Consider the following 53,981-nt stretch of genomic DNA (forward strand, 5'->3'; position numbering starts at 1 on the left):
TCGTGTGGTAGTGGTTGATCGTGCGATAGTGGTGGGCCACGGCCAGGCCACGTCCCGTCCGATCAGGAGCCATTCCATCGAGCAAGGCGCGTCTCATTGGTTCAGGGCACGTCTTATCTGCATTAAATGAAAGAAAGAGAAAACCTCGCCCTATCGTTCTGGCTTCCTCGATTGGCACGTCCCTCCATAACCGTTGCTCCCTTTCCCTTAAGTACGAGAGGGGAGAGGGTTTTCGTTCTGCTCTTTTGCCTGTTCTTCATCTGCCGCCGCCTTCTCTCTTCCTCTTTGCCATGAGCGTTCCTGAGAGCCACGGAGGTTTCTAGGAAAGAAGGGGAGAGGGCGAGGGAGAAGAGAGGAACTCACTGACATGTCGGACTGGAGGTCGTCCACCGTGAGGGTGTCAATGTTGGAGGCATTCGTCATGAAGGGGTTCCTGCCGCCGCAGGAGGTGGCGCACTGGAGGGTCCCTGGGAACGAGGAGGAGTTCCCGCAACCTCGTCCTAATGAGGTGGTTTCTTTCCTTACCTTCCACGAGCGTGGGTTAGGATACCCCGTGCACTGGTTCCTACGTGGGCTCCTTAATGAGTGGGGTCTAGAACTACAGCACCTCAATCCGATGGGGGTGCTACACATTGCCGGTTTTGTGATCGTCTGCGAGGCTTTCCTCGAGATGGAGCCACACGTGGATCTCTTCTGGCTCTTCTTCTCTGGGAGAGCTATGGCGGACTGGAGTTCGGCCGAGATCGCACCAGTCAGAGGCTTCGCCCTGTAGAGGAAGCCACGTGCGAGAGGCTCATATCTCGCGTATTCCCCATGTGACTCCAACCGGGGATGGCATGGGGAGTGGTTCTACATCAAGAATCTAGCGGGGGCGCCATTTCCAGCGTTTACCGGCGGGAGGCCAGTGAAGCAGAAGAGTTGGTCATGGGGCTACGCCCACATGGAGAAGCACAAGGTGGAGGCCATCGAGGAGGAGCTCCAGAAGCTCATAAGGGGCGGCCTCAATGGGGTGCGGGTGTTCCACACCCTTTACCGCTGCCGGGTCGCGCCGTTGGCGGAGAGGACGCACCCGATGTGGATGTATGGTGGCCAGTCAGACCCAGACTACGCGTCATCGGAGGAGCTGCCAAATGACGAGATCTGGAGTCGCATCGGCCGAGTGCTACAGCTGAGGCCCAGAGAGACTGTGGTGGGAAAATCCATACCGTTTAATGCCTCGATCGTGCCCACGCTGGTATGCTCCCTTATTTTGTTCGTGCTTTTTTCTCTTCCCCCCTTCTTTTTTGATTTTAGTTCATTCGTTCCGTAGGGGCTTGGGAGGTACAAGTCTTGGCCACACCTTCCCAAGGGACCGGCAGGCTAGGCCCGGCAGGCCACCTAGAAGGAGGCAGCAGACACCCAGAAGAAGAAGAAAACCAAGGAGGTTTATCAGAAAGAAGAGAAGAAGGAGGAGGTCGCCCAGCGTGTGAGGGTCGGGGAACATATGAGCGACGTCGAGTCGGAACTCATGTCGGATGATCCTATGGATTTGGATGACATGGTCTTCTCCGATGAGGAGGAGAGTCGGGAGGTCGTTGCGACCTCGGTGGTACATCGTGACCCTGCGACGACGTCTGCTGGTGAGGAGCAGGAGGCCGCATGACGTGCGGAGGTTCCTACGTCGAGGAAGCGTGCTGTGAGTGCGGATGTCGTCGGTGAAGTGGACGTGGTCACCGCGCCCCTCGGCGGCGTTGCTAGCTCCATCGTCGCCTGTGGCGGACGTGGCTAGACGAGCCGGGCGGTCCGAGGAGCGGACCGATGCCTATGCGGCGACGAGGCTGGTGCTAATGCCAGACTTGCAGCCAGAGGAGGCCCCGCCTGCCATGGGTGCGGTCGAGCAGTCTGGGCGGTCTGAGGGGCAGACTAGCGCCCTGTTGATGCGTGACTCGTAGTCAGGGGACGCCCCGCCCGCTGCTCCGGTCGGGGAGCCTCGAGCCGGAGATCGTAGCAACCCGCAGGCCTGGCAGGAGCCGGTTGGGATGACTCCGACCCCATCTGAAGTGAGGGGGTGCAGGTTGCAGTCCGGGAGCGGTCCTCGTCCTGTAGGCCCATCATCGTCGGGGCCTGCCTTCAGAGTAGTGCCGCTCGCCACCCGGTATGTTTCCTTTGGTTGCTTGTTCGACTTTTGGTGGTTGAGTCTTTTTTGGAGTGTGGCTTACCCACGATTTTTGTCAGCTGCCGGGGGATGCCGGGGTTGAGCATCGCCCCGACCTCCATGCGGGAGGTTTGGAGGCCCACTCTGTAGCATGTTGCAGCGAGCAAAGGGGGCAGCTGGGCAATGGCAAAGCCTTCCCTCCCGGGGGTGGTGCCCCCGGGGCAGCTGCTGATAATGTGACCGTGGCAGCGATGTTGTTGGCGGCGATCCTAATGCCGATGGTGGAGGTGGCGTCGGCGGTAACTCTTGTGGCCCCTCCTTCGCCGGTCGCGGTGGAGGAGACGAGGGGGGCGAGCTTCCCACCTTGCCGGGAGGAGGGCTGCATGACCCATTCTTGCCGTCGGAGCCAAAGGCGCTGGAGGGAAGCATGGCCGGGACAGAGTGTGGCATCCCATGCAAACGTGGTGGTGGAGATCTCGTCTGACGACGAGGCGGATACCGTGGCAGAACCGCTGATGTCGCCGCGGGTGCTGGTGGTGTCGCCGCGGGAGCTAGCGGTGGTCCGTTCGGAGGCTGGGCCCTCCGGCAGTTCATCGGAGGGTGACCTAGAGTGGCCCTTCCCCGAGGACCCATCGAAGGCGAGGTTCATCCTACGGGATTCTCGGGAGCAATAGCTCTAGGACATTTTTGGGGGGCAAGGGCATGCCACGGTGTCCGAGCTCACCAAGCTATCTGCGAAGCTTGAGAACGCTCGAAAGAAGGCTCAGTTTGCTCAGCAGCTGGTCAAAGTCGACATGCAGCTTGCCACAGAGGTGAGTTTCTGGTACTTACCCTTGCCCTTTGAATCTTTCGTCGGTTGTTTTTAGCATGCCTGTTTCTCATAGGAAATAAGGAAGGTGTCGTCCCGCAAGTCTTACTTCCTCCGGGCGGAACACGCCCAGATGGCCAAGCTTGAGCACCAGGTGGAGTCCGCTTACCGTGAGTCCCAGGTCCAGGCGGTCGAGGCAGCCGTGGTGCGGGCAGAGGGGCAGCGTGGGGCGGAGCGGGTGACTGTTGCCGAGCAAGGGCTCGAGGCGGCAAAGGTGCATCAAGAGGAGACTAAGGCGGGGCTATGGACGTCCCTAGCGAACATCAAGGCGGCGCTTCAAGAGGCCTTGGTAGCCCTTGAGCCGGAGCGGGCCGCCCTGGAGTCAACATAGAAGGCCCTGGAGGCGAAGCAGAGGGCTCGGTCGAAAGCGGATCGGGAGGTGCTCGCGCTCCGGGACCAGGTGATGGGGATGGAGGACGCGAGTGCCTGGCTGCGCGAGCAGGTGGCTCGGCAGGCAGAGGATCTCTCCACCCTTGAGGCCTCTCGTATCGGTGCGTACCTTTTTGTTTTCTCGTGGTGTTGATTTTTCCCCCAAGCCTGTTTCTGAGCTTGTCGCCCTTCTTGCAGAGCTGGGTGAAAAGGTGAAGGCACCGGAGCGAGACCTAGAGACGACCAAGGCGAACTTCAGCCGGAATGTCAAGGAGCTGGCCAAGTCCCATGAAGAGCGACATGCTCTCGAAGGGGAGCTCGGCCAGATCTGCAACGTTGCCCAGCTCGTCGTCTCGGAAGTCTTTGGGTCGGTGCCAAGTACCACCGCGCCCGCAGTTCAGCTAGCAGAGGTCCCAGACACGGTCAAGGACCTTGTCAGGAGCGGGCTATTTTATGGAGCGTCGGGGGTGCTGACCTCGGTGGTGACGTACCACCTGAATCTGGACTTCGCCACTATCTGTGGCGGGTATGATGAAGGCCAGAGCATGGAGGACATCCAGTCAATTGGGGTGAGCCTGCTGCTGCACGCGCGGTCTGTGTCAGAGCAAGTCTCTGCCGAGTGGGTGATGGATGTTCGCCGTCAAGACATGGCACAAAGCATGCGTGGAGAGGATGCCTCTGAGCCTGCAGATAGCACGGAGCCTGGTTCAGGGGGGAACATCGCCTCAGCCCTGATCGAGCCAAATGTCGTGCTGCCAGGGAGCGAGCAGCCTGCGCCTTCATCGGCCGCGCCGTCAGGTCGGTTTAATACCTTTTTAAATATAAGTAGTTAGTAAATGTAAGAAGTTTAAGTTTGTGGGGGGAACCCCTGTGTAAAACATTCATGTGTGTTTTAATGACTGTAATCGATTTTTGTTTTTGTGATGGAGTTGCTCCGTTCGGGGAAGCTTGTTCCCTTTCGTTCCTTAGTTCTCCCTTAGCATAATTTTGTTTTAAATTTCTTTCTCTCTCATACCTGCCCGTTTGTTCCGTAGGCTGCAACTTTGTGAGCCCGGGGCGTGGCCCACGAGGCTCGGCCGGTCGTAGCCATAGGAAAAGGCGGGGTGTGATCAGTCGGAATGTTCTAAAGCAAAGTTATGTAAGGTAAATCAAAGGAACGAACTGCCCTTTTGTTCGGGTAGGAAGGAGTTTCTCCATGCAAAAGTAAAAGAGTACTTAAGGTAAAAACAAAAATAGAGGGTAGTAGAGCCCCCTAGTGGAGCCCCCAGCGCTCCAAGCCGAAAAGTGTTCGGGTCGGGGTGCTCTTATAGGAGCGTTTGCTAAGTAAAGGTAAGACTGAAACTTAGGAAAAGAAGAAAAGACATAGCTATTCCAAGGTCCTCAGAGAGAGCATCGTCATCGTCGTCCTTCAGTCGGTAGGCTTTCGGTCGGATCACTTCAGTCGTCTGGATCCTTGCCCGTTGCGTCCCCTTCTTCGATTGTAGCCTCTTCGCCTTTTTCTTTCCATGGCATGCCAGCCTACCTCAGCAGGCGCTTGAGGAGCTAGCAGTCGTTGTAGAGATGGTTGACGGGATAGTTGTGGTTGGTGCACAGGCTCTCCATGAGCTCGTGAAAGTGGCCCGGAGGGTCGATGCCGAAGTCGATGCACAAGGGACGGTGATGTAGATGCAACGGTGAAGCGGACACACGGGCGGCGGTGCTGCAGCCCGACGAGGCGACACGGCAGCAAGCCAGCAGCCCTGTTGCTTGGAGAAGATGTGCATAGTACTCGGCGATGGACGTCACGGGAGCCAGGTGGATCACGCATAATCGGTTGTACGGACCGAGTATGCGCGAGGCGGAGCGACGATGGAAGAAGCCGGCGGAGGCGTCCCGATCTATGGTGGTGGTGATGAACCGACGATGTAGACATGCGGACTGAATGACCGAGAAGCGATGTGGGAAGGCGTCCCCTCGTCATCGCCTGCCCTGGCCAGGCCACATAGTCGAAGATGTAGATGTCATTGTAGTCGATGCCGATGCCGGAAGAGGTATGCGCGAGGTCGACTGGCGATGGGCGACTCAATCCCGATCAGTGATCAGGCAAACCAAAAAGATACAGCAGCAACGGATCAGGTGTACCCCAGCAACAGTGCACCTCAGCGCGGCACGTCCCGGCTCACGGCACGAGCTGCCGGAGTCAGACGGGGCGGGGCGCACGGCGGGTCGCGGTCACGCGAGGTCACACGAGGATGACACAGATTGGCCGGCCGCCACCATGGCGGCGCGATGTTGGGGTCGATCTGCCCAGGCCACCACCACGGCGGCGTGGGATGGGGCGACGCCCAGCATCCTCCACGGTGAGCGTGGAGAGGGCGGCGCGCGCCACGAGAAGACCCGATCTGCTGCTTGACGACGACGAAGAGGGCGCGGGATCAATAGGATCCGGCGCCTAAAGAGGTGGCATTGCCCCCGACGGAGATCGATTTCTCCCCGAGGCGCGCGGTGCGGAAGCGGTGGCGGCTGGGGTTAGGATCTAAACCTAGGCGAATGATACCATGAAGGAGAATATAATTGGTGGAGATTGTGTTATATTGCATTGGACCTCATGGGCTGATTATATAGAGTATATAGGACTAACATCTCACGTGGTTAGACAATATGATACTATTCCTAGTTACTCTAACACATGGCACTATGGCCTCTGCGTGCACGAGAGTGCGAGAAGAGAGGGAGGGAGAGCTCGGCGTCCACTTATGCGCGTGGGCAAGGGCGGGGAGCAGCGCGCGCGGCAGGGCGGCATGGGTGGCCTGGGCACCCCTGGGCGCGATGTGGGCAAGGACGGACGACGCTGTGGCACGCCAGCAGGTAATGGGCAACGCCCAGGGCATGGCGGTGGCCAGTGGCCAGGTGCCCTTCTTGGGCCCCACAAAATGGTATATTCCAAAAAGATTCGGGCTCCACTGCACTGACAAAAAGTCTTCAGCACTATTCACTCTCAGTAAAGGTCGTTAGAGCAACGGATTAGTGGGTAACGAGGGCCAAAGTTTATAGTGTCAGCGAAAACACTAAGCACTTATAAATTTTTTAAGTCATTCACGAAACAATATTTTATTCAAACTTTAAAGCACATTTTAATCTATCAAACAATCAAACTAGTCACGAACTCCACCGCAAGGTACAAATCTTAAACTAAGTTTTTCACACCAACATATTTTACAGTTTCAATATAAAATAATTATTTATTTATCCTTTAGAAAGCTATTGAGCAATTAAAATAAGGTAAGATTTTTGACATTTTAATCATTTTCTCCACATTTTTCCCGACAAGAACCCTAAATAACTTTTGTTCACAAGTCTATTTAGAGATGTTTAAGCACAAAAACAAAGTTGGTTGACATCACATACGTAGACTATATTCACAAAGGTGATTTTAAAAAAACATGTATCATATCATTTCACGCAAGAATTTATTACTAAGCATAGAAAACTTATTTATTATGTTTTATTAAGCCTTAAACTTTTGTTAAACAGGTACGTAATACCAGGGGTGTTACAACCCTCCCCTTAAAAGAATCTCGTGCCGAGATTTAGGACCAAAGACTTCCTAAGGGTGAAGAGCACGCTGCCCTCCTGGCATTGTTGAAAACCATATCAAAAGTTTGCACCTGTCCTCTGAGTACTTACTTTGCAAAACTTAGCACCAACGAGGTTACTAAAAACAGGACAACTTTCTGATCTTTCCCGTCATCTTTGAAGTCAAACCTTCTCTCTTACCTGTTCTTTAATGGTTATCCTCTTTGCAACTTCAGAAGGAAGCCCTACTACATCAAGCTTGACACAGCCGTCGGAACAATGTAAGATTTCCAAGGAAGGTTTTATGGCAAGAGAGCATATCCGTGTAATCTTGTAATAGATTATGGTCAAAAACCTCGATACCAGCGCATAGCTAGCAGCACAACCATGTGGCAGCCTTTCCACATGAGGCTCTTGGTTTCGTCGCCGCACAGCCATATTATTGATATTTTTCGTCGGAGCCACCAAAATAGTAGTTTGAGTAAAGTTTAGCAAAAACACTTAGTTTCCCATAGATTTTCAGGATGTGAGCTCAAATAGACATGTCTTCTTACATATATTATTTTTTAATGTTTGGAGATTGTTAGATAGGACGTGTAATTCAAGTTATAGTGATTTTCCAAAAGCGTGCAAAAATTCATTTAAACTATAGAAAATAGTAAATCAGTCCTAAAATTTGTGAAACTACTACAAAGGGACATATATGTAGACTATTTTATTTGAAAAGTATTTTGGGTACATGAATACAATAAGAATATAGTGTTTACTTCATAAAACGGTAATAATCAAATAGTGCTTAAATAACACCTCAATAACACAGGAAATAAAACACGTTAAATGTTTAAGGCCCAGCAGCCTGGGCCTGGGCCGCGCATCCGCAACAGGCCTCATAAATCCGCCAGTCTACTAAGGCACCGCTAGATCTGAGGCGTCTGAAAGATCGAGATGGCGGACTAGAGGGGGGTGAATAGTCCTTTCTAAAATTAATTGCGTTGGCTAACCGAAACAAGTGCGGAATTAAGATTATCGGTCTAGCCAAGACTACACCCCTCTATCTATGTTCTCTAGCACCTACCAAAGATACTAATTAAGCAACAAAGGTGTCGGGCTAGCTAGAGCTCACCTAACCAATTCTAGAAGCAAGGTCACACAAACCTATGCCACTAGTACTTTAAGTAACAGGGGAGCTCCTACACATGCTAGTAAGCAAAAGCACAAAGCCACCTAATACTCACTAACAATGCTCAATAACAAGGCAACCAATGCCAAATTAGAGAGCGTAATTACTTAGCTTCACAAACTAAGCAATGTGACTAACAAGGTCACACAAACCAAATTAGCCATGCAAGGGAGCTACTTCTATGCTACACAAGCAAGAAGCTAACTAGTAAGCTATACGAGCTAACTAATTACAAAAGCAACTACACAAGCACAATGTATGCAAAAGTAATTACAAGCTTGTGTAACAAGGATGCAAACCAATGGGATGAACAAGGTTGATACGGTGATTTTTCTCCCGAGGTTCACGTGTTTGCCAACACGCTAGTCCCCATTGTGTCGACCGCTCACTTGGTGGTTCGGCGGCTAATTGGCATCACCCGCCAAGCCCGCGCGTCGGGCACCGCAAGAACCTACCCCGAAAGTGAGGGTAGCTCAATGACACGCTCAACTAGAGTTGCTCATCGCGGCTCCCGCGGGGCGAGCACAATGCCCCTTACAAAGCTCTTCTCCGGGCACCGCACAAGCTTCTTGCGGGCCTCGATGGAGACCACCACCAAGTTGTCTAGGAGGTGGCAACCACCAAGAGTAACAAGCACCACCGGCTTGCAACTCGATCAACTAGTGCCACTCGATGCAACCTCACGATGGAATCACACTAGAATCGCTCTCTCACACAATCGGATGATCACTATCAAGCATATGTGAGATGGAGGGCTCCCAAGAACTCATAAGCATGGACACAAAGTCTCCCGAGGTGCTCAACTCTAGCCATGGCTGAGGCCACCTTCTATTTATAGCCCTACAGGCTAAACTAGCCGTTACCCCTTCATTGGGCAAAACTCGGGATGACCGGACGCTCCGGTCGTATTGACCGGACGCAGGACCTCAGTGTCCGGTCAACGGATTCTCACCACATGTCGCCTCCATTCAACTTCAGTCACTTGATCTCAATGGTCAAGTGATGACCGAACGTAACTGCACAAACTGACCGGACACAGCAACCCTAGCGTCCGGTCGTTTCTAGTAAGGTACCAGTCACGACCGGACACGTCCAGTCGGTCACGATCAGACGCAGCATCAGTCTCCAGTCCTTCTCCAACTTTTCTATGTCGCCTACATCACCGTACGTCAGCCTAACCAGACGCATCCTGCCAGTGTCCGGTCACTTCCAGTGCCAGCATCCGGTCGAAGACCGATGCCTGCACGCTCTCTGCCGCCACTGATAGGACGCAGGACCCCAGCGTCCGGACACCACGTGACCAGCATCCAGTCCACTCTGTGAAACCCTATCTTTTCTGTATAGGGCACCGGTTGCACCGTCGGACTGTCCGCACTCTACGGGCGGACACTTTGCCGGTGGAGTTTCAAACCCTTCTCGCCTCCGTTTCATCGCCGAGTTGATCCACATCAACTCCAGCTTCATCTCCTTTGTGAATGTGCCAACACCACCAAGTGTACACCATCATGTATATGTGTGTTAGCATTTTCACAATCATTTTCCAAAGGATTAGCCACTCAACTTGCCACACCACTCTATCCTAGCAACGATGCAAAGTTAGATCACTTGAGTGGCACTAGATGACTGATATGCAAACAAGTTTGCCCCTCTTGATAGTACGGCCATCTATCCTAAACCCGGTCACAAACTTCTCTACACACCTATGACCGGTGAAATGAAATGCCCTAGGTTATACCTTTGCCTTGCGCATTCCATTCCATCTCCTCCAATGTCGATGCAACACATGCACCAACATGATCAACAATGATATGATCCACTTCATATCATCACGTGATCATATTGGTTCATCGATCTTAACTTCACTTGCTTTTCACCGTTGCCTTTGTCCATCGGCGCCAAGTCTTGCTCAAGCTTCACCGCCACGTGGTCCATCGCTCCAAAGCCTCCGACTTGCCCTTCACGCTTGCAACTAGTCCATCAAGCCAAGTCTTGTCTTGATCTTCTCCACCTTGATCACATGACTCAATGTCATGTCTCATTTGCAATGAGCTCCTTCATCATCACATGTGTGAGCTTTGCAACATCTCCAAGCCATTTTTACCTTCATGGCATATGTTGCTCACACACATGTACCTATGGACTAATCACCTGTGTATCTCACATAAATACCATTAGTCCACCTAGGTTGTCACTAAATTACCAAAACCACACAAGGACCTTTCAATCTCCCCCTTTTTGATAATTGATGACAACTCTACAAAGATATGGAAATTAAGCTCTTTTGGATTCATGTTGCTTGTCCAAGCAATTTTACCATGTGAAAATGATTTTTGGACAAGTACCACAAACCCAAGATGGTAGTATTAGCTCTCCCTACATATGTGCTAGAGTGTTTGATTTGAAGCTCGCACATATGCATAGATTAAAATTGTGGGAGAGTAATTACTACTAAATGATGCTAAGGTGTATAGAATAAACCTTTGAAGCGTGTACCAATCGGGGTTGCACCTTTAAGTTCATCCTTAGCACCATGGTTAGCTAGATATCACTTGGAAATAAAAGCACTAGATACCTTGTGAGATCAACATTAAAAGCAAGGTACTAGCATTACTTAAAAAGCGTACCAAGTGTCTAGCTATCATCCTATGCATGCTAGTTATCAAATCATCATTCAAGTTCTACAACTAGCATACACCACACAAGCATGCATATTGAATTTGAAAGCTTATGCAATGCAAGCAAGCACATGAATATGCACATATCAAATGCAATCAATCAAAGTTCATGAGCTTGCTCCCCCTACTTGTGTGCTTCTCTTGTCCAAGAATTTTGATCCATCTCTTTTCTTCAATGTTGCTCCCTCTTTGTCCATGTCCATGTCCAACCTCTACTTCTTTGAGCTTTTATATCTTATCTCTCCCCCTTATACAATCTCAATCTCAAAGCTTTCATATCTTTGTACAATCTCTCCCCCTTTGTCATCAATTTCCATAAAAGGTGTGCTTTTCATTGATGCAAAGGTATGCATTTGGGGTAGATGGTTGAGGCTTGAATCTTGCATTTTTTATGGACATCACTTGATTGTAGGAATGACACCATTTGTAAATACCACTTGTAACTTGTACCACTTGTATCTTGTGTACGGCTTCTTGAGATACCACACATAAGATTTTTTATCTTGAGATCAATTTGTGGGATGCCTCCCCCTATGTGATAGCATGGGTCATCCATTTGATACACTTGAGCTCTTGTAGGTGAATGATGCATTCTTCATTTGATGATCACTTAAAGTTGAGGATCACTTGTGGAACCATCGTCTTGCATGATTGATACCATGTGTAGATATGATATCACTTGAAAGAATTTTCTAGTATGGAACCACTTGTTGGATTTATTAATAAAATCCATTTCTTGAACATTTGCTATCTATATAAGTACCACTTATAGGATGTCACTTGTGAGTTGATCTAGACATCATTTGTAGATTCTTGATGAATTGCTTGAGTCTAGATACCACTTGAAACAAACGAACTAGATATCCATTTGCATTGTTGTCTTGTTCTTGTACTCTTATGACTATCATGAGCTTCTATGGTTAACTTGAACTAAATTGATTTGCCTAAGCTTTCAAGTCCGGTTTGAACCAATGACAAGCTTCTTCACACCTCTTGCAAGGATTATCTTGCCAATGTTGTACTTGTCACTTGTTAGCAATCCAAATTAGATCAAGTACTTGGGGTCACTAACTCCCAATATTGCTCACTGCACTCTGAGAAATTATTTCTAGTAGGCAATTTCAAACCTTCATTCCAACAATGTCTGAAGAAAGGACAATTCCAATGCGATTCAGCTTGTTTTCTTTCATACCTCTCTTTCTCCTATTGGCGCTGGTATTCTTTCTCTTCTAGCCAGCGCTGATAATCCTTCTCCTTCTGCCGTTGCAATTTGTTCAACAAAATCTGAGATGTGACACGCGGCCTTATTGCCCCGTCCCTTGATGTCTCTCCCTATTTGTATCGGCTCTTTTGTTGGTCACGATGCCTTATAATCTCTCTATATTCATCAGCCGATATTTGCATCTCGGGATCGACTATTCTAGTTTCTCTTGCTCTGGTTGATGTTAGGACCTTAGTCTTTCCCTTGAGCAACTTAGCATCAACCATGTTCTGACCTCTTGGGAAAGGATTATCATCGACTTTCATCTTCCGAGGTGTATCGAATTTGAGCCTTCCTTGCTGAATAGCCCTTTGTATATGTTGCTGGAAAATTCTACACTTATTAGTGAAATGAGAAGTAGTGTTATGAAACTTGCAAAACTTCTTATTCTTCAACTAATCAGGAGGCAACATAACATGATTGGTGGACAACTTGATCTGTCCCTTCTCAAGCAAGAAATCGAAGAGCTTATCCAATTTTGTGACGTCAAAATCTTAGCTCTCTTCGACTCCTCTTCCCCAAGGATTTGACACCATTACTGTCTTCTTACCCCAATTCCATTCAGCCACGGCAACCTCTTCTTCTTCATCATCCTCATAGACATCCTCAACTGAATATGGATTATAGGTTTCGGCAATTACGGCACTCTTCTGGAATCGGTTATCTCTGCTCATATTCTGGAATTGGCTATTGAGCGATGCCACTCGTTGAGCCAACTGACCTAGATTGTCAAACTCTTGCCCCATCAGCTTCTCTCTCCACGTTGGCAACATTCCTTGAATGGCCAAAGCAACTAGCTGATCATCAGTCAAGTTCAATGAGAAGCACAAATTTCTGGTCTCTCGGAACCTCTGAAGAAACTCACTTCCTGATTCATTAGTTCTCTGCCTTATAGTCATCAAATTGGTAATTTTCTTTTCCCCTATCCCAGTATAAAAATATGTATGAAACTTCTTCTCTAGGTCAGCCCAATTGGCAATGGAATTGACTGGTAATGATAAAAACCAAGTAAAGGTTGGTCCTGATAGGGACAAGGAGAAGAAACGAACTCGATGGGCCTCTTCAATGGATGCTTCGCCCAACTGTGTAAGATACCGACTAACATGTTCTATTATGTTTGTGCTATCCTGGCCAGTGAACTTAGCAAACTCTAGGAGCCTGTAATTTATAGGAAGAGTGACCAAATCATACCACTCTAGATACGGGCGTTTGTATGAGAAGGTCTGCCATTTTGGCTTTAAACCGAACTGATTCTTCATCATCTCAGTCACTCTGAGCAACAACTCATCAGCACTTGAATCTGGGTTTCTCTGCAATTGTTGACCCATCTGCGGATTAAAATTTTGGGTACCTTGATACCCTAGATTTGAAATCATATCAAGGGTATTATAATCTATACCATAATGATACCCTTGTGGAATCTTTATCTGTTGGGTCCTTTGCTGGTTTGCTGCTTGTAGTCTCTGGTTGTAAATGCTGGGATCTGTATCTCTATGAATCCTTTGAACTGGTGGCGCTACTTTTTGAGCCGACGGTGGTATCTGGCTTGCTGTGCCAAAATTAACCATTTGATTCTGAACTTGCCCCGTCGGCTGTTGCACATGGTGCACTGACGATCCAGGATTATACTATATATGATTAGTAGTAGCACCTTGAACATGCTCAAATGAGCTCTGAACTACCTAGACATCATCATTACCAGCTGGTGCTACTTCTTGATGGCTAGTATTGGCTTGATTAGTCCCCTGAGTCGACGGATATGGAATATTGTAGTAAACCGGTCCAACCTAATCTATTGGATATCCATGAAACACCTCCTTCATGGTGTTGTGGAATATGTTCAAGAAAACTGTATTATGGTTCAAAATGGCATCATGAACAGATTTGTTTACAGCCTCTACGAAGAAACGCCTATCTTTAGCTTCGTCTGTATCTGACTGCCCATGCAACATAACTCTTGGTAGTGGATATTTCTGAACAACTTTATTGTCATGTGTCTTGGTGTAGGACAACAAACACTTGTTCTAAAATTCTTCTATAGCTTTACTGATGACATCTTTATCCTCATCAGGTAAGTCTTCATAAGGCACCATAAGGATGTCACTGTTGTTGTGAGTTGCCATGACGATTGTGGTGTCCCACCAAGCGTGCCAGAACATGTGTTGGCACAAAAATGTGTCAATGTGCCTGGCACACAGCAAGCCAAAAGGATCTGCTTGATGGAGCAAGGCTAAAGATCCGCTTGGCTTCAATGTAGGGCTAGCCAATCCTATGAATTCTTTCCGAAGGCGTGCCAGTCAATTTGACCTACAATTGACAAGGAGACAAAGTTTATCAGTAATTTAAGGTGGAATATGTCGGTTTTGCCCAGACAGTTCCAAGTGTGCCGCTACAAGAGCAGCCATATAGGAAAATCGACTAAATAGCCAATACGCAAAGAAATCGACTGTTTATGGACTTTATTGCTCATGTGTTGCGATTGATTTTATGATGACAAGTACAATGCACGCAAACATAAGTAAAATCATCAACTAGGTGGATATTACCGATGTAAAGCATTGAGCCGATGAATCTAACGAGAAAGGATATAACATACAAACAAATTGACTATCTAGTACAAACGGGTCTACAAACGCTCTGAATCTAATCTGTTACCACCAACAGTGAGGTTCGACTGGATCATTAGCAACTATGATGATAGTAACAAACTAAATCAAAGAATCCATAAAATCGTCTATACATTGATAGGTTTTCTGAAAGACATGCTATATCTCTGAAAGCACAGGCGACAAGTAGAAAAAGGGTCATAGCATATGAACAATCAACTATTCAATATGGGCAGACCTATAAACTCCTCAAATCTAACCTATTATCTTCAACAGTGAGGTTCGACCGGATCGATGGCAGCCATAATAAAGATAACAGATTAACCCTTTAAAGAAAACGGATCTATTCACATTTAACAAGGTCATGAAAACATGCTATGAACGTTAAAGTGCGGGTGATCGGCTATTTAGCCGATGCAGGCATAGCAAACAGTCAAGGTCACGCCTGATCGAAAACAAATCTACCAACTAGCTTCCTCCGATCTAAAGTGCTATCAGTGGGGATCGACCGGATCGTTATAGCCATAATAACGAACTATAGACCAGATTTAACTAGCCAACAAACCTCTTGGAGATCAGACATGCCTTAACCACGTACTATGTACGATCAAGATCAAAGTAGAACAGCCGATGAAACGTAATCCATCGTTTAAAGTAAGAACCGTTGCAATATGATGAGATAAATGATAGATTAAAAGGATGTGAGGCCGATCTAGAACGATCTCGATCGGGCAGGTTGATATTGCTGAAAACTAATGACAGTAAGAACATCAGCAAGATCGGTAACTTAATGAATCTACCCAAAGGATGCCACCCTTAGGCAGAGCCGATAACTTGACCTTAATCTAATTCGAGCAGTTGAGGTCGAACTTAGCCGTACTTGAACTAGATAAGGATCATAACTAGCTTATACTAGAGCTCGCAGTGGAGGTCAAACTTAACCGATGCAGCCTTACAAACAAAAGTATAAGCCATGACAGTACTACAGACAAGTCGAAGGTCAGCCGGACCGATGCAGCCCTTCTTGTTGAAGAACTCGCCGAGATCTACACTACTCCTACTCCTAATGGTTGGCGTAAAGCCAAAAAAAGTAATTTGTATTGATTGATTGGATGTCCTTTATAATAGCCGGCGTCCAATATTTATACCCGGGACCTAAGCATGAATCCTACTCAAATATGACTCATTACAATCTTTGGCATAAAAGAAAACATTCCTAATTTAAGATAACTTGGACCCTAATCTTTCCCTTTTTTTAGAGTCTAGCATATCTTTCCCGACGCCAATCGTAGCTAATTGGCGTTACCTACTGATGTCATCCGAAGAGAGCCGATTGCAGTGCCGCATCTGAATCAGCTGATATTGACCCTTATGCAATTGATTCCTTGATGACACAATCTTGGAAGCTTCGAGTTCTCGCGTTCTTCTTTCCAAATTTTGGTGTAAACAAGGTGTCATACATCTTCAGTTATTTCTGGTAAGTGACAACCTTCACTTATATCCGGAAGGGATGAATAAGCTTGGTGGATTAATTTTATTAACGTTGATCTGATGCTCAAACTGTAAATTTTAGATAATTGATAGTATGTTCAGTAAAAACTAGGTGCTGAACTGGTTGGGATGCAATGTGCTCTAACATTTCTTTTAGGATCTTATTTGATCTTCTTGTTGTTTTCGTTGGATTAATTGCCATGTAGGATCTTATTTTGTACTGGAAATTCATGATCTCACTGCACATATAGATGATGCATGATGGTATTTTACATATATATGCAGGCATTTTTACCATTAGTTAACAGCAGGAATTTTTTATTCAATTATATGTGCAGCATTCTACCTTGGGACCTAAACTGTTTCTAGCAAAATTCTCCTTGTTTTTGTGGTTCTCTAGAACGTATGTTTCTTACTCTTTACCAACTTCCGCATGATGCTTCTTTATGAAGGAAAAAAAACTCCCCAATCTTTCGTACTTAAGTATTTCTGTAGATAATATTGTAGTTGCAGTTGAACACAAGTATCCAAGTCTAAGAACCAAGAATCCTGTCCAATTAGCAGAGTATCCAATAATTATCTAGAATTGCAATTGCAATATTTTTTTAATCAATCCGTTTCAAGTTATCTGTGTTTGTATTTGAATTTTCCTAATACATACTTTTTCATTTGGTGTTTTATTGTTTATGTCATGCTTTTTTCTGACAAGTATTTATCATACTACATTTTCCTTCTGCTGTTTCTTTGGTGTGAACAGATTGCCAAACCTGGCTATGAGCGTCATCTATTTAGTTGGCTTGGTTTTCTTCCTCAAATAATACTAACATTTGATTCTACATGGAAGCAGCGACCATGGTAATTGTGCCACTAGCGCTGGCAAGGCTCACCTGTTCCGGGTAGGTGCTTCTTTCGTGCTCCCAGGAATTCTTCATTTTTAATTCTCTATATACTGCTCCTGATACAGATTGGACTCTAAGCTTTTTTTTAGATAGATTGGACTATAAGCTGTGAAGTACCTGATTACTGGACAGTGGAATTACTTGTCTCCATTTATTGGTGCAATAATTGATATTTTTCCTAGAACAAATGTTATTGTTCACCAAGCATATTTAGTTGGTTCTGAACTTTTGATCCAGTTCTCTTGTCCATCTTATCATGTGTCATTGCAGGGGGACTGCTATACAAGGTGAAGGTGAGGCTTGCAAGCTGTTGTGTGCAGTGTACACCGCTGTGAGTCTGTGCCGCTGATCCATCTTTGCAAATTTGGGAGGCTAAAGAAGGGAGCTCGACCATTTGCTGAACATATGGTGTTTCATAACACTCGAGTTAGTAATACCCCTACCACTTTGGAAACTATTAGTGACTTGTGTTTTATAATGTATGGATTTCATGTAAGAATGAATGATAAATGCATTTGTAATATTCTTATGGATATGTTAGTGTCAATATAATGGTTGGGCTCAATAACAAAATGTCAATATGCATGTCACCATGTGTCAATTGAGTATAGTGACTGGAATACTAGAATATATTGATTACTACAACTATTTTTTTATTGCCAGTATAGATTTCCTTGGGGGCCGGCACTCAAAGATATCATATATAATTAACTTGGCGGTTAAAGACAATCAAGGAAAACTATAATTTCCTTGGAGGCGAAGAGAAGCCAAGGAAACAACAATTACCTTGGTAGTGTAGAATGTTTTCTTGGAGGTTGTCAACCCTCAAGAAAATTAATTTACTTGGCGGCTGTTGACCCTCAAGAAAGCTACTTTTCTTGGCGGTTGCAACATTTCCTTGGCCCTTCGGCAAATTAAGTCTGGCCGTAGTTTCCTTGGTGGCCAATCTCCAAGGAAATCATCCTTGAGTGCCAAAACCGTCAAGGAAACTAATTTTCCTTGTCTTCTATTCTTGAGTGCGTTTGCTTGACGGTTTGTGGCCAAGGATCATTTCCTTGGCGGTTTTACCTCTTTCCTTGGCGGTTTTTGGCACTCAAGGCAATTCAGGATTGTGGTAGTGATACATTATTCACAAATGGATAGATCTCTCATATAGTTACATAACTGTGTGAGAGATGTATCCATTCTTTAACAATGTATAGTTCCACTTTGTTTAAATCATTTCATTTTTTTATACAAAGAGAACCATACTATAGAATATCTGTATGCATGTAGTGACAACCAAATAGACATTATAGAATATCTGTATGCATGTTGTGTTATTATAAAATAAGGAAAGAGAATGCACAAACATATACATATTTATCACGATTACAACATTGTGACACTTTGAATGTTACAAGGACACAGAACATTAAAGTTCTGCTTGCCAATAATGTAACTCGGAGAATTCCACGAGTTACCTGATGGCAAGAGGTGGTTATAAATTGGGAACTCAGTCTAAACTGGTCCGGTGAAGGCTGATATTGAAATGGTTCGCTATAAATCTATCGCCAAGTCTGAGAGGTGAGCTGAAGCTTGAGCGATAAGATTGAACAGTAGTGAAAACGTTTGGTCCTTAGTTCAGGAACCAAGCTAACATTTTCGTAAGAAGTAGGTTATGGTTACAGAAATAGAAATAGGAGGCATAGGAAACTGAAACAGAACATCTATTGCAGAGTGACTACATGTCCATACAGTTCGAGCTTGCAGGTTGCAATATACCTGTGTCCTTTGATGGATTTGTAGAGAGACTGGCACAACGGCATTAGGACATTTCAGTCAATAATGTACAACCAGTCATGGTGCAAGAGCTGGCTGCCGACCACGGTTGTTCATGAACAGGATTTCGCCAGAAGCTTCACATCTGCGTTCAGCATCATGTTCTTGATTTCGGCTTGTCTCGTGGCATAACAGAAATTGGAGTCTTCGAATCTGTTCTTAAGATTCCAGTAACATACAGAAGCAGAGATGATATGGTCGCATGGAGGATATGTGCTGTTTGCCGAAAATTTTCCTGAGTCCGTAATGATGTTCCAGGAGATTTGTGTACTTCGCACTATATTTGATTTGTGTCTCCAATGATTCCATTGTACAACAGTGGATATAAGTGTACTTTAGACATCAATATAATTAATTAGAGCTTCAAACCCCTCCACGAAACAAAAAGTTATACAAAAAGTTATCGCATTCGCAAACTTATTTATTTACACAGGCATACTTTCATTGGTGTTGATATGGTTTTTTTCCTGAGCGTTTGACCTGTAAACTATGTAGCTCCTGATTTAGCTGCGTTACTTTTAGTATAAAATATAGACCAGGAAAATAATGTCTATACAGGAGGCCATCGGAAGAGAGAAAGGCCTGTGGATTTGGGTTTGCTACTTCCAGGAAGCACAACGACGATAGTATATAATAAAGTATAAACATGTCGGCTGATGACATTTGGCAGACTAAATTTCCATATTTCCATTATTATTTAGATATAGGATAGTATAGAAATTGGTGGCACCAGGGAATCATACCAATGCAAATGCAAGGGTTGATTTTCCATATTTTAGATTTCAGCTGGGTTGCTCCTTCAGTGTGAATCGATGGTGGCACCAATGGCCACGCGGGCGACACGGGTGGCCGCGTCCTCCCAAACCCTAGCAGCCACCCCTTCCCTCCCCTCCCCCTGCCACGCCGCTGCCGGAGCTGGCCGCCGGCATGGCCACGCGGCTCGCCGAGATGGCGGTGGCGGGGCTCCCCCCCTCCTCGCGATTTGGTGGTGCTGGTCACAGCGGGGCGGCGGCTCTCCTCCCACACAGGCTGCGTGGAGCCCGGCGGGGGCGTCCGCCGCGGCTGTTGGCGGCGCCGGCTGGTGTCCGGCAGGCGCGTGGGGACGGCGGCGGATCCCATTCTCCCTCGCCCGTCCCTTCCTCCTGTCTTGGCGGCGGCGGCGGCGTTGGCCCGGTTCGCTGGATCCAGTCCTAGGCGGCTGGATCCGGTGCCCATGCGGCCGGATTTGGAGCTCCGGCACCTGGATCCGGCTCCCTCTCGAAGGGCTGGAGAGGGCGGTGCCTGGCCAAGGCGGAGGCGGCGGCGACAGCAAAGGGTGTCGGCACCGGTGCTCTATTGCCGGTTCTGACGCCGCTGGGCAGGGGGCGGCGCCCACGGGGGTGGGGCACGTGTCTGGTGGTGGCCGACGTCGGGTCGCAGCGTCGGCAGCACGTGCCAAGAGCCAGTGACTACGGCCGCCTGAAGGCGTTGGTCATGCGGCGGTGTTTCGCGAGCGGCAGTGTTTCGCGAGCAGCGGAGTCAGGTCCGGCTCCAAGTTGCCCGGCCGGAGGGGGTGACAGCCGACGCAGCTGTGCGGCTGCTGCGTGCAGCCGGCGCGTCGAGGCCCCTCTGAAGGGGTTATTGTGGAGCGGCAGGACAACGGTGATGGCAGTGAGGGATGGCTAGGGGCCTTGCTTCTTGGCCCGACGTTCGTGCTTGAGGACTCCTTAGGCGAAAGCCTAGCGACGGCGACACCTGTGGGTGCCGCTTTCCCTGTTGGGGGCATCGTGTACCCCCTCTAGCACTATCATCCAAGGGTGAAAGCTCGGTTCACTTTGGACATGCGACGGTGGCGCCATCGGCGTTGCTACCTTCCTGAAGGCGTCGCGTTTGGATTTCATCGTGGCCTCGATGTCTCCTCGGTGATTGTTCTTTGCTTCTTGGCGCCTCGACGACGCGTGGAGGCGGGTCTTGCTGCGAGAAGTCGAAGCTGCTGCGTCAGGGACGTGGCTCGGCAACGATGACACGCGTCGAGCCCCCACCTTCATCGTAGGCTGGGGTCTGCTAGGGGTCGGCAAGCGCTGGAGGCGATGCGTGTGGCCGTGATTGGAAGTCGGAGCTGCTCTTTGCGGGGTGTTTGAGCTTGGCAACGATGACCGGTTGCGGCCTCTTGCTTCGGGCTCGTTGGTGGGTGGCTTATGTGTGGACTGCCATGAGAAGTCGGAGCTGCTGGCGTTTCAGCCATGCTCGGCAACGATGACCCATGGTAGTGTGCCGTGTTAGTGCTCAGCTGCGTCGTGTGGGTTGGTTAGCCTATCGGGTGCGCTTTTTGTCATCCCGTTGGCTAGCCCTCTTGTACATAAATTCTTTCTGTCTTAATTGAGCGGCAGAGCTCCTGCCTTTGTTTCAAAAAAAAATGGTGGCACCAATTGTATACACTACCTACAACAATCAAAGAGGTGGTGGCAACTGTCAATCTTCCTTTGTGGTCCCGCAAAGGCACAAGTAGCGAAATGCCAAAAGGACCATATGGAGGCGGATATGCGCTGGATGTCAATTATTTTCCAGTGTCATCTATGTAGTTCCACAAGATCTGTGTGGTCTATGTTGTACTTCGCTTCCTGAATATATGCTTCGAGCCCAAGAACCAGCAGCTGAACGACGATGACAAAGACAGCTCGCTCTGATTAATTATTCTTGGCAATTGAGGCAATGGCAACGAAATTGGACCAAGTAGGAACCCTTCATGAGCATACATCTTGCAGTATGGTTGGTCCAGATTCCAAGGAGGTGTTCAAGGCGAGGCCAAACCACGAATTGCCATATTCATGTCCAAAATTGCTAAAAAAAGCACTTGATAAATGTCCCCTCCAAGTACAAGATATGCTCATGTGTTCCCACTTGTGTATGGTGCCTCCCATGCTGTTTTATCACGGCTCTCTCTCTCTCTCTCTCTCTCTCTCTCTCTCTCTCTCTCTCTCTCTCTCTCTCTCTCTCTCTCTCTCTCTCTCTTCTATGGAGATGGTGGTCAGCGAGGAGTAAGGCGAATGCAGGTGAAAAAGGGCCACAGCTTGAGAGGCGTGTTCTTTAGTCGCATAATATGTTGCAGAGTTTGGGAGAAAAGAGTGGATGAAGATCTCTGGACATCAGCGCAAGATAGAAAAATGGGAACCTCCCCCAGAAGATATGTATAAGATCAATACTGATGGTTCTTTTAAAGATGTTTCAAGCAACGGCGGATGGGGATTCATAGTGCGGGACAATAGTGGTCAATTCCTGGAAGGAGGGTGCGGCAATCTAATGAGAGTGCCTAGTCCACTTCAAGCTGAACACTGGCTGCATTGTACAGTTTGGAGAGAGCATATCAGCTTGCACTACGGGATACAGTAGCTTTGCCGAGTGCCAGGGGCCTTCAGCAAAGGCCCGAAAACACTCGGCAAAGGCTTTGCCGAGTGTAACACTCGGCATAGAGAACACGACATCTACAGTGTCGACGAACAACTATTTGCCGAGTGTTTTTTTATTGCGCACTCGGTAAATGGTTTGCTGAGTGTCCATAAACACTCGGCAAAAATAAACTCTCGACAAAAAAAAGTTAACGGAATGGCACGGTGACGGCGCTTTTGCTGAGCGCACGACAGAAAAACACTTGGCAAAGTTTCTCAACTTTGCCGAGTGTCAAGACCAAAACACTCGGCAAAGTTTCTAAACTTTGCCGAGTGTCAAGGCCACAACACTCAGCAAAGTTTAGACACTTTACCGAGTGTCACGCCCAAAACACTCGGCAAACAAGCACGCAACGGCCAGATTTTATGGTCACTTTGCCGAGTGTCCATTAGAATACACTCGGCAAAACCAAAACACTTGGCAAAGAAGGTTCCCAGAATAACAGAAAATGGCCTCTTCGCCAAGTGTTTTGACTTGACACTCGGCAACTCCTCTCTTTGCCGAGTGTTACACTCGGCAAAGGGACCAATAGCCCCCCTTTTTACTAATCTGTCACGTATAACGGACCCCTCTCGATTCACAATAAACCATCACAATTCACAGTAAACCATCATCACAGGCATAATTATATGTCACAGGCATAATAAACCATCATCACAATTCACAATAAACTATCATCACAGGCATAATAAACCATCATCACAAGTCACAATAAGCCACAAATGCAAATGCAATCACTGCGGAGGCCCTTGGAACCACTGCGACAAATCCGGGTCTTGAGGCTGATTATTTGATGCCGCCGATTGATTCTGCACAAAAGAGAAAAGATTGCATGTGTGAGGCAGGATTGATATTTATATGTGATGTACTTAATATCTAAGGTTCCTTGACACATGGAGATTGCACTTAATTCATTATTCACGTGATACATGTTGATCATTTTTGTTACATTGCAAAAATAATAAAAGATTCTATAAAATCTAAACTACTATGGAAGTTCACAAGTTTCCAAATTGACAGTACTGTTGGAAGTCAACTAATATGGAAGTCAACTACTAGCTTACTGCTCACAGTTTTGCTATCATCTTTTTCAGATTATCAGAGATGCTGCTGGAGCACCTGATGTCTTAACTAGACTTGAGGGGCCACAACCGAATCCAGGTGATGCCACAGCAGATGCAGTGATATCAGAATATGAAAGCTAGTGTCTCAGTACTAACTGTAACTCCACACCTAGCTCCTGTTTATGGCTCCTTTCTTCTTCTCTTTTGTCATTTTCTCAGGCAGTGTACTAGTGTTGTCAACGATAACGACCACTTGAGTGTTTTTATTTATTACATCTCTTTCGGCTGTTCTGAATGTGGGCAATAATAATATCAAATGACCTTCACCAGTTCATATTAAACAAGGTTAAAAAAACTACTGCTTGTTCAAAAGTCAACTGATAAGTTCCAAGTTACAGCCTGGTAATCGCTCAATGCTGTGCAGAGCAAATGACAATGTGCTCCATGTCCAATGATGGTGTGCTAATGTAAAGGCCGTTCTGCCCTCATCAGCAGGGCAGCTGTGCACCACCAGTGGCGACAGCAGCAACTGTATGTGTATAATCTAAACTACTATGGAAGTCAACTAATAGCTTACTGCTAGTACAGTGGACAATTGGACATAGATGTAAAACTAGATCTGTAGAAAAACAATCGAGCACAATTGATTAAAAGGTTAAACAGAGTTTCATCAGGACAGCACGCTATCCATTCATATATTAATCAGTCATGAGCTTGGGGATTGACCTCATAGGTGCAAAGCACAGCTGGAAGACACTAAGATGCATGAGTTACTAAACTAGCCAGTTAACTCACCTGAGCTATGACAGTACCTATCAGTTAACTCACCTGGAAGACACTAAGATGCATGTCCTATCATTTTGTTATCAAATATGGCTATGACAGTACTGTATGTGTCTTATCAAATATAGAGTAGCAGTAATAGATAAACCAGGGGAGCACTCGGTCAGTTGTTTCAAGATGCAGTATAAGGTGACTCTACATCTCTACCTAGTCACAAAAACATACAAAGTATTCAATCTAAAGTTCTCTAAGTCATTTTGTGCTAACATCTAAAGTTCTCTAAGTCATTTGAGCTAACATCTAAAGTTCTCTAAGTCAAAGTATTCAATCTGCAGTATAAGGTGTCAAGTGACTCACAGGAGTAGTTGTGGGTGGCTGAGGTGGAGGGAATAGCATCGGTGGCGGTGGCAAAGCTTGACCCATACTCGAAGCAAAATTCTGCATGTATTGGAACATTTGGTCCATCCTCAACCGATTTTCTTCCTCTATCCTCTGCCGCTCGGCCTCTATCCTCTGCTGAATCATATGCTCCATCGTCAGCCGTTGTTCTTCCTCCATGTTCTGCCGCTCGGCCGCCACCCTCTGCTGAATCATCTCCTCCCGTTGCTTCACTTCTGCTTCCACCCGGGCCTATAATATTTCATCCCAATGTTACAATGCAAAGCTAAAGTACGTAACAATCAACGAACGATGAATAAAACAGAAATTACCTGGAGAGCCTCCATCTGGAACTGTGTAGCGGTTGGCCGTGGGCGTATCACTGGGCTCGAGCTCGTGCTCCTTGCTCAGATCTGGGAGAGAGTGGGAGTAGAGGCCGTGTCGATTGTACTGTCGTCAATCCAGTACCGGCCATGCTTCTTGTCTCCTCCCACCCTCATCACGATTTCTCCATCAAGATCATGGGTACTCGGATCGAACTCTGACCCATGAACCTCCCTTGCCATCGCTGTGTACTCAGTGACGCGGCTGTGGATGCTGGGATCGCCGTACGCCTCGGGCGGGTCCTCCGGGTTGAAGTCGATGTTTGTCGTCGCCTTGCCCTTTTTGGACAGAACCCATGCCTTGAACTGGGAGCAAGGCTGGCCATCATGTGACGACGACTGCGGCAAAAATGCAAAATGATTAGAAATTATGTAGAATTGAGCGTTAGAATAAAGAAATGAATTCGTGTACCCATTTTTCCCTATATTCGTCGTGGCTCAGGCTGCCTTGATGGTGTGATGCACGTGGCATCAGCAAACACCGGTCTCGGCAAGCGTTGTGCATCTCCACCCACCCGGGCTCCAACCACTTGTCCTCCATGTATTCCCAGCACCGGGTATGCTGGGCGCACCAGTACAGAGGCACCTATGTCATCAAGTGTATGACATATGAAAACAAATGAAATTAAGCGTAATTAATCTCATAAAAGTAAGTATTAATTTTCTATATTTACCTTCAAAAATTGTTCTCGGGTCAGGTTCATTGTTCTTGCCTCTTCTTTCTTAACCTTCATCCCTCTGTATTGAGCATAGTAGTCGATTATGGCCTGGACGCGCGCCTCATAGTGCATGTCCTTCACGAGCTTCTTGGCGGCTTCTTCAGAGATGGAGGCCGCCTTGGCCTCGTACCCCTCCTAGCATCTATAGAAGTTCTGCATATAGACGCGATGTATACAGTCATTACTTCAAGAATGTCCAGTGAATGTGATGTATTGAGCAATGAGGTGCGAGGAATACTTACGCACAGCTCGCCCTTCACCCGCTCCGCCTTGTTGGGGAATACCCTGCCATCACGATCAGCGGCATCGCGGGTGGCGACGTAGTGGTCCCACGTGTAGGCTGACACCTACTCTTCATCGAATTGCACTAAGCTAGGGAAGTGTAGCCTGCACAAAAGGCCAAGGATGCCGTTGACCTTGCGATTGTGATCACCCCCACTGACCTTAATCCAACCCCTGCCCAAGTGATTAAGATAAATTATTAGTTTTCATTGTAATTTTCAACATATCAAACAAAAAATTATTGAGAACATCTAAAGTTATTTACTTTTTCCCAAAGGGTCAAATCATCGGGCGTCTCTCAAGAGGTATCGGTCGCCTCAGGAGGGTCGAGGGACCTCGCAACCAGACCTGGGAACCAACTGCCTCCTCCACCTGCTCCTGCTCCTCCTATATCTCCTCATCACTAGAGGCATGCACGGAAGGTACCTCCTCCTTGTCACCAGAGGCGTGCGCGGAAGGTACCTCCTCCTCCTCAGACAATGACAAGGAAGCTACAGGCAACATGGGCCTTGCCCTTTTAACCTTCCCTTTACCCTTCCCTCGACCCCTGCCTCAACCCCTCCCTTGACCTTTCCCTAAAGCTGGCCCTGAAGCTAACCCTAAAGCTGTAGCTTTGAATCTTCCGTAAAGCGCCGCGATCTTCCTCATACCGCCCACCATTGTTCAATCACCTGCAATTAAAAAGAGTAAACCAATCCACACAGATAAACAAAACATACTTAGAAAGATATGCGAAATAAACTAAACATACTTCAAAAATAACATGGTAGGACAAATAATAAATAAATTAGTACGACTCATACATGTATTAGAAATAATCATCATGATCGGGATTAGCTGAATCATAAGTCTCATCATCACTATCACGTGTGTCGATATAATCATGCCCATGCTCCAAAGGAGGAATTTCATCATCACTGTCATTGCCTAAATGTAATCGCTGAAGTAATTCTAAGTCCTTCACATTCTGAACCTCATCTCCAGCGTCCTCGTCAGCAACCCTTTCATTGTCTACTTCCATTCCGATCGCTTCGGTTAAGTCTATCTCAAAACTCCCTTTGAGCCCATCTTCTTGGAAGAACTCTCCGTCATGTGTGTTGGGGTCTATGTTGTAATCTTCATTGTTTGGTACAGGTAGTTTACCGTGTGGCGATACCATGTACACAACATCTCAACCCTTAAGACGGTCATCGGTTTGGCACGGGTATAAGAGATATTAAACTTGCGTGGCCTATTGAGCCACAATATAGACATTGTCTCCTAGTGAGACGGATGATTGTCGAATTTCGACTAGCCCAAGATTAGGGGTCCGTCTCACTACTGATGGAACAAACCAATGGCATTTGAATATGACTGGATTAAGAGGTTTGTAACCATGAAACATGAGTTTGTATATTTCTTCAATTCTTCCATAGTACTCAACCCCATCAAAGCCCGGCGTAAAAACTTTGGTATTTGTGGTTCTTCGATTGGGCCGACTCTGCTCGTGGCTTGTTGTGTGAAAGCGATATCCATTCATGTCATAATCGGTAAACGACCTGACCCTATAGGCACAACCATCGGCAACCTGTCTCAACTCAGCACTCATAGATGCATTAGTTTGGCCCTACAAGTTCAAGCAGGGTGGTTCGTTATATTATTCGCATGTACGAGCAACTTGTAATGTCAAACTAAGTACGAGCTAAATTGGACTGTACCTTCTATTTGAACCAAGAAATGAAATCAGGCATTCCATTTCCCGCACCCTCTCTGAGAAGGGTCTCAGCTTCCTACGAGGTAGGTTCCCTTGATTCACGCCAGAATTGATGATGAAATTCCCTGTACCAACGAGAAACATGGGAGTTGAACACAGAATAGTTACTACTTGAGAACAAGTTTGTTGAGAACTTACAGCATGTACGGCTCCACTTCAGATAGGTTGGTCAACACATACAACATGATAGTGTGCCACTCTTCATGTTTCAAGGTCTTGTGGGTCGCACCACTTGCACTTCTGAGTTGCCCTCGGAAAATGCTAAGGTTCGATTCATCTTCGTTGGCATTGTAATGAGGAGGTGGATTATGCATGCTAGGAAGGTTGTCAGCATAGTATTTTGTTGTGAAGTTTGACACCTCCTCCAGAATGTATGCCTCTACAATGGATGCTTCAATTTTGCATTTATTTTTACATTTAGTTCGAAGAACCTTTGGACATCTCTCAATTGAATAGCACCAATGGCCCTGCATAGCCCCCCCATTCGTGCTTCATACGGGAGGTGCAGAATCATATGCTGCATCGGATTGAAGAAGCCGGGTGGAAAAATCTTCTCCAACTTATAGAGCAACACAAGCGTCATTCTTTCCATTTCTACAACCATGGTATGAGATAACTCCTTGGCACAAAGTTGGCAAAAGAAATTGCGCAACTCCGCTAGCACCTGCCAAACATGCTCAGGGACATAGCCTCGAACCATCACCGAAAGTAGGCGCTCAAGCCATATGTGGTAATTGTAACACCCTCGGTGTTACACTGTACAATTTTTGCTTAAACACTGCATGAGCATTATATTTGTGTGTACATGTATGTAATATAGGGTATAAAGCAATATATGGAACTTGAAACGTTCATTTGAAACACGAAACACATGTTACATTTCATGTCGTGTTGTATTACTTAGGGTTCTAAATAAATTTTTATTGAACGGAAATGCTATAGAACGCATATGGAAAGCTTTAGTAAAGTTTGTCGCATGAACTTCGTAGGTGACGATGAAATACATGCTGTCGAGAATGGGATTCGCTAGCTAGTGTATCGAGTAGCTTGGAAATCACATTCGATGCGGAACCATTTAGGACTTAGCCGAAATTTCCTAAGTTGGACAACACGTCGATGAAGCAAAGTCTGGCAATTTTTGCAGAACGATCGAATTAGGTAGTGGCATGGTTTTAGGGTTTCCTCTAGTAGACTGATATACCAGCTAAAGCATAAAATAGGTGGTGTAGTTACTGGATCATCGAGTTGGTTTTTGTAGGAACTTTAAAATGCGTGTAAGGCATGTTCCCGGTTGGTTTCGGTGTCTGGGCGCGGTCAACGTGACCCGGCTGGTGTCGTCACTCACCCATGCGTGCCCACGTGCACCGCCGCGTTGGCTGCACTACCGCTGCCACGCCTGGCGCTACCCGCTCGCACACACACGTGTTGGACCCGGCCAGCCTTGCCACTCTGCCCCGCCGTCGCGTCGCACTGCACCACGGTCGCGCTGCGCGCCGTTCATTGCTGCCACACTGGCCGGCCCTACCACTAGCCCCACACCATAGGCCGTGCCATCGTTGCTACCCTGGCATGCCACGCACGCACGCGCTCGCGTAGAGCCACGCAGGCCCGCACCGCCGTTGCCGCGCCTGGCACGTTCCTCGTTCGCACGCGCGCATGCTGGGCTCGGCAAGCCTGACTGCCCTGCCTCCTCCATCGCGTCTGCCTGAGCCGCTGCTCGCCATCACGTCGAGCTTTACTCCGGTCGCGCGGTGTTCTATCCGTTGCTGTCGCATGGTTACTCCTCCCATTGATGTTTCAGCTGCGCGTGCGTGGGCTTGCCCTCACTTTCACATTTGTGCGTGAGGCCACGCCAAGTTTTCCCGTCACGTCATCTGGAAGGTCGTCGATCAGTCGAGCCACACCAAGGCCAAACCACTGAGCTAGCCCCATCCTTGTTACCGTGCATGTTTGGAGGTCGGGTGGGAGTATAGCTTCGTGCCTAACCTGCCACTGTTGCGGTAGTATGATGTCGGGGCATCGATTTAAGTTTTCGCCATCACCAGCCACCATAGGTCTGAAAGGCATCGCCCAAGCAATTGGCCTTACATACTCCACATCTTTCCAATTAACCATGCACACAACGAGCTTGGGTAGTTAGCTTCCGATTGGAGTCATCTCGACGTTCGTTCGTCCTACAGTGAGGTAATGCGGGGTGTTCCCCTCGTAGCGGTCCGCCATGGCCGTTGAGGTGGGCGCACGGCCGGGGCATCACGTGGTGCTCCACTGTTTCAATTGAGCTATGCTTTGCATCATGATTGACTTGCTTGCCTCACCCATGTAGCGGTTTCGCCGGTGGAGCAGCAGGTCACCGGGAACATCGTCGTTGCGCTTGCTGTGAACCAGAGCGACCCTACATACGTGGGCAGTCACCTTGTCGTGCCCCGCGATGTCGTCTAGGCCATCCTACGTGTCGCTGGTGAGGCCCTCCCGCTCCTTGGGTAGCTGGTTGAGTCGATGGGGGCCGAGGCTCGTCGGAGCGCATGGCCACCACCGGTAGATGCAGGGTTGCCACTGTGTCCATGGCCGGTTTGATTGGGAGTAGAATGGGTGTATCTAGAACCCCTAGGGTGTTATCGGTACTCTAGGAATGGAGGCTAGGTAGTAGTGGTAGCGCTAGGCTTGATGTTTAGTCGGCATCGGCGTCACTGCGGCCAAATTCTGCCATGGTGAACAGCCATACCTCTGTACGCCACTAGTCATGATGGTTGGTACCTCTTTCAACTGCGCTGGTCTTGAGGAATGTCTCAGTGGCAGTATTGCTGCCGAGAAGGTCTATGCTCATCGGCGTTGGTCGGAGACGCCCCGACCTCTGTTAAATCTGGCCAGGGATGTCGTAACGTAAATTCGAAATGAGCTAGGGAGTTAAGTGCGAGCGTTAGTGAGAGAGTGGAATAGTAGAAGGGATAGCGGGTTCAGTTAGCTGAAAGCCGAGGTCTCTTTTGCTTATTACCGGCGCGCGCGTGGGTCTCCCCGCGTTGGGCCGCTATCGCGGGAGCGGGCCGCCACATGGGCCACGCTGGTACGTGCGCACGGGTCACGGTAGTGGGCTATGCTTCTCGCTTGTGGGCCAAGCCATGAAGTTTTGGGCCGCGCGGTAGAATACATTTTCCAATTTCCAGTAAAGTTATAAATGTTTTTTCAAATTAGTTTTCGAGCTAAACTTTGATAAATTGTAGTAAATTCTATAGATGTCCAAAAATAGTGAAACTAAGTTTGTTAGGTTCACAAAAATGCCATCTATCTGTTAGTGTAGTTAGTTTACAGATAGCTATGAAAGTGCTAGGTTCATAAATCCAAATTAGAGAGCTTAGTATTATGTAGATTAATATTTGTAGGAATTTTTGTGGTAAATTGGAGATAGCTATAGCTATGAAAATTTTACAGTAGGCTCACTAGATTATTATGTATTTGCTGTAAATTTTGTAGCCCTAGAGTAAGTTGATAAATAGAGTAGCTATTATCCTTGTTTTATTATATATAGAGTAAATCGGTATTAGGGGTAAGAATACCTTTAGTTGTTGTGATAATGTATGTAATGCTTCATACTTGTTAGTGGTAATGGTAGATAACTTAGTACCTTAACCGGTAGGACTAGCTTAGTAACTTGATAAGATATAGTTTATTTTAAGAGGTGCTATTGTCGTGTTATTAAGTGTTGCATCATCATTTCATGCATATAGATCACAAGTTGGTGGAGTTCGTGCCCGTGGACAAACCGGATTACGAAGAGGTCATTGAGGAGTACGAGGAGGAGATCCTCATGTAGGAAGGAGCCCTGGAGCCTTTTGGTGCTGACTTGGCTGACCCATCGCCTGCCCAAGGCAAGCCCCGGTGCATAACCCATATTTTATGATCACTGAATATATATATGATTTACATTTATGTTATAGGCATTTTATGGAAACTACATGCATAAATATATGTACCTATGAGTCCTACTAGTATAGGTCGAGTAACTGCTATGCTCAGGATTTCGGTAGCATGAGTAACCTATCGTTACTCGCAATATGTGATAATTATGATCACTCATGATAAAATGATGGAAAGGAAAAGTGGTTATCGGGCAGGGACATGGTTTGGGTACTGGTGGGTGTAAGAGACAGTGTCCTACAGCCAATAGGGCATAGCTTGGTTACACTTTTTCCCTGTCTGTGTCAATTAAGGACCGGTCATTGCATATGGCTCTAGGAAAGTCATAAACTTATTATCCCAAGCACATACTTGGGTATGGGCGCAAGGAAGACTCGTTGCTCTCTTGTCGTGGATCTGGCTCTTTCTAGACCGACTGATTGGAGGCGAGGATGGTGGAGGTCCTTGCACCGCACTAAATCCGGGACTCAAGAGTTGGGGCTTGGAGTCCAAGTTTGGATGGGGACCTAGACACCTAGGACAGGAGGGTGATGGGTTAGTCCTGCTTGTGCCTAGGGTACAAGTGGGGCGTGTGTTTTCGGGGTACCCAGCTGGGGGCATTGATTCGCGAATCGTCAGGCGATCCGGTACAACTTGTCAACAATTTAGCATCATAGTAAGAACTGAAAGATGGAAGGTGATGAAATGGAACTGATTGCTCAACCCTTGCTTGAAAGTAGAACAGGTGCTTACATAGAATGGATAGATAATAAATTAATACGGCTATTAATAATTACATAAGTAAGGACCCACTAATAGTATTGCTTTCTGCCAAATTGGAAACTAGCAAACCATAAAGCTTATCATTTTTCTTGGAGTCGGGAAATTAATCTCACTAGTCGGATAAGTCTTGCGAGTACATTGTGTACTCAGGGTTTATTTACCCCTGTTGCAGGTAATGCATGAGAAGTACCATTGTGTGGAGGATTCTTCTGGTAGGCATAGACGGATCCTCGTTCCTTATCGCTAGATGTTTATTTTTAAATTCCATTGTTTATTATTCTGCACTCTGACATTTGGTAATGTAATAATGTAATTTTTAAGAACTTCTGATGTATGAAATGGACAAGTATTGTAACTTGTTCTCATTATTGGATCCTTAGGAAAAATGTGGATCTTTCGGGTTCTCCCTCGGGGTGTGCCCAACGGATACCACCCGCTGTAGCTTGCTTTCGGTGTGTTTAGTGTCCTGTGGAAGGCGAGCACCTCCGTAAGTGTGTTATTTTGGATGGTTCTACCACAGTTGGTACCAGAGCCAATACTGGGTTATGAATTCATCACTTTTTTCTAAAAATTAAAAAAATGACCAACAAAAGTATTGCGAAAAGTAGGATGTGATTAAATTATGTAAATAAGTATAAGCCCTAGCAATATGGTCTATCTAGGATAGCGGCACTGTTTATCTAATCAGTTTTCTGTAGGTACACTGACTTACGTTGCATAAGAAATCGTCTAGCATATGGAAAGTGAGTGTGCGATGTGCCGAAAGTTTTGCAAATGCCGCTATATTCCAGCTTGAGTGAACGTATAGGACGATACATGCATCATGATAATAGCATCTTGCTTAAACTAAAACCCCCCTACATGTATAATTGGATTAGTAAATTGATAGGATTAACTAAAAGGATGCTTTAATAAATGTGCTGTCATTCCTCTAATCCCTTGCTTCTGATCGGGAGGGTTGTTCTAAATGGATGGTTCCTATCTCTTACAGATGAATCTAAGGTCAGGACACAGGAGCACTAGTGCAGAGGCAGCTCACAGTCTTGGCGAAGGCCAAGGGGAAAGTGGCCGGCCCAATGATCACAGCAACGGGGAGAGCCAGGAGGCTCCACTTCTGGCTCCTTATCCTTTTCTGCCGCCACCACCGCCACCACCAATGACTCATGCTGAGATGAAGGTGGAACTAATGGCTGCTCGCCACGAGTTAGCCCGTGCCATGGAGCTAATGGCACAAGCTGTCGCTGGCTTCGCCCGTGGAGTCCACGGGGGAAACGGTGGGATTGGGTGTGGTGCCCGCCATCCTAAGGGACCCTCCTCTTACTAGGATTTCCTCAAGACCCACCCGCCCACTTTCACACCAACAGATGAGCTCCTGGATGCAGAGCACTGGCTTCGCATTCTGGAGCAGAAGTTTTTGTTGCTCAACGTGGCCGACAAGCAGAGAGTGCGCTTTGAAGCGCAGCAGCTATTGGGGTCCATGAGTGCATGGTGGGATACCGTCCATGCCATGCAGTAGCTAGATCATCCGGTGACTTGGTAGGAGTTCAATGTGGCATTTAGAGAGTTCTATATTCCTGCTGGTGTCCTCAACCGGAAGCTAACTGAGTTCCTAGAACTGTGACAAGGGAGTATGACAGTGATGGACTACGTCAATAAGTTCAATCACTTGTCCTAGTATGCTAGCATTCATGTGGACACTGACGAGAAGAAGGACCACTTCTATCGCGGTCTCTCTTACATCCTTCAGGAGAAGTTGTACACTGGGAACTATTCGACCTTCGGAGCAATGATGAATGCTGCCATAGCCATGGAGGGCTTGCAGCGGGATTCCCAGGCAGAGTGGAAGAGAAAGCAGGTGGTTGTGGGGTCTTCTAGCCACCCTCATAGTTAGAAGGTACACGTTGTTCGACGGGTGCCCTATCAATCATCAGGCGGGCATTCGTATCGGTAGCCCCAGCAAACTTCTCAGGCTTCTTCCACACAGTACCGAGCACCCACTCAGTAGGTGCAGCCCCAACAGCCTCAGGGACAGTAGGTCCCACCTCGCCAAGGATTTGGAAACAAGCCTAGTGCTTGCTTCAAATGTGGCAAGGATGGCCATTATGCCTGTGAGTGTCCCCTGAACCAGCCAGTCTAGTCTGCTCAACCATTGGTGAACTCTAGGCTGGTCAAGCAGACGGTGATCAAGAGGAAAGTGCCAGCCAGCCGATCCGGATAGGTGAATTTCATGGATGCTGAGTAGATATTGCAACAGGAACCGGTGATGGCTAGTATGTTTACCATCGATTCCCATCCAGCTTATGTGTTGTTCAATTCTGGTGCATCACATTCATTTATGAGCATGGGATTTGTAGACCAGCACAATATACCACTTATGGCTACACCGTACGCCTATAGAATCCATTTTGCGGGTTCGCAGATGTGCATCAATACCCAAACAGATATAGTAAGCTTGGTATTAGCCACCCACACTTACCGCCTACAGCTCATGGTACTGCCTGGGCAAGGCATTGATGCAATCCTTGGAATGAACTGGTTGTGGGTGTATGGGGTAGTCTTGGATTTGAAGCAGAGAAGTGTGGAATTACGGCTTCCTTCTTATGAGGATAGGATGTCTCTTCTTGTACCCTCAGATCCAGTCTTACCTGTTGTTGTCCATGCTGAAGCCTCTCCTGATCTTACCTCCATTCCTGTGGTATGTGAGTTCTTGGATGTATTCCCTAAAGATCTACCTGGGTTGTCGTCGGACAGAGAGGTGGAATTCTCCATTGAGCTAGAGCCTGGTACTGCTCCTATCTCCAGACGCCCATACCATATGGCTCCAAGGGAATTGGCTGAGATGAAGAAGCAGCTAGAAGAGTTGATGGAAAAAGGTTTCATCTGTCCTAGTTCTTCACCATGGGGCTGCCCAGCCATTTTTGTGAAGAAGGATGGCACCCTTCGGATGTGTGTGGATTACCGCCCTATTAATGCGGTAACAATTAAGAACAAATATCCTTTGCCCCGCATAGATACTTTATTTGACCAGCTAGCTGGTGCCAAGGTGTTCTCGAAGCTTGACCTCCGATCAGGCTATCATCAGATCAAGATTAGACCACATGATATACCAAAGACAACTTTTTCTACTAGGTATGGGTTGTATGAGTACCTAGTGATGTCTTTTGGTCTCACCAACGCTCCTGCATTCTTCATGTACCTGATGAATTCAGTCTTTATGCTGGAGCTGGACAAGTTTGTGGTAGTATTCATTGCACTACTACGGGAATCAATTTGCGCAGCGTGGCCAAAATAGGCTCTGTGGCGGGCACCTCTTTTGTCTGCCACGGTTAACCGATGGCCGGCCAGCAAGGCTGGCCACCGAGGCGCCCGCTGCAGGAAAAGGGTTTACCGTGGCAGGCCACCTTACTTGCCCGCTGTAGGAAATCATTATTTGCCACGGTGGGCGGTATGAATCGCCCGCCGCGGTTAATATGATTTACCGTGGCGGGCTCTTTAAACTGCCCGTCGCGGTAAAGAGTTGATTTACCGAGGCGGGCGCTTTATCTTGCCCGCCGCGGTAAAGCCTGTACAAATACACTGCACCACCCCTTCATCTTCTCCATGGGTATTCCTCTCTCAAACTCATGGGGGGAGGCTTTGCCCTAAAATTTGAGGAAACTTTTGATTTGAGTTGAAGGGCTTGGATTTGAGGGAGGAGGACATCATAAGAGGTTCATAAAGGCTCTCCCTCTCTCCTTCCATCCTCTCTCTCTATTTCCATCACCTAGAGTTTCTCTCTAGATCTAGATCAATTTTAATGGAAAAAATGATGTCATGTATTTCTTTAACTTTAGATTCATCATAGATGCATGCTTCATCTTTCACATCGTCATTTCCTCTCTTTTTCATGATTTTGGACGTAAAAATCATCAATTTCTCCTAATTCTTCTTTATTTAATGTTGATTGTGATAGATAATGTTCGTAGGTATGATGGATAGGTCGGAATGGATGTACTGGATCGATAGAGTGAATGATCCGCGGTACCTCTTTGAATTAAAGAAGTTTATTGCTGCTGGTAAAGCTCACCGTGAGAGACTGAAGCGGATGACAACCATATGTCCATGTTCTCATTGCAAGAACCTAAAAGCCCACCGAGATAGCGAGGTGCAAACTCATTTGATCATGTATGGTTTTGTCGAGGGCTACACAGTCTAGACATTTCACGGCGAAAGAGTTGGTGCGAGTGGCGGTGCATCTAGAGTGAGCTCTTCGACGCTGACGACGACAGCACCACCGGTGAATAAAGATCCTTTAGGCGCACCCGGCTCCTCATCATCTTCAGCAGCAGCTGTGCTAGCCGACAGTGACAATAGTTGTTGTGATTACATCACGGTGGATGATCTAATGCAAGACATGGCCAACGAAGCCAGCGACAGTGGGGATGGTCAGGATACTGTGAGCCAACCCGAGGATGTGCAGCTTGTTGAAGATCTAGTCAAACACTTTGATGAAGATGACGTTGTGTTGGGTTGCCCAAAGTGGTTGGAGAATTTCAGAGAGTTGAAGCAGGCGGCAGTTGATCCTCTCTATAAGGATGGCGGCGATTGTCCGAAGGAGTGCACGGCGCTCTGTTTTAACCTCCATATGTTGATGCTGAAGGCTCATCATGGTTGGTCTAACACTAGCTTCAATGAGTTGTTAAGCTACCTTGCCACCACGTACCCAACAGCTAACAAGGTGCCTGCCAATACTTATCGGGCCAAGAAGCTGATCCGGCCAGTGGCGATGAAGCTTAGAAAGTTTGATGCATGCCCTAACCACTGCATCCTGTATCGGGGCAATGAGTATGAGAATTTGACGAGTTGTCCACACTATGGCTTTAGTCGGTACAAGAAAAATGCTGGTTGTCGCGTGGATGCAGAAGACGAGGGAGGCTTGCGGGGTGGTCAGAAGAAGAACAAGAAGGGGGCAAAGAAGAGCAGTGCGGCCAAACAGATCTCGACTTAGCAGGACGATGAAGAAGAGGGTTACACGCACAGGAAAAGTCCAGCACTGTCGGTGTGGTACCTGCCCGTGATCGATCGCCTGCGTGCAATATTTGGGAACCCGAACGATGCCAAGCTCATGTCCTGGCATGCATCAGCTGACCACCTGAAAGACGATGGCAAGCTACGGCACCCATCCGATGGCAAGCAGTGGAAGGATTTCGACGAGGCCTACCCAGAGTTTGGCAAGGAGCCCAGGTATGTTAGGTTCGTGCTGAGTACCGATGGGATGAACCCGTTTGGTGAGCTTAGCAGCTCGCATAGCACTTGGCCCATTGTGCTCACCATGTACAACCTACCTCCCCTTCTATGTCAGAAGCGTAGGTACCTAATGCTGACCATGCTTATCTCCGGACCGAAGCAGCCCGGCAATGATATAGATGTGTTCCTGGAGCCGTTCATGGAGGAAATGAAGATACTATTTGATGTTGGGGTCCAGATGGTGGATGCATCCCGCAAGGAGAAGTTCACACTAAAAGCAATCATCTTTGTCACCATCACCGATTACCCCGGTCTCTTCTCACTGTCGGGGCAGATCAAAGGGAAGACCGGCTACGTAATTTGCATCGACGAGACCTGCTACACTTACCTTAAGGGATCCAATAAGATGGTGTACATGAGGCACAGACGGTTCCTCGCCAAAAATCACAGGTATAGAAGAAGTATTATGAACAAATACTTTGACAATCAGGACGAGCCGCAGCGTGATCAACTGACGCAGACTAGTTGGGGGACAAAGGTGTATGAGATGGTCAAGGACATGGATCAGGTGGAGTTTGGAAAGAAGAAGAAGCTGCCTGAAGAGGGGACCAAGCAAACAAGGAAGTGAAAGCGGGACCAGATGGAGGAAGTCCCCGCCGCCGTTCCTTTCAAGAAGAAGTCAATTTTCTTCAAGTACCTGTCGTATTGGAAAACACTAAATACACCCCATGCCATCGACTGCATGCACCTGGAGAAAAATGTCTTCGAAAGAACGATCGGTGTCCTGCTGGACATCAAGGGCAAGACAAAGGATGGTATCAAGTCACGGACGGATCTTGTCAATCTGGGCATCAGGCCGAACCTTCACCTGGGACCGCCTCAGAACGGTAAAGTCGATATCCCAGGTGCGGCCTGCAACCTAACGCAAGACGAGAGGATAGCTTTTCTTAAGTTGCTTAGGGGTATCAAGGTGCCGACTGGTTTCTCTTCCAACATCAAGAGCCTAGTCTCCATGAAAGACCTCATAATGACCGGCTACAACTCACACGATTACCACATCATGCTGACGATGTTCCTACCAATTGCGATTAGGGCTATCCATCCAGAGTATGTGAAGATGGTCATCACACGGATGTCATACTTCTTTAACTGCATCACCCAGAAGGTCATTGATAAGGCTGAGCTGCCTGCCCTGAAGGAGTTCATCGTGGAGACCCTTTGCCAGCTCGAGATGTGCTTTCCACCATCTTACTTTGATATTATACCACACCTAATGATGCATATGGTCGATCAGATCCATCAACTAGGCCCCATGTACCTACACCAGATGTGGACGTACGAGCGGTTCATGTCCACCCTAAATAGATACATCCATAACCACGCTTACTCGGAGGGCTCTATGATCGAGGCATACACAACGGAGGAGGCCGTGAACTGGTGTATGAGGTACATAAGAGATGGGAGGGTGATTGGGCTGCCTGTCCATCACCATGAAGGCAAAACCTCAGGGATGGGGTGCACAGGCCAAAAAGTATGCACCGATGTGGCAAACCAAACGGTGCAAGAAGCTCATTACAGCATCCTTCATCAGTTAGTGAGCATGGAGAAATACATTGAAAAGCACCTGGAAGAGATCCGCGCCGCTAATGACGGGCAACGCACGGTGGCATGGGTCTAGAACCATCACAAGAGCAATTTCATAGAGTGGCTCAAAGAGCAACACATACCCCTTGAAGGATGCCCTGATGAAGATACGGAGACCGTTAAGAGGCTTGTGTTAGGCCCATCCAGCCAAATCACCATGTGGCAAGGGTATGACGTCCAGGGCTACAGGTTCCACACGAAAGACAAGGACAAGAAGAGCTCGGCATAGAACTGTGGTGTTCGATACGAGGGCGAAGAAGAGTCCACGGGCCAGAGGAGGCAATACTATGGGCAAGTCGAAGAAATATGGGAACTTGACTACGGCCAAAACCTACGCATAACCGTCTTCCGTTGCCAGTGGGTCAAACCGAATGCGGTTGCAGTGGACAGTTATGGGCTAACCACCGTGGACCTCAAAAGTATCGGCTATAAAGATGACCCGTGGGTACTAGCAACCAATGTCGCGCAAGTGGCCTACTATATATATGCAGAGGACCCAAAAAGGCATGTGGTTGTGTCTGGAAAGCAGCGGATTGTGGGAGCTGATGGGGTGTAGAGTCCTGAACAATACAACAACTATGCAGAGCTCGAGCTTTTTACCGATCATCCAAAGCAGATCAAGGCCGTTGAGGACTGATTCAACAAGTCCAGGATGATGCCGTGGGCCCACCCCAATGGTGAGAAGAGGACGGTGAAAGCACCTGCACCAAAATGATATATGTATCCCAGAGACATATATGTAATAATATAGAGCTCAATCTATTGAAGACAAGTTTTGTAACTTATTATTAATATCATGGAACCATACTACTCTACTAGTACTACTGAATCTACTACTACTACTATACAATACTACTCTACTAGTACTACTCAACCTACTACTACTATAGAATACTACTACTATCTATTGTACTAATACTACTCTCTACTACTCACATGTACTCTACTACTACACAGCACTACTCTACTACTACTACTACACAGCACTACTCTACTACTACAAAACACTACTCTCTACTTACACACTACTACTCTCTACTAATAATAAATATCAGTGGCTGCTGCAGTACAAAAGTTTTAGATTAATAATAAATTTTAGATTAATAAGTTTTAGATTGATAATATCAGTTTTAGATTAATAACAAATAAGATTAGAAATATTAACCATGGCGAGCACGTAATAGTGCCCGCCGCGGTTAAACAATTAATCGTGGCGGGTAGTCTAAGGTGCCCGCTGCAGTAAACATTTATAGCAGCAGGCGGCTTATATTGCCCGCCGTGGTTAATCCGTGGCTATATATGTGCCGCTGCTCGCCCAAATTTTCTAAGTCTTTCGCGCCTCATTTTCGACCCCGAAGGGCTGCCGAAACTTAGCGCCGCCACCGCCATCCTCGACACCGAGCTCCTCTGCGGTGACCCCCGCCCTCATGCCCCGCCCCCGTCCTCCTCTCCCTTTCCCGTGCCCCGCCCCCGTGCTCCTCCGGTGCCCCGTCCCAAGAACCCTAGCGCCGGCCACTGAGAAGTCTCGCGCCGCCGCCAAGCTTCTCCGTGCTGGGTCCCATCCCTAGAACCCTTGCTCCGGCCGTCGAGCTCCTCCGCTCTAGGCCCTGTTCCCGGAACCCTAGCACCGGCCGCCGACACCGAGGGCCGCCGTCACCCCCGCTATTATTATCAGGCATACTTGTATTACCTACTACCTATTTCTCTCTACCACTGTTGTCTTACTACTGCTGCTGCTACTCTGAATTCAACTGAACTGCTATACTACACTTGGTGAATTTTGAACTGCTATACTACTGATCTATGATGCTTTTGGTGAACCGTAGCATTTGAATTCAATTCTTTTTGCTGCCTATGATGCCAAAGAAATTTGTGACAAAATTCTGAGCATATGCCACTGCCTATGATGCACCTTGCCTTTAAACTGATCACATGCTAAATTTGTGAGAATTTTGAGATGAACTGGTCACTCTGCTGCAATTTTGCTAAATTTGATATAATTTTGGTGGTGGTGCTACCTATTTCTCTACTTAATATATTCCTATACTGTCTGCTACTACTGTCCTCCTATACTACTCCTATACTACTGCTATACTACTGTTGTATACTACTACTAGTATACTACTTTCTAGTAGTATACTACTACTACTGCCTACTACTTTCTAGTAGTATACTACTACTAGTATACTACTACTACTGCCTACTACTACTCCCTCCTCCTCTACTCCCTCCTCCTCTACTGCCTACTCCTCTACTCCCTCCTCCTCTACTGCCTACTCCACTACTATGCTCTTGCTGACTAAATTGACCAGTTCCTCTACTACTGTCCTCCTATACTACTCCTATACTACTGCTATACTACTGTTGTATACTACTACTAGTATACTACTACTAGTATACTACTTTCTAGTAGTATACTACTACTACTGCCTACTACTTTCTAGTAGTATACTACTAGTAGTATACTACTACTACTGCCTACTACTACTCCCTCCTCCTCTACTGCCTACTCCTCTACTCCCTCCTCCTCTACTGCCTACTCCTCTACTATGCTCTTGCTGACTAAAATGAGCAGTTCCTCTACTACTCTTACTCTTACTGACTAAATTTGATTGAGCTGTGATGGGGGTTTATTGCCGCCTATGTTGCCAAACAAACTTTTGAGCTGTACAGCTCTTACTCCACTCCTCTTACTCTACTCTACTCTACTCTACTCTCACCTCCTCTAGTCTTCTACTCTATCTTGATGGCCGAAGGACTTAGCCCTTTGGGGCCGAATTTTGAAACTATCTTGATGGCTTTTGTTTGGTATTTGCAATGATGATTCTTTTCACACTTCTAAGCTGAGGCAGTGGCATATGCAATGATGTGAACCCTTTTATGCTGAGGCAATGGCGATGATGATCGAGTGCCCCCGCTAAACTAGGATGGCTTGTATACCAGATACAAGCAACCAGTTTAAAAGCGATGTGACGACAATGGGGCAAATCTGAGCCAACTACTACTACTTTACTACTCTAGTACTACTCTACTTTACTACTCTAGCACTACTCTACTTTTCTACTCTATAACTATGTCTATACAACTGAAATATGTATTCATTGTAGCTTTCCAATGGCGGAGGAACAGATAAGCGAATGGCGCGACCGTACCCCTAGTGCATCATCATCAACTAGCCTCGAGAGCCAAGTGTCTGTGACCCCGAGGCCAACAAAGAAACATCGTACAGAGGACAAAGATGATCTGACCTACCAACCGAGGGACGACAAAGTTGAAAGTGCGCGGTCTCCAAACCCTGAACAGATGCCGGTGGTGCCTCGAGAATTGAATTTCGAGGAGGAACAAGTTAGGGACAAAGAACCCCCCGCTCCATCTCCAACCACTTCAGGCAAGTCTAGGGGTCAGAGGACAAAGCTGAGAAGGGGGGAACACGGGAGGCACCGGAGGGAAACCCACGGCGAAGTCCATGTGATCCATGAGGTGGGACTAGAGGGAAACCCATTGTCGCCACCCACGGTCCTTGCCAAGTTTAGCAACCAGGTAGCATGTATAGTCAAGGACAAGGTGGAGATCACTTGGGAGGAGTGGAACAATGTCCTGGTCGACTACAAGACACATATCTAGGGTGAGGTGACGAGGAGCTTCCATTATCCCGAGGACACCGATCTGAACAAGTGCAGGAAGTGGGTCATGCACGTGGTAGGAAGAGCCTTTAGAAACTTCAAGTCCATGCTGACCAGGTACTACCTAAAGCTAGGCAAGTCACCCTGTGTCAAATACACTATGGTGAAGGAACATCACGGGGAAGAGTTCTACAAACAAAGAACAACAGAAGAAGCAAAGGCAAAGAGCGCCAAGTTCAGCGCACTCACGAAGAACCTACACCCCCACCACTTGGGCATGACTAGGTTTGCTGGTAAGAGGCCCTAGTGGCGGGAGGAAGAAAGGGCTAGAGCTGCCGCCGGGCTTCCTGATCCGTACAACGATGTAGACTTGAGGGCTAAGGACTTCATCTATGCCCGCAAGCTGAAGAAGCTCAAGAAGGGCGCGAGCAAGTTCAATGAGCCCAAGTTCGAGGAGGTGGAGAGGGCTCTCATCGAGGCCACTAAATCTAAGGATAGCTTTGAGGTTCGCAGGGGCCAGGACTTGCTGACCCTAGCATTGGGAACCCCCGAGCACCATGGCCGCGTTCGTGGCATGTCGTCGAAGATGAGCTGGAACTCAGTGGAGTCATGGAAATCCGACGCTGCCACATATCGGTCAAGGCAGAGGTACAAGGAGGGCATCTTTTAGAAGGGCGATGATCAAGGCATGGCCAAAATGATCAGCCGGTCCATAAAAGAAGCCTTCACGAGCAATGACCTAGATATGGTGTCGATGAGGTCACAGATGCTTCGCCAGGCTGGCGTGGCCGTGCCTCAAGTTCCACAAGGGCAGACACAAGGGCACCCACTACCAATGATCGAGGATCACCCAAGGCACCCCATCGACAACATCCGGGAACCCATGTGCGTCCACCTCATGATCCCGTTCGGTAGGGCGAAAAAGTTGACCATGGGTGAGGGTTACATGCACCCCAAAGAAGATATCCAAGATTTCAACCAAGACCAGATCCCTGCCAACTATGCTGCCATGATACTTACATGGTATGCGACCAAATACGAAGAATTTGAAATGGAATATCCAACTACAGAAGGGGTAACGATCCTTGGAGCTACCATGGGTTCTGAAGTCCTGTGGAACAAGGACGACATAGAGATCATTCTCTCGACGCTGACTTCTACGTTGATGGCGACACCAGCATCACAACCATCCGTTGCCGGATCTTGTCCCCCCGATGATCCAGATCACGGCGACGGCGATGACGAAGGCAATGGCGGGGATGACAAGGGAAGGAACTCACCCTGAGGCACAAGCCCTCACCCTCGTTCTCCTCCTCCAACAACAAGTCCACCTCCACCTCCCGGCAGTCCGTCTAAGGGCACAAGCAAAGGACCAGGAGGCACAAGCCCTTACCCTCGTTCTCCTCCTCCAACAACAAGTCCACCACCACCTCCCAGTAGTCCGTCTAAGGGCACGAGCAAAGGACCGAGAGGCACAAGCCCTCACCATCGTTCTCCTCCTCCAACAACGCCATGGTTAAACAAAATCACGTCTTAAAACTCAAAACACACGCACCCACAGACACAACACAAAGAACCCCCTAGCCGGTTCTGCCCGAACCACCCAGGGGCTCGGGGGCTACACCCGCGGGTGCGCTCGCACGCACCCGCCAGCAAGACAAAAATCCCCTAGATGATTCGGCTCAAATTGCCCGGGAGCTCGGGGGCTCCTATCGGGTTCATAAACCTAGGGTCCCTTGAGGACCGGCTTCCACACCTAGGCTCGGCCCAGGAAAACAAACATATATTTCATGGGACGGCCCAAAAAACTAAAACATAGCAGGCCAGAAGGGCAGTCCAGTCGTCGACCGGAAGGTCTACCCATAAGAACAGGCGCCCGCTCATCAGCTTCTTCGGCCCACCTCTCCGATCGGAGCACTCGCTTCAGGCACCAGCCATCTCCAAGCAGTCTCTCCAAATGGAAGGCTTGGCCCAAAACGCTGCTTCCTACTCCGACCCCGCAACTCCAACCCCGCGACCGGGGCTCGCGGGAAGCCTGCTCACCGCTCTTCTCCGACCGGCGCACTAAGGGCCGACTGGAGCCATCCGGCCGGGGGCTCCCCATTCGGAAGGAACCAGAAGACGTGTGGAGAAAGGCAAGGCATGGCTCACAGGTCAAAACCACTATACCAGGGACCATACCCTATGCGAAACAGTGCTCTACAGCCACCCTAACACAAAGTATTGTAGGGGGCGCTAGAAACTCCCATACTGTAAGCCCCCCATGTGTCTCTGGACATCGATCGCAGTATGGGCTCCAGGATCTGCCATACTGAGTGAACATTAGCGCGGCTCCTCACATGCCACCAGGCATCCAGAAGTATTTGCAGGTACCTACGTCCATCCTTCCTGAAGAAGATATCTCGACCCCCACCCCCGTGCAATCTGACATCCTACAGCGACATCGATAGTGTTGGGAGGCTTCAACCATTATCCAGTTTTCATCACCATAGGCAGCAAGGCTTAGAAATATATGTACTCTCTCCCTCTCACCTGTAAAGAGCCATCCCCTTCATATATAAAAGGGGATGCGCTCCCTCCAACCAGGGGAGATCGACTTCTTCAAGCTCAGACTCACTAGACCAACACCAACCCCTTACAACCACAGCACCTCTGAGTTCCGACCGCAACCCTTCCGGTCGAAGCCTTCCGAACCTCCTGTATACCCCCTCCTTTCTCCTTCTCATTTGTAACCCCACTACAGACTTCGAGCACCTGGGCTCAGGAATAAAGTCACCGACCGACCCCGACTGGACATAGGGCATGTTGCCTAAACCAGTATAAATCCTGTGTCATTAAGTGCTAGGCCACCTCCGATCACAACGTATAGCAAAACTACAAATATTTACTAGTTGGTCACTTTCTGCACCGACAGAAAGCTTATGCAGACAAGCAAAGAAGGCCCTTAGAGTTTGTAGCTAGAGATTATGTGTATCTCAAGGTGTCTCCTATGAGAGGGGTGCATCGGTTTGGTATCCCTGGCAAGCTAGCCCCTCGAATTGTGGGTCCTTATCAGGTGTTGGAGTAGTGTGGTCCAGTTGCTTATCGTCTCCAGCTTCCTGATATTTTATCTATGGTACATAATGTGTTTCATGTATCACAATTGAAGAGATGTTTGGGGGTTCCTGATGAAGTTGTGGAAATTGAAGGGCTTCCTCTCCAGCCTGATTTGACTTATGTTGAGCACCCTATCAAAATTCTGGATGAAAAAGAAAGAGTGACCAGAAACAGTGTGGTAAGGTTCTACAAGGTGCAGTGGCAAAACCATTCAGAGGATGAAGCCACATGGGAACAAGAGAACTACATATTGAAGCATTACCCCCACCTTCTCTTGGGTTTGAATAGTTAGTTGTTGCGTTAAAATGTATTTCCTATCTCCTTCTCACACTAGGCACATGAAATCTCGGGTCGAGATTTTGTTTTAGGGGGGTAGATTTGTAACACCCTCGGTGTTACACTATATAGTTTTTGCTTAAACACTGCATGAGCATTATATTTGTGTGTACATGTATGTAATATAGGGTATAAAGCAATATATGGAACTTGAAACGTTCATTTGAAACACGAAACACATGTTACATTTCATGTCGTGTTGTATTACTTAGGGTTCTAAATGAATTTTTATTGAATGGAAATGCTATAGAACGCATATGCAAAGCTTTAGTAAAGTTTGTCGCATGAATTTCGTAGGTGAGAATGAAATACGTGCAGTCGAGAATGGGATTCGCTAGCTAGCGTATCGAGTAGCTTGGAAATCGCATTCGACGCAGAACCGTTTAGGACTTAGCCAAAATTCCCTAAGTCGAACAACGTGTCGACAAAGCAAAGTTCGACAATTTTTGTAGAACGATCGAATTAGGTAGTGGCATGGTTTTAGGGTTTCCTCTAGTAGACTGATATACCAGCTAGAGCGTAAAATAGGTGGTGTAGTTACTGGATCGTCGAGTTGGTTTTTGTAGCAATTTTAAAATGTGTGCAAGGCACGTTCCCGGTCGGTTTCGGTGTCTGGGCGCAGTCACCATGACCCGGCCGGTGTCGTAGCTCGCCTAGGCATGCCCACGTGCACCATCGCGTCGGCCGCACTGCTGCTGCCGTGCCTAGTGCTACCCGCTTGCACACGCGCGTGTTGGACCTGGCCAGCCTGGCCGCTCTGCCCCGCCGTCGCGTCGCACTGCACCACGGTTGTGCTGACGCCGTTCATCATTGCCGTGCTGGCCGCCCCTGCCACTAGCCCCACGCCGCAAGCCATAGCATTGTTGCTATGGCGGCATGCCACGCACGAACGTGCTCACGCACAGCCGCGTAGGCCCGCACCGCCGTTGCCACGCCTGGCACGTTCCTCGTTCGCATGTGCGCATGTTGGGCCCAGCAAGCCTAGTTGCCCTGCCTCCTCTATCACGTCTACCTAAGCCACTGCTTGCTGTCGCGTTGAGCTATACTCCGATCGCGCGGTGTTCTATCTGTCACTATCGCACGGTTACTCCTCCCATTGATGTTTCGGCTATGCGCTCGTGGGCTTGCCCTGGCTTTCTTGTTTGTGCACGAGGCCATGCCAAGTTTTCCCGTCATGTCGTCTGGAAGGTCGCCGACTAGCCGAGCCGCGCCAAGGCCAAACCACTGAGCTGGCCCGATCCTTGTTACCACGCACGTTTGGAGGTCGGGTGGGAGTATAGCTTCTTGCCTAACTCGCCATTGTTGTGGTAGTACGATGTAAGGGCGTCAATTTAAGTTTTTACCATCTCCAGCCGCCATAAGTCCGAAAGGCGTCGCCCATGCAATTGGCCATACATACTCCACGTCTTTCCAATTAACCATGCACACAACGAGCTTGGGTAGTTAGCTTCTGATTGGAGTTGTCCCGACGTTCGTTCGTCCTACAGTGAGGTAATGCGGTGCATTCCCCTCACGGCGGTCTGCCATGGCCATCGAGGCGGGCATGCGGCCAGGGCGTCACGCGGTGCTCCACTATTTCAATTGAGCTGTGCTTTGCGTCATGATTGACTTGGTTGCCTCGCCCGTGTAGCGATTTCACCGGTGGAGCAGCAGGTCACCGAGAACATCGTCGCCGCGCTTGCCGTGAACTAGAGCGACCCCGCATGCATGGTCAGTCACCTTGCCATTCCCTACGACGTCGTCCATGTCGTCCTACGCATCGCTAGTGAGGCCCTCCTGCTCCTTGGGTAGCTGGTTGAGTCGATCGGGGCCGAAGCTCGCCGGAGTACGTGGCCTCCGCCGATGGACACAGGGTTGCCGCTGTGTCTATGGCTGGTTTGATTGGGAGTAGAATGGGTGTATCTAGAACCCCTAGGGTGTTATCGGTACTTTAGGAATGGAGGCTAGGTAGTAGTGGTACCGCTAGGCTTGATGTTTAGTCGGCGTTGGCGTCACCGCGGCCAAATTCCACCGTGGTGCTTGGCCATACCTCTGTACGCCACCAGTCGTGATGGTTGGTATCTCTTTCAACTACGCTGGTCTTGAGGAGAGTCTAGGTGGCGAGTATTGCTGCTGAGAAGGTCTATGCTCACCGACGTTGGCCGAACACGCCGCGGCCTCTGTTAAATCTGGCTAGGGATGTCGTAACGTAAATTCGAAATGAGCCAAGGGGTTAAGTGTGAGCATCAGTGAAAGAGTGGAATCATAGAAGGGACTGCGGGTTCATTTAGCTGAAAGCCGAGGTCTCTTTTGCTTGTTGCCGGCGCGCGCGTGGGTCTCCCCGCATTGGGCCGCTGTCGCGGGAGCGGGCCGCCATGCGGGCCATGCTGGTGTGTGCGCGGGTCGTGGTAGTGGGCTGTGCTGCTCGCTTGTGGGCCAAGCCGCAATGTTTTGGGCCACGCGATAGAATACATTTTCCAATTTCCAGTAAAGTTATAAATGTTTATTCAAATTAGTTTTTGAGCTAAACTTTGATAAATTGTAGTAAATTCTGTAGATGTCCAAAAATAGTGAAACCAAGTTTGTTAGGTTCACAAAAATACCATCTATCTGTTAGTGTAGTTAATAGTGAAACCAAGTTTGTTAGGTTCATAAAAATACCATCTATCTATTAGTGTAGTTAGTTTACAAATAGCTATGAAAGTGCTAGGTTCATAAATCCAAATTAGAGAGCTTAGTATTCTGTAGATTAATATTTGTAGGAATTTTTGCGATAAATTAGAGATAGCTATAGCTATGAAAATTTTATAGTAGGCTCACTAGATTATTATGTACTTGCAGTAAATTTTGTAGCCCTAGAGTCAGTTGATAAATAGAGTACCTATTGTCCTTGTTTTATTATATATAGAGTAAATCGGTATTAGGGGTAAGAATACCTTTAGTTGCTGTGATAATGTATGTCATGCTTCATACTTGTTAGTGGTAATGGTAGATAACTCAGTAACTAAACCGGTAGGACTAGCTTAGTAACTTGATAAGATATAGTTTATTTTAAGAGCTGCTGTTGTTGTGTTATTAAATGTTGCATCATCATTTCATGCATATAGATCACGAGTTGATGGAGTTCATGCCCATGGATGAACCAGATTACGAAGAGGTCACTGAGGAGTACGAGGAGGAGATCCTCGTGCAGGAAGGAGCCCTAGAGCCTTTTGGTGCTGACTTTGCTGACCCATCGCCTGCCCAAGGCTAGCCCTAGTGCATAACCCATATTTTATGATCACTGAATATATATATATGATGTACATTTATGTTACAAGCATTTTATGGAAACTACATGCATAAATATATCTACCTATGAGTCCTACTAGTATAGGTCGAGTAACTGCTATGCTCAGGATTTCGATAGCATGAGTAACATGCCGTTACTTGCAATAGGTGATAATTATGATCACTCATGATAAAATGATGGAAAGAAAAAGTGGTGACCGGGCAGGGATTTGGTTTGGGTACTGGTGGGTGTAAGAGGTTGTGTCCTGCGGCCAACAAGGCATATCTTGGTTACACTTTTTCCCTATCTGTGTTAATTAAGGATCGGTCATTGCATATGGCTCTAGGCAAGTCACAGACTTATTATCTCAAGCACATACTTGGGTATGAGCGCAGGGAAGACTCGTTGCTCTCTTGTCGTGGATCTAGCTCTTTTCGAACCGACTGATTGGAGGCGGGGATGGTGGAGGTCCTTGCACCGCACTGAGTCCGGGATTCAGCAGTGGGGGCTTGGAGTCCAAGTTTGGATGGGGACCTGGACATCCAGAACAAGAGGGTGATGGGTTAGTCCTACTTGTGCCTGGGGTACAAGTGGGGCATGTGTTTTTAGGGTACCCAGGTGGGGGCATTGATTCGTGAATCGCCGGGCGATCCGGTACAGCTTGTCTACGGTTTAGCATCATAGTAAGAACTAAAAGATGGAAGATGATGAAATGGAACTGATTGTTCAACCCTTGCTTGAAACTAGAACAGGTGCTTACATAGAATGGATAGATAATAAATTAATACGGTTATTAATAATGACATAAGTAAGGACTCACTAATAGTATTGCTTTCTGCCAAAATGGAAACCAACAAACCATAAAGCTTATCATATTCCTTGGAGTCGAGAAATTAATACCACTAGTTGGATAAGTCTTGCAAGTACATTGTGTACTCAGGGTTTATTTACCCCTGCTGCAGGTAATGCATGAGAAATACCATTGTGTGGAGGATTCTTCTGGTGGGCACAGACGGATCCTCGTTCCTTATCGTTAGATGTTTATTTTTAAATTCCGCTATTTATTATTCCGCACTCTGACATTTTGATAATGTAATAATGTAATTTTTAAGAACTTCTGATGTATGAAATGGACAAGTATTGTAACTCGTTCTCATTATTGGATCCTTGGGAAAAATATGGATCTTTCGGGTTCTCCCTCGGGGTGTGCCCGATGGATACCGCCCGCTGTAGCTTGCTTTTCAAGGTGCTTAGTGTCTGGTGGAAGGCGAGCACCTCTATAAGTGTGTTATTTTCTGGTGGTTCTGCCAAGTAATCATGACTCTTGAGCTCGTTGATTTGCAAAGTAGCTAAGTTCACTCTCCTCTTCAGATTTGCTGCATACCCATCAGGGGACATTAACGTTTGGAACCATTCTAGTACCTCCCTCCTTTGGGCCCTCGTCAGGACGAAATCGGTCTTAGGCTTTCTCCACGACTTGCCGGCTCTGGGAGGCGCTATGTCCAGCTTTGGTCTGTCGCATAACCTCGCTTGATCCACTCTAGCCTTAATGTTATCCTTTGTCTTATCAGGAATGTCCATGATTGTACCAAAAATTGCCTGAGCGATATTCTTTTCAGTGTGCATTACATTAATGTTATGTGGAACAAGAAGATCATCAAAATAGGGGAGGTTCCACAAGCACGACTTCTGAGTCCAGGCATGTTGCTCGCCATATTCCACAAAACCACCTTCTTGTTTATTGACCTCGAGAGCGTCTAACTGAGAACGAACCGCGACTCTTGTCATCATCTACGGTGCAGGGTCTTTAACTACGACATCTTTCGTAGTGGAATAATAAAAATGGGATGTAAATGCATGGGTAGGATCTGGGGTGTACCTAGTTTATTTAGGAATTTTCTAGGAATTTTTCTATGCATGGAACATAGTTTTTCACTCTCGTTTGTACACCCTCGGGTGTACACAGCATTTCCTCCTTGGTTCAGCGGCGGACGCGCGGGCCAGGGTTGGCGGGAGCAGCTTATGGAGCTGTGCTGTGCTCTGACTGGGCCTATGCACTGCGCTGTGAACCGCTCACCTCTTCTCTCAGGTCTTTGTGGACCGGGTCCACAGAAGTAGAGGAGAGGAATGGAGTCAATGGCAAGCGGGACCCTCTGCCAGACGTGGCACCTCCCCATTGGGCCTGGTGACGTGGTCGATGTGGCCTGGGTGGCTTTGGATTCCACCACCTGTCGGTCCTCATCCACTCCCCATCGCAGCGAACAGAGCAAGAAAGAGAGAAGAAGAGAGAGGGAGAGAGCAAGGCGGAGGAGGAGGAGGGGCAGCGAGTCTGTGCACAGTGCGCCGGTGGCGAGGTGCCGAGGCGGCTGCGCAGGGCGAGGGTGGCGGCACCGTGAGCGAAGGCGAGCGCGGGCGGTTCTCGGCCTTGGGCGAGGCGGTGGTGGCGGCTTTGGCGCGGTGGAGGCAGGGCGACGGCACGGGGCGAGAAGCAGGGCAGAGGGAGAGCGAGGCGAAGGGTGGGAAAGCAGAGCATGGCGGCGGCGGCAGCGGCTGCGACGACGAGCGAGCGCGACGCGGCGGTGCTCGGCCCCGGCGAGCAGAGGAGGAGAGGGAGAGGGAGAGGGAGAAGCAGGGAGAGGGGAGGAGCAGAGCGCGGCGGCGAACATGAAGCGGCGGCTTGCGAGCGAGCTCGACCTCGGCTTCTCTGGTGCTTCCCCAACGGCGACCTCGACGCCCTTTTATAGGAGCGGGTAAGGCGGTGGCCGGAAAATATCTCCGGCGACAGCTGGTGGTCCACTGTAGAGCTTATCCCCGCGCGTGAGCTGGCGTCAACGGTGGTCGGCCACAGTGGGTCAGCGGCGGCGGCGACATGCGCACAGCGAACGCGCTGACCTCATGGAGAAGACAGAGCTGCTGGCTGGGGTCCACGCGTCGGTGAGAGAAAGGAAAAGGAGAAGGGCTGCTGCGTGCTGCTGGGCCGCGGCTTGGTTGGGCCAGCCCAAGCGGAGGGAAGAGGGGGAGGAAGGGAAGGAGTGGGCTGCGCCTGCTGGGCTGTGCGCTGCTGGGCTAGAGGCGGCCCATAACGGGGAGAGGGGAAAGGCGCGCACGGGCTAGGCTGTGCCCGTTCGGGAGGGAGTACACAGAATTCATTTTGTATTTTCTAAATCCCAGAAAATGTATAGCAATGCATATGTATCTATTTCCTTTTTGTAAATAATAGATAGATGAAGTATTTCTAATTAAAGAATGCAATACTAGTACTCATGATGCATTACCTAAATATTATATATTACTCTATATTTATGACCGAAATTAATGATTTCATATTTCCTATAAATTAACTAAATGTAAATTGAGAAGGAATTATTAGGCAGAATAATTAGTCCTATAATTTATCAATGCGATAGCTATTGTAATTCCTAGAGAACAAAAATATTATTTATATCTATGTTGTATTATCTACCTCTATAGTATAAAGAAAAGGTTTTTAAATAATTTCAAGAATGCAATTATATTGTTAATGAAGGGAGGTTATTTTGGTGCCGCAAATAAATTTCAGAAAAGCACACAAGCAATCAAGCAAGCATTGAAACACACACTCAAGCAAACAAAGCACAGGCAATGAAATTTAATGCGAAGCGATCTTTCTAATCCTAGTAAATTATTTCTATTGCTACAACTAAATCCCACTCGACACACAAATGCCTATGGTGGATTTTCTTTGCAGGGTTTTTCAGAAAATATTTTTAAAACGGTTTCGCGAAAAATAAATAGTCAAGGTTTTAATTTGTTGTGAATTTTAAAAAGTTCAAATTTTTAGTGGTTTTTATGATGATGCAAAACATGGGTGTTACAGAAACAAAGGATTAAGATACCGTATAGAGACAGTGGAAAATAATTGGAATGGTTTGGCCTGTCCTTAGGATGCCACCTATGTTCATTATATAGTACAATTGATACATCTCCTAATAGAACTTGATACATGCCTTTGTAAGACTCTAAATCTACATGGATTTCAATACTATTCAGAAACTTAGTAAATCTAGGATTCTATCTTTGTCTCTAATTGTAATTATCTATATCTAACAGACACATCCAGTTGTTGCTGACTGTGTATGGTGCTACTCTTTCACATTAATCAGCCTGTTCACTGGTTGGTTTCTAGGCTGATAAGCCCGGCTGGTGCTGATTTGTTGTGAGAGAAAAACACTGTTGGCTGCTGATAAGCCCTGGCTAAAACCAACAAGCGAACAGACTGAATAAACTTCACTACTTATTATACATGTATATGTTTCACTAGTGTTGATACGATTATTTTTTCTATGTGTTTTGACCTGTAAACTGTGGAGGTTCCTGATTTAATTGTGTTACTTTAGTATAAAATTGACCAGGAATACTAGTTATGGTGGATGTCTATAAATTAGGGGAAGAGATACAGGCGTGTCGATTGGGGTACGTGGATTACAGGAAGCACAACAACGATAA

At 47.5% G+C, this 53,981-nt stretch overlaps 1 protein-coding gene across 1 annotated transcript; it reads right to left on the minus strand.

The window, feature by feature from the left end:
• Positions 1-23,928: 23,928 nt before the first annotated feature.
• LOC136503847 (uncharacterized) lies at positions 23,929-26,398 on the minus strand. Its single transcript, XM_066498796.1, has 5 exons — positions 26,321-26,398; positions 25,855-25,959; positions 25,568-25,747; positions 24,605-24,762; positions 23,929-23,968 (listed from the first exon to the last, which is right to left on the minus strand). The coding sequence occupies exons 1-5, from the start codon at positions 26,396-26,398 to the stop codon at positions 23,929-23,931; spliced, it is 561 nt and encodes a 186-aa protein (XP_066354893.1).
• Between the last annotated feature and the right edge of the window lie 27,583 nt (positions 26,399-53,981).

Source organism: Miscanthus floridulus, chromosome 14 (assembly GCF_019320115.1).
Source record: "Miscanthus floridulus cultivar M001 chromosome 14, ASM1932011v1, whole genome shotgun sequence".
NCBI classification, from domain to species: domain Eukaryota; kingdom Viridiplantae; phylum Streptophyta; class Magnoliopsida; order Poales; family Poaceae; genus Miscanthus; species Miscanthus floridulus.

Excerpts from the sequence above, each read along its gene's own strand:
- LOC136503847 (XM_066498796.1), bottom strand. The coding sequence starts at position 26,398 with ATGTTGCCTGTAGCTTCCTTGTCATTGTCTGAGGAGGAGGAGGTACCT. Across the intron at positions 25,960-26,320 it reads CCTCTGGTGACAAGGAGGAG|GTGTCAGCCTACACGTGGGA; the intron begins GTACCTTCCGTG and ends GATGAAGAGTAG. Across the intron at positions 23,969-24,604 it reads AGGATAGAGGAAGAAAATCG|ATCTAGTTTTACATCTATGT; the intron begins GTTGAGGATGGA and ends GTTTTTCTACAG.